Source organism: Salvia miltiorrhiza, chromosome 1 (genome assembly GCF_028751815.1).
Source record: "Salvia miltiorrhiza cultivar Shanhuang (shh) chromosome 1, IMPLAD_Smil_shh, whole genome shotgun sequence".
In the NCBI taxonomy this organism is placed as follows: domain Eukaryota; kingdom Viridiplantae; phylum Streptophyta; class Magnoliopsida; order Lamiales; family Lamiaceae; genus Salvia; species Salvia miltiorrhiza.
In genome coordinates, this window is record NC_080387.1 from 24,757,137 (window position 1) to 24,827,246 (window position 70,110).

Genomic DNA, 70,110 nt, shown 5'->3' on the forward strand with positions numbered 1-70,110 from the left:
ATTCCAAGCTGGATCAATGAACCAAACAGCCCGGTCAGTCCAGCCCAACAAATTTCGAACCAACCCGAATCAATAACGGGGCTGACCCAATTGAAGGGTTGTATACTGAAAGCAAGACTTTATGCTTGTATACATTAGTTCCTTTGTTCACTGTGATTCTTCTATCTGAAATATTGTTATTGCATAATCCTATTATAGTCCAATTTATCTCATACTATAGATTATATGGTGTGTTGTAGATCACAGAAGATCATATAATTGGAAAAAGTTGAGATATAAATTGAGTTCACAATCGAGGCAACTATGGACGAGTTGTTGGTTTAGATTGTAGCATAAATGGATAAATAGTTTGTCTTGGCTATTTATTTATGCTAGTACCTTTGTGAATTGAACAGGATCACAGTGAGATGAATTCTTATATTCTGACTAATTAAGAATCAAGGTCTCGGCGACTTAAATAGTCTTAACCTTAGTTGGATTAATCGGTGTAAATAATATATTGACAATTGCTTTGATTTATCATGGGTGAGAGTTCTCTTGAAACTCAATATACTCGATACTTTGGGTGATAGCAATTATTATTTGACATGCGATTATATCGCAATAAGGATCCATGTCCTGCTAATAACAGGATGATAATATCCTCTTGAGGAACTTAATAAGTTTATCGTATTAAACCCTGCAGGTGGAATTAGTTCCGATACGATAATAAGTTTAAGTGGTAGCACTTAAGATGTCGTTTATAATTAAACGACTAATTAATTAATTAATTGATCGTTAGATGAATTAATTAATTAATGGATATTGGATATCTTAAACACGGGGATTAATTAAGTCTAATGCTAGCCCCGACTCACCTAAAGAGTAAAGAGGTAAATCAGTATTAATTTTCTAGTGGAATAAATTAATACTTCTGTCTCGATTTTATTCTGGGCTGAAAAAGAAAATCGAGCACTGGGAGGCCAAACTTTATTCAAGCTAGTAGATCCCCGCTTGGCCCAATAAAGGTTTAACTCCTTAAGTAGGCGTCCCATCTCCTCTCTTAAGCTTTTGGGCTTGGTCTGATTTAATTATGTTTTGGGCTTATTATTTAGGTATGTCTAATACCTAGTATAAGTAATAAGAGAACCCTAAACCTAATTAATTAATCATTCACACTCGTGAGAGCAGATTTGAGAGAGAGAGAGAAGACGCCAACTTTGCTGGAGGAGACTTCAAGGTCGTTGCCACCCAACGTGAAGTCTCACCGTGGGAACAAGTTGGAAGGTCAACACTAGAGTCTTTCATCGCCGGATTTGCAAGTAAGTTTTGATCTCTTGCAATAGGCACTTATGGTTTTTGTATGTACTCGTTTGGTATCCGAAGTTGGTCACGGGCACGTGGATCATATGTCAAAATATGGTTTCTTCACCAATAACTTAAGAAAATTTATTCGCCCAGCCAAATAAGTCAAGTTATACTTAACTCGAGATCAACCTCGACCGACCCAGGTTGACTATCCCACTTCAAGTCCAACCAGTCTAAACAGCCAGGCTGAATAAATCTCACTTAGCCCAAACCCATCAAGTTAGTTCGCCAACCTGGCATGACCCTAAAAAATCCAATTGGTCCATCTAGCCCGGAAAGCTATAGACCGACTTGAGTCCACAACCAAGATGGATACATCGCATGCGGCCCAATGGTTATTGTCAACCTAGAAAGACGAAGTTACAAGGCCCAGCCGTCAAACCCTAAAAGACACCTCCCACCAAACTGGCGCAATTAGAGGGAGAATCTTTATAATCCCGTCCAAATCGCAACAACCTGGGAGATAGGGGTTTAGATGAGGCCGGACTATAGAAACCCTAGCGGTTGGCCGCCCTCTATATAAACAGCCCGATTAGATCACAAAGGACATAAAAAATCTTACTTGCTCTCTACTTCTTGAATTCTCTCTACTCTGCCGCCACACTGAATACTCTTCCAAGTCGGAAATAGCCGACTTGGCCTGTCTCCGTTTCTCACCTTTCATTATCACAACTCACTGTCACCGTTTCCAACCTCCAACGCTGCCGGCAACTTGGAAGAATCACGAATTCCAACCTGTCTTTCTCTCTCATTTAATTTCATTTGTAATTCCACTTTGCTATTCCGTTATTGACTTGAGCGTCGGAGGCTCTACGGTCGACACCCCCACCCGGTGCTCAACCTAAGGCTCTTACGTGTTCTTGTGTTGACAGGTTGCTAGTGCTCAATCTATCCGGACGTGCAGACGTCAACTTCAATTGTAGATTTTAGCCTCTACAATATGCATATTAAATATTTTATAATTAGTCGAATTTTATAATTTTAAGAAAAAATAAAATAGAAAAAAAGATAAAAACAATAAATGTACAAATAAATCTACAATTTTATTATAATTATAAAATATTAAAATTGTCGCTCAATTTTAAAAGAATGAAAATTTAAAATGTCTTATTCCTTAAGTTATATGTGAAAAATATTTTTTTTTTATAAACATAAGCATTTTATGCACTATTATTTAAATACCATTTGATTTGATGGGTTTGCTTGATTTTATGTGAAAGTCTTACACATTTGACCGATTTGACAACTATCAGTCATAAAAGTCAACGATTTGACAGCTATCAGTCAATAGTACATATGACCGGTGGGTGGCTAGATCATGTGTCTGTCCGGGCGGACACATGATCTAGTCACCCAAATCATGTGTCCGGTCGGTAAAATCATGTATCCGTCCGAGCGAACACATGATCTAGCCACCCACCGATCATATCTACTTTTGACTGATAACTGTCAAATCATTGACTTTTATGATTGATGGTGTCTCGATCAAATGTGTAAGATTTTCACAAAAAATCAAGCAAATCCATCAATATCAAAGAGAAAATATGTATTTCACATAATTAGGACATAAAATACTTAAATTTATAAAGTAGAACATTTTTCATATACTCCCTCCGTCCACAATTTAATACCCTACTTACCTTTAAAAATTTGTCCACAATTTAATGCTCTATTGTGCTTTTTGTACCCTTTTACTCTTCTTCTTTTCCTATATTTACTACCCTTTGCTACTAATTGACCCACCTTAAAAACACATTTATTATTTTTATATGTGCTAATATATCAAAGTACCCACTTTCTTATAACAAAAATAAATTTTACCCACTCAAATTAAAACTTAAAATTTTACCCACTTTTTTGTTGAATGGACTAAATTACCCTTCTATATATATGAGCAAACCCTAATTTCCTTTCATTCTCTCATTTCTCTCTCTCTCTCTCTTCTCTCTTCTCTCTACCCGCTCTCTTCTCTCTCTCTCTGCACGCTCTCTCTCTTCTCTCTCTTCTCCGCCGTCGCATCCTTAGTCTCTACGGCCTTCTGTGCAGCGGCGTCGGCCGCCCCCTTCGTCCTCTTCGCCGTGTACTCCCCCGTCTCCCTGGCTCTGGCGCCCGTCTCCTCCGCCGTAGGACTTCACTCTCTCTCGATTTCTGCTTCCGATCGCGTCCAGCGGAGCCTGGCCTCCACCGCGCCGCCCCGTCCTTCACCACGCCGCCTCCTTAGCGCCGTGCCGCCCCGGATCTGCATCACCGCCGGATCTGCAGCGCCCGCCGGATCTCGATTTCTCTCTCTCTCTCTCTCTGTAAATCAGCCGGCGACGTGATCCTCCTCCATGACCAGCTGCGCTTCAACCTCGTCGCCAATCTCCAGCATAACAACTGCTGTTGTTGATTCAATTAAAATTAAAACCTAATTTCAATTCAATTAAAACCTAATTTTCGATTGTGAGAGAGAGGGAGAATTGGGGGAGAGTTGATTGTTGATGATGAGAGAGATATGAGAATGATTGGGATGGAGACTTTAGTTGAATTCAATTTGAATTTAAACGAAAAAAATATAAGTAACGAAGAAATTGATGAAAATCACGCAATTTTGTACAAATGTTCTTGAATTCACAACCAAGTTTATGAATTCACAACTGAATTATCGGCGTTGGTTGTGAATTCACAATTGAAATAGTGTTGGTTGTGAATTCAAGTTTTATCGGTTGTGAATTCTCAACTTGAAATAGTGTGGGTTGTGAATTCACGCGAATTCACAACTAACACTATTTATAGTTGTGAATTCAAACTTTAAAACTTGAATTCACAACCAATACTTGTTATTCAGTTGTGAATTCAAGTAACCAGGGGGCTTAGCCCACTGGCCACCGGGTCCTCACTTAAGTGAAGTGACCCGGGTTCGATCCCTCTTGGGAACGAATTGGTGATTGGAGATATAAGGTGGAGTTTGGTGAATGGAGAGATAAGGTGGTTCTTGGAGTGGATGGGGGAACTAACTACTAACATCTAACATGACTTTGACCGATCAAAAAAAAAAAGTTGTGAATTCAAGTTTTAAAGCTTGAATTCACAACCAAAATTTATTTTGGTTGTGAATTCACTGGTTGTGAATTCGTGGGTATTTGTAAAAAATTTATATGCAAGGGTAAAATGGTAAATGCGAGTATTTTTTTTAAGTTTTTATATTAGTGGGTAAAATTTATTTTTACTATATAAAAGTGGCTATTTTCAAAATCCACTCTCTTTATATTCTCTATTTACTACACTCACAACACCTTTATCACTTTAGTCAACTATCTTTATCATTTTAGTCAACTACCCTTATATTTCATCCACATCACATTTTTTCAGTTTTCTTAGTCTCCGTACCCACATCCAAATAGGACATTAAATCATGGACGGAGGGAGTACAACCTAAGAAATAGGGTAGTTTTGTCTATTAACATATTTTAAAATTGATTTGACATTAATTTTGAATGGAAAGTTACTACCTTTTTAATATAGAGAGATGTATTTTCATATACATTTAACAAAAGTGAGCATTTATGGAAAGACCGAGCCGTATAATTGATTAAAAAAGAAATTTGTACAAATATAATATGCACACGGGATGCATTAGCGCGTTATAGACCCACCCTCTCTCTCTACACCCTACGACTTTCTCTCTCTAGAACTATCTTATCCCCAACCCTTAACCGCCAATTCAACTTCTTCCCCAATATAAGCTTACCAATTCTTCCCACTTTCTCGACGCACATTCTTCAATTCCAACGACTCCACTTTTACAGCCCCCAAATCCTAAATCGAAGATGGATTCGAGCTCCGAAGCAGCTTTTCATTCCGACGATTTCTTCGATCGCTTGCCGGACGACGTCGTGCTGTCGATTTTCGGCAAATTGCAAGACGCTAAATCGCTCTGTCTATCCATGTCCGCGTGCAAGCGGTTCCGATCCATCGCCCCACAGGTCGATCGGATCTTCCTCCCGATCCCTCAGAAGAAGTCCGCCGTCAAGGAATTCGATCAGAAGAATTCGTTCAAAAATCTGGTGATCAGAGCGTTGATGAAGCCCTTCCATTTGATTTCGCAGATGGTCAAATTGAAGCCTAAGACCGAGGAGAATGACCTAGATTTCTACTCCTACTACGTCCCCAACGAGATATTGAAGAATTTCCAAGGAATCCGCGGTCTCCATCTCCGGCTGCCCTGCCATGGAAATCAGAAGCAGAGTCCGTCCAAAAATGGCAAGAATTCCACGACTTTGTTGAAATGGAGAGCTGAATTCGGGCGAGAGCTGCACAGCTGCGTGATTTTAGGGGCAAAAGCGTGGGCGGAGAAGGATGCGGATGAATCCAAGGAAGATGCGTCGCGGGTGATGCCGGACGACGAGCTGAAGCTGCGGATCGTGTGGACGATATCCTGCTTGATCGCTGCGTCGGCGAGGCATTACCTGATGCAGGAGACGGTGAAGGGGTTGAAGATGATCGAGAATGTGGTGGTCTCGGATGAGAGCGATCAGGGGAGATTGTGTATGAACAAGGAGCAGATTGAGGAAATACGCCAATCTAGTAAGGGTAAAGGACATGAAATGGCGGAGAGTAGGAGTCGAGTACCGGCGTTGAGGATGAAGATGTGGTATTTGGATCAGCTGGAAGTGCCCGGCTCCGCCAAGGTCATGGAGGGGGCGACGCTCGTCGTTATAAGGCCTGCCGGTGGTGGTGGGGCGGAGGATGAGGGGAGCCGGAGCGACGCGGAGATGGTGGCGGACGCCTTTGGTGGGGAGGAAGGTGAGGGGAAGGTGATGGGTGAGGCAGTTAGGAAACTGATGGTTGCCAAGAAATGCTATGTTTTGGAGATGAATTCGTTTTGACATGTACATGTAAATATTCGATTTTGTATTGTATTTCATTCTTTTTTCTTGGCAAGTTAATAAGAAAATGAGATTTTACACTACTTTGCCATGTAATTCAATTCTTGCATCAACATAGATATATCACTGAAACAAAACTAATTTGCGTTCCACTCCAACATCAAGGAACACAATCATTCGCATCTTACAAAAAATGAAAATGAATGATAGCCAAATCTGTGTTGGCATCTCCTACTCCTACTATATTGGTTGGCGTCGAGATTCTGATCGCAAGATCATCATTACCTCATCACACTCACTGTCAAGATACCTAAAAAGGGTGTATAATGAATCAAAGATTTGTATTCAAGTGAATTCAGTTTGATTCTTGAAGCTCTACTTTGATGGAAAAACCGTAGGGAACCAAGAGTCTGCTGGTATTCTGAGCAGGAGCTTCCAATAAAGTTCAACTGCTCAGGGCTCGTCTTGCTCGTGGAGTTGCAATGAGTCCCCGTTCCCACTGCCTAGTCGGGGCAACGAGTCCCCATTTCCACTGCATAGCCGGGTTGACATTGTAGGGGATAACGGGTTGTGATTACCTAAAATCACAGCAACATTTTGAGAATCAGAGGCAATCGTATAACCCAGCAGCAGGGTCAGACTGAATATAGAAACTAGATAGACCTCTGGAAGACGAACTTCTCTCAAAATCCTTGGTCATGTGTAACAAGACGGTCCCTGCAATCACAACCATAAACGCGCAAAGTACTGATGCAATGCTCCCAGCACCTTGCCCTTCCCAGTCCTGCACCAAATCCATACAATTAATTTCTAACTTGGATCTTGCTTAACCAAGTACTAGAACGTAGAGACCAATTCAACCAAGCAATGAAAGCGGTACCTTGAACATGATGACGCTGGCTAGGATTGTAAGTGATGTAAACAGGACATAGTATATAGGAGAAACAACAGCAGTGTTGAAGGTGTCAAGAGCCTGTAACATATGAATGTACCGTCAGAGCTCCAGAGGCCGACAAGAAACAAAAACGAGAACAATACAATCAAGTGCTTGAATGAGACTGCTACAAATTCTTGTGATAACAATGATTTACACAGAAAAGCTAACCATACAGAAGTGTGCATTTGGAATAGTTTAAACATTAGCCTTAAATAGACCAAGAAATCTTACAATTTCTTTTTCATCCCTCTATCTATATGTTTCACTGGCAGCAACTATTATGAACACAAAGTTGAACAATAGTCCCAAGGAATAGAAAATCTGATATTATGGTTACAGAGGATTTAAAAAACTGGCTTCTTGGCCAGGTTGTTGAAATGAAGTGAAATAACATTGACAAATAAAAATACTAGTAAGTATGCAGTCTGCAGATCAGTTGATGTTGAGGATAGACAGGAGCAAAACATCTTGCTAGAGAAATAAGGACATCCAATGTCGAGGACAATCTTTTTACATTTATTTTTTACTTTTTACTTTTTTTGGAGAGAGAAAATATTGAGGAAGTACTCTACTATTATAGGCAAAAACAAACTTTGACTCTGTTCATAGAACATTCCAATGTATAAAGCAAAGATGGAAATTGACAATTTCCTGATATAGCTTAAGCAAGAAGGAAAAAGTATACGCAATGCGATATTTAATGATGATAAAAGATACATTCAATTGAATATTAATTAGTTAGTCCTCTCAAAAAAAAAATATTGATTAGTTAGGGTGCCGTTTCTGGATTTATAGGCAGAATAGTCAAGGGGGTGCCTTTCAAGTATTTATTGTATTGATATAAATGCTCTCAAATAAAATCATGTATGGCAGATGCATACAACAAGAACAAGCAATGATCAAGTAATAAGAGAAATACATTGGTATAACATGTAAAAACACGAAGCAAACAATATTAATCGATCTTAAAAGAAAAAAAAAAAATCATCAATGAGCAAAAGAGAGAGAGAGAGAGAGATAGAGAAACATTTAAAGGTTGAATTGTAGTATCCTGGGAAGCCAGAGACTTCTCCATCAAGAGACACCAGAAGTCTAAATATGATACTTGCCTTGTTTAGGTAATTCATTTGCATTATGACACAAATGGCCACAACAAACATAAAAAACCAGGTTTCTGGGTAGAGTAACTGGTTATTCCCCTCAAAAGTCAGTTTTAGAGAAATTCCAAGGGCTTTAACACCCATAACCTGCAAAACATACATCAAATGATCATGTGACAACTGACGAGGCTACTGTCTAAACCACAAAAGCATATCAACAATCAGACTATAGGGGTAGAGATGCAATTATTTCAAATAGAACATTTTGTGCAAGTTCTTACAAAGAAGTTTCTATAAAGTTCTTACTGGAATTTCAATAGCTTCTTCACTGATGAAAGGACAGAGCAACACTGATGTGCAGAACTTTGACGAGGAAAGGGACCACGATCACATTCATAAAAATGCAGATGAGTCTGAACGAGTGGCACAAATTTGATATAAAATCTAAGACAGACGCAGTGCCTAAACTTTGTTAGGTAAGAAATTACAAAGTTCAATTTTTAAGCATTTGAAAGAAACACAACCGACATCTGAAAGTAGCATTTTCACCTCAGATTCTAAATGAGAATAGTGAGAAAGACGATCTTGTTGCAAATAAATGACTGGCATGCAGTATACTAGTGACTTTTCAAGCAATAGTCCAGCATTCTTTTGGGGATTAGTTTATAGTGTGTAATGGAGAGAAGAAGAGAAGAAAATCCTTGTCAGTTTGTCCTCCAACAAGTTGAGTAGTTGGTTTTGGCTGAAAAGGCCAAACGCGACTTGACCAAGAAACTAAGCGACTACACAATAAAGGGACTACATAGCTAATGGAAGCATTAAACATTATGTGCCGAAAAACATGTACTTGAAAAGGAATATGTAATCTATATATTAGCAATTTAGAATTTACCGAGAGAGAACCCATCAGTGAGCAAATGCCGGTGAAAATAAGTACGTTGTTGTGTCCACATTGGGGGGCAAAATAGAAAACAAGAATGAATACCAAAATGATAACTGATCCCACATAGAGAAGAAAGGCTGGAATCACATAAAATGAATTGCATCAGACACCACGCTTCTGGCTCTAGGCTTTCAGAAAACCAAATATAACAAGGTCTCTTCCTACCTGGCTCCGTTGCCATACTCCATATTTCCTGGACAGAAGAAATCGGTTGCTCTTGTGGCGCATTGATAACAATAACGATAGAACCAACGACGCACATCACACAGCCCAATATCCCTAGTTGATGTAGCTTCTCATTTAAGATGAAGTAGGCTAATACAGCACTACAGCATATCATATTCAACATCAAGGATTGCATAATTTGACGAAAACCTTCTTTCCTCGACCAGGATAAAAGAAATATGGTACTAGAAATAGGTTACCTCACGATGATACTCAACGCACCAAGAGGAGTCACAAGCACTGCAGGGGCAAATGCATATGCCACAAAGTTTGCAATTTCTCCAATTATCACTGCAAAAAAAGTACAAATAAAAATAAGAAAGAATGAATGATAGAAGATTCAGTACTTAATCAATCAGAACAGTTATTAGTATTAAATTCTATACAGCAATGACACACTAGGCTTTCCGTATCAACAATATTAGGGGTGTTATCTAACAATGAATTAAACTTGTATATAACAACATTATCACATAACTGGATATGTAACTACAGAAATGAATGCTTGGAAATTATTAAACAGGAAAAATTCAATAAACAGATATGGGGAAAATCTGACATACTGGTGATCATTCCGAGCCACCACAGAGGCTCCATGAGATATGCATACCCCCCAAGACCTATTAAATTACGACACAAAATGGATGAAAAATCATGCGTTTGTGATTACGCAAAAACAAACACAAGACGGCGTGGTTAAGAGAGTGTTACCAGCCCTAACACCAGAGGCAGCAGCAGCTCTTCTGAGGCCTTTCTTCTTAATGATAAAGCTTGCACCAATGAACGCACTTGAAAGCAGAGCCAATATGAATCCCTTCAGATTGTCCCCAGTGAAACCTATGATCCCCATTAATCGAGACTGCATGCGTAATCAGATTCGATTCTTTCTTCTTCTTCGTCTTCATGGAAATCTTCCATCATCAGCGCTTTTGGCAGATCACTCACGCATCCTGCTCAATCATTAGAGTAGTACATTCCTTCAATTTTTTACTTTTTTTAAACATAATTTACGAATTACGACCCGACTCAACTAAGTGAGCCCATTTACTCTTATTTAAATATTAAACATGCACTCCATTTAAATAATTTCGCCTATAACGGCAACGCCATATCCAATGTTTTTTTTCCCCACAATAAATATGCATATCCGTTTGGGTGGTTTGGTTAACCGAAAAAAAAAACTTTTTAAATATTCTCTAAAAGATAACATTATTGTTCCCAAGGGACACCAAGCGGTGCGACCTCCTGTGTGTAAATAGTGAGGTCCCGGGTTCAAACCCTATTGCCCCCCTCCCCAACTCCCCCATATAAAAAAAAAAGATAACATTATTAAAACATTGAATATTAAATTATTTTTAAAACTAAATAAAGTGGGGATATAATAAAAATCTACTTATATATATATATATATATATGTATATATATTAGTACCAATAGAGATATAAACAATACTATATCAGTATTGCTATTGAACTAGATATATAATAGTGATATACTTACATGTAAATCAAAATTTATACAAAAATGTTTAGGTATATATAGATGTTGACTTATGATTTAAAGAACTTTCTTCTTACTTGTATTATTGGGAAAACTGTCAATTAAATCACAAATAATACTCTATTTTGTAATTTTAACAACACTTTTAATATACTCCATTTCTCCCTCATCTATCTTTAATGTTAAACATTATACTACTGTCTTTTCATGTTATTTTGGTTTGTTGATGAAAAAATAAGTAAATGTGATTTTTTTTAGTTTGCATGATTGTTTAATTATATATTTTAAATTTACATATATTTAAATTACGGTTTTTCTGCAGCTAAGCAGAATGTGATTATATTGATTCATTTTAGAATATTTAAATTTTAAAAATAAAAGTTTTACAAATAAATTTTGTATTAATTTTAATATAAATTTGTAGATGAAAATTAGTTATACATCTAAAAATTAGAATTAAAAATAATATATAAATTTATTTAATTTTTAGTTCTATTTTGTGTATGTATTATTTATTCATTTATTTTTATAAATATATTTATTGTTATCTTTTTTTACTTTTATATTAATAATATTTTTAATTAATTTTGGACTATTTAAATATGATTTTTTTAATAACAATATTGTTTAGAATTTTCAGAGCTCGAAATTGTCATATTGAATGTGGGTTATTAATTTTGTTATATTAATAATTTAGTAATTTGTTCAAATAAAATTAACTTAATGATTTACTTTATAATCTATAAATTTAATTGTTATTATATTATTCTCATTAAATTTAATTTTATAATCAATGAGTTGATAATATTGTTACTAGACTATTTCAAATCAAATATTAATATTTAAATTAACAAAAAAAAATTTTATTTATTATCAATTAATATAATTTATAAATGATGATTTTAATATTTTTATACTCCATCCGTCCCATGAATCCTGACACGATTGGTTTCAACAAGGGAATTAAGGAGTTACAGATTAGTGTTTTAAGCGTGTAGTTAATAAAGTATAAAAGTGATAAAGTTTGAGAGAGAATGTAATAATTATTACTTTATTTAGAAATGTGTCAAGATTCGTGGGACGCCCCGAAAAAGAATACATGTCAAGATTCGTGGGACGGAGGGAGTACAATTTAAAAAATTTAAAATAATAAAATATATTGTTACAAGGCATAGGAAGACCTACTAGGCTACTAGTTTAATTAATAATTTCTCAATATTATTCTCATAATAAATAATACTTCCTCCCGCTCCAAATGTCTCATTTTTTTAAGCACGAAAATAAAGAAATATGTATAAAATAGATAAAGTGGATTGATAAAAATTATTTAAATATTAAATATAGAGAATAAGTGTATTTTTAAAAAAGAAAATGAGACATTTGAAGTGAGACAATTCAAAATAGAAAATATGACATTTGAAATTCGGAGTGGACGGAGGTAGCACTGTAACAAGTGAAAAAGTCCAAACTATATAAAATGAGGACGGTAAGATAAGAGAATAATTTGCAAGACCGTCAGTCAAACACAGGGAGAATCGGCTTCTAATTCACGCGCCTCCTCAAAAACCCCTCTCCAAGTTTCATCACATTATAATTGCTTCAAATTTCTTCTCAACACGAAACCTCAAAATGGACAAGAAAATTGGCAAATTCTTCGATTCCGTCGGCAGCCTTTTCACCGGTGGCGACGCGATTCCTTGGTGCGATTCCGATATCGTAGCTGTAAGTATAAGATTTCAGCTCGGTTTACTGGATTAATTGTGAAGTTACTAGGGTTTAAGAGGTACTTTAGCGGTCGAAATTGTTGTTTAATTCTTAGAGCTATAAACTAGTTATTGAAAATGGAGACAGACTTGGTATATTTAGTAGAACCGCGTAGATGCAAAACTGTCATCGATTTGATTAAGAGATTATAGAAATCAAAAGAAGATATGTGAATGGATATTGCAATTGTGTGCTACTGTTTTTCCTTGCCGTGCGACGTGATCAAAACTGTTGTCATGTTTTTTAGTTGCATTTAATTGCTTAATTGGGTAATCCTGCACTTGGCTCAGTTTGAGGTTGGATTTCGATGGCACGTCCTTTATTTAGTTGGTGTGCCTTATTGAGTTGGATGAAAGCATACCTTCACATTAATATCGAGGGGAATATCCTAGAGGATCATATCCCAATTTTTTGTTACCTAGGTTTCAACTACAAGCTTTATTTGAATATAACATCTCCCTTTATCTACCACAGGCTTCAATACATCTTGTTGTTTCAAATGAAATTTAAGTAAATTAATGGGGTTTAAATGGTTTTGTTTTACTGAAATGGCCAATAGCTAAGTTTTTCGAATTGCTTTCTTGTAAAGTCCTTGAGCCATGGGGTCCTTATGATAGTTTCAGCATGATTGAAATTTTAAAGGATAAGATAGGTGTGCTATTGTTCAAAATACTTCTTGTTTATTTATTTTTCAATGAGATTGGGCGGTGGGTAGTATGCCTGCAAAGTTCATATTACTGGTATTTTGCAATTTCTACTGAGTTTACATGAATTTTAATTTCTGTTCGTCCAACCTGTATATAACTTTATACCATATTCACATTTACAAACTGCCTCTAGGTAATTTTTGTTGTTGCTAGCCTACTTGTAGATTAGATGGCTGTAGGGGTATACTTCAACTCTGAATATCATTGTATTCTCATTATGATGGCAGAGTCTGGCTATTTTGAGAAGTATTGAATGACGATGCCCTTAAAATTCATAAGGTGTTCAATTAGCTTATGCTGTTTGCCTCGTAGATTATTATTTTAAATAGATTACAGATTAGGATGTTTATGTTGAGGATTGTATGTTCGTTATATGTTCTAAGGCTTCGTTGCACAGGTAGTCGTTCTACAGTTTGAAATAATGGCCCAAATTTAGTGCTTTGTGCTTCTGATTCAGGCTTCTCCTCTTAAGTGTTTTCATGCTTACTTATGTGTTATGAAGCATGGGGACGGCAGTTTGCTGGACGTACGCGTCCCGGGGACGATACGCAAAAAATACGCGTAAAATACGTCCCCGGGGACGTATTTTTAAAGCCCGATTTTTTAATTATTTTTTAAATTAAAAATACGTCGAAAATATGTTGACAATACGGTCAGATACGTATTTCTCTCAAAAAATACGTTTTAGACATAATTTAAAACTTCTAACTTCTTAGACCCTAATTCGCGCCTCCCCCACTTACAATTAACGTTCTCCTCTCTGACCCACCCCTGCGCCACCCCGCCGCTCGCCGTCGCGCCTCCCTGCGCCACCCCGCCGTCGCCGTTGCGCCGCCCTGCGCCCTGCCGCTGTCGCCGTCGCACCGCCCTGTGCGCTTGGAGCAGTCCGGCCACCTTAACAACTAAAGGTATTGCTCTAATCTCTTTTATTTGGCTTGGGCAGTGGGTATGTATGAAGATTGGCTGAAATTGGCTTTGGGTTTTGTTGGATTGAAGTTTAATTTTGAATTGGCAGTGGGTATTTCAAATTGGCAGTGGCGTGGGTATTTTGTTGAATTGGGCAGTGGGTTTATTGAATTGGGCAGTGGGTTTATTTGAATTGAAATTTGATTTATGTTTTTTATTTGAATTGGCAGCCATGAAGATTTGAGGGAAGAGGAAGAGGAGGAGGAGGAGAAAGACGATGATGAGTGAAAAGGGCTACTAACATTTTATTGTGTTTCATGAAGTATTATCTGTTAAGACTGTTTTATTTCATTATTTGCTATTTGGAACTTTGTTATGATGAATTAGTAGTGTTTTACTTATATTCTTGGTGAATTATGAATTTATAATATATATAAAATATATTTTAAATAAAAAAACTAAAACGTATTTTTGACGTATCGTATCTTGATTTTTGGAAAAATGACGTATTTACGTCCCCGTATCGTATCCGTATTACGTATCCGTCCCCATGCTTCTTAGCTTATGTGCACATAGTTTGCATGCTAATGCGCTGATTTACTGTGGACAAGGGATCTTAGGCTGTTCCTGTACATTTATCCCTTTCTCGCCTTTGTGCTCAAGCATATCTCTGAGCATTACATCTCTACAGGGTTGTGAGCGTGAGGTTGCTGATGCAGAAAAAGGTTCTTCTGATAAGCAAAGGAGCGAGTGCATCATGCGCTTGTCTTGGGCTCTGGTTCACTCCAAAAGGCCAGATGATGTACAACGTGGAATATCTATGCTTGAAGGTTATATAGAAGAAGTATCCTTTTTTTTTTTGTTTATCTCTCATCTGTGTGTCGGAAGGCATATTTCTTTTTGAGCACAAGATCTCACTCAAATATTCTTCATTCTTCCATCAATACCTTGTGTTTTTATTGCTTCTTATGTGATGCCTTGTGGCGACCCTTGTGTATTTGCTCCCATTGTCACCCCTGATTGGGTAAAATACGGTTGCACAATTTTGACTGCTGAAACTTATTGCCTGCAGTTTCTCTAGCTGGCTCTAACACCCCGCTGCAAGAGAGGGAAAAGGCCTATCTTCTAGCTGTTGGATACTTTAGAAATGGGGAGTACTCTAGGAGCAGGCAGCTTGTTGAACGTTGTTTGGAGGTTTGTATTCTTCTAACAGTCATGCTTGGAATATAATTGGGCACTACCATATGTCAAGAGTGAATATTTATCAGTTATTAATTTTGAGATTTCTTTCTGCTCTGTGTCTGTGTGATCTTTTGTTTTTTTAAGACAGTATTGAATTGCACATAAGTTTGTATTGTTTCATCTCCCATCAATTTTTGGTTTGGCATGTGGTTTATATGTTGGAGTAGGCCATCTGGACTATCTGGTAGTATTATATTGTAAAATTTTGTTGCAATATTACAGATTGCACCTGACTGGAGGCAGGCCTTGACCCTCAAGAAAGCAATTGAGGATAAAATTACGAAAGGTAAATGCCAGTTGTTGTTTTTGTTGCTTACCTACTTGTATGAATTGTATCACAAAAAACTATATTGTGCTCACCAATTTCTTGAAAGTGCGACTGATCGATCCACTATATTGCAAAATTGATATAGATGGAGTAATCGGCATTGGTATTGCTGCAACTGCTGTTGGTCTCGTGGCTGGTGGTATTGCAGCTGCATTTTCTGCACGCAAGAAGTGAAAAACACAATAATGTACATGATATCGATGCTATGTGAGTTTTGATGAAGGCCCTTTACTTTCTGAAGAAATCTCTTGTAAATTTCGAATTTTCTCTGTATTACAATGTGCTTTACTGAAGTAATCGGCTGAGCCTGTGTGGGATTTCAATCGATATTGTTGAAGATTACATTTAGTAAACCAGCATGTGAACACAGCCTAACTCTCACTTAAATGGCTAGGAATATTTCTTCATGCTATGACCGCCCAAATGAATTGATCCTTCTTAGTGTATGTTTTTAGGATGCAAACAAATTAAATAATTGCAATGTTTAGGTTTGAACTTTGTTGTGTTATTTGATTTGAGTTTTTCAGATATTTTGATTATAGTTAAGTGTAATCTGGCAAATTAAAGTCATTGCATTGAATATGAATGACATGTCAAAATCTACCTCTCCCCTAGGTGTGGAAGAAGAAAGAGAAACTAAAACTTTCATATGGAATTCAATACTTTTTCATTGTAAAAATTGATGCTACGAGTGTTAAATTTGTAAATATTAGTAATAATACTTTAGGACGGAAAGTGTGTACCTTTTTACTTTACAAGCTAATACTATGTAAATGCTAATAATATTCATTGATCCCAACGAAAGTGCTTCGTATTCTTTTTTGGACCGTTTCAATGAAGGTGAGTCATTTCATTTTTTGGTAAAAAAATTAAGGAATTTAAGATTATTAATAAAATTAATTATACTCTTATTTTTTTAATCATTCTAATTAATATTCATTACTTATTTTTTGAAATTGTTTTTAAATTAATTTTTTAAAAATATTTAATTGTATATATAATTAAATATTTTAATATATCAAACAATAATTTTTTGAGTTTTTAAATTTCGTGCTCAAAAAATTGCCTCCTAAATACTTATTGTGGGAGGGAGTGAGTACTATTTGTCATAAAATTGATAGATTCTAATTAGACTAAATTATATGATTATTTGTTATTTGAGCTTGCGTTTGGATTCGTGTATGAGCAATTTATAGATGGTCTTGCACAAGTATTCATTTTTTTTATCCTTCCTTTTTTGGTAAATTCTATGTTTTGTTTTAAATTTGGTGATACCTTTTAGGCCTAAATTTATTAATTTAAATCTACATTCAAAATTCAAACATGTGTTTTCGAGCATGTAGCTAAAATAATAATTTTGGATATACAAATTGTGTCAAATTACAACAAATAATTTGAGCATATAGTGTGCTGCTATCCCATAATAACTAGTGTTACGTCCGTGTGATGCACAAGATTTTTTTTTTATATGTAATTCATCTTTATATCTAGTGTATTTAAATTTAGTAAATATTAATAATACAAAGTTGTTATTAATGTGTAATTTTTAAAATTTGAAGAGTCGTACAATGCTATGTAACATTTTATATTTAAGGACTTATTAAACTTTTTATATATTTAAAATAAAAAATATGTCAATATTTTTTAAGTATTTCTTTTGTAAATTTTATATTAAGCATATATATTCTTATATTTTGAAATCGCATAGTCTAATACCAAAGTAAATTTAAATTGAAATAAATGGAGAAAGAAAATAATTGAATGTAAAACATAGAGTTAATATATAAAACTATCCACTTTCATATTGTAAATATAAAAATTGTCCACTAAGATAAAAATAATAAAAACTGTCCATTTTTAATTGAAAAGACAGAAATACCCTCCTTTAAAAATATGTACTCTCTCTTTCTCTCATTCTCTTCTCTCTCTCCACTCTCTTTCTCTCTCTTCTCCCTCCCGGTACACTCTCTTCCCCCTTCTCTCTCTCTCTCTCCCTTCCTCCCTTCGAGCTCAGATCACCGGCGAAGCGCCGCCGCCTCGGCCTCGTCGCCTCCGCCATCTCTCTATCGCTGTACTCTCTCACTCTCCCTCTCCCTCTTGCCGCCCGCTGCCACTCAATCTCCGGCAATCGCAGCGGCAACACCGCATAGCCACCACCACCGCGACGCCTCTTTCTCTCGATTCTGACTTGGAGTCGTCGGATTCAATTTGTGGAAAAACGCAGCCGCAGTTGCGGTGGTAGATCTCCGGCAATCGCAGCGGCATCGCCGCACAACCACCACCACCGCGACGCCTCTATCTATCTCTCGCTCTCGATTCTAACTTGGAGTCGTCGGATTCAACTTGTGGAGAGCATAGATCTGGTGGCCTTGGGGTGGTTGAAGTGGAAAGGGAAGAGTCGGCGGCTGGGGTGTTGTCTTCGACATCTTGCTCCAGATCTGCAGTGCTTTGTGTCAAAGCTTGATGTTTGCGATATGTTTGTTTGTAAGTTTACTGTATTTTTTGAAATTCTTTTTTTTTCCCCTTCTTTTTCTGGGTATTAAATTGTATTTATAATGGGTTATAAATAGTTCATACATACAACTTGATTCTTTTGTATTTGAATTTCTATATTTTTGATTGTTTGAATCTTTTTTCCGAAGTTTTGAGTGTACAAATTGGAAGTTGTTGCTTTTGTATATTTGAATGCATATGGTTGACAGTTGGGTTGGAAAATCTGCTGTTGTTGGATAAATGACAGAGCTTATACAACCTGTCTCAAGAATTTCATGTATATTAGTTCTCTTTGAATTTGTTTTATTGACAGATTCGTTGTGATCCAGCTGGAATTCTTATATTAAAGAACAGCATATAAGTCTTGTTGAGTTTGGAGGGATATTTGTCCTTGAATTTATTTTATTTAGAAGAAAGTAAAAAGTGAGGCAGAAGTTTAGGTAGGCTGGATTGAGATTTGGTGAAATTGGATAAAGAAATAGATATTATTTAGAATTTTGTTTTAAAGAGAAATTTGAGGAAGAGTTAAATTCAATTTGAATTTAATAAAAAAATTATAAGTAGTGAATAAATTGATGAAAATCACGTAATTTTGTACAATTGTTTTGAATTCACAACTTAATGTTCTTTAATTCACAACTAGATCTATGAATTCACAATTAAATGTTCATAAATTCACAATTAGATCTATGAATTCACAACTTAATGTTCTTAAATTCACAACCAGCTCTATGAATTCACAACTTAATAATCTTGAATTCACAACCAAATCTATGAATTCACAACTAAAATAAATTCAAACTTTAAAAATTCCAATTCACAACCAAAATAAATTCTTGTTGTGAACTAAATTATGGTTGTGAATTCGACTGATTGTGAATTCACAATAAAAAAAATTCTGATTGTGAATTCGACTGATTGTGAATTCACAATCAAAAAATTCGTATTGTGAATTAAATTTAGGTTGTGAATTCACAACCAAAAAAATCTGGTTGTGAATTAAATTTTGATTGTGAATTCGACTGGTTGTGAATTAACAAACAAAAAATTCTGGTTGTGAATTCGATTGGTTGTGAATTCACAATTCACAACCAGTGTGAATTCACAACCAAAAACTTTTGGTTGTGAATTCACACTGGTTGTGAATTGCGGGATTTTTTAAAGGGGTGATGTAAAGTGGACATTTTTTAAATTTTTAATGTGAAGGGTATTTTGGTAACAGTGGATATTTTTTAAGTTTTTTATTTTAGTGGACATTTTTTATCTTTACAATATGAAAGTGGTCATTTTAAAAATCCACTCTAAAACATATTGTTTGTAAATAGAAAAAACAATGTAAACAAAGTACTCCATATATTTATATATTTTGCAGTACTTCCTTATATACAACATTTGTACTTTGTAGTAGCAGTTTTTTGGCAGTCACCATCATTTTTACAAATCCAAATTTTCAAACTATAACGATTTGTGACTCATGAAATTGCAACATACAGCTGTCCATGACTAAAAATTGATTTTTTCAAAAATAATCCAACGTGGGTTAATGATTGATATTGGCTTTTGTTTATTGTCATTGGATAAGAGACTATGACTTTGTTTGGGAAAATGTGATATACTAAATAACTAAGAAAGTATTATCTTTCTCTGCATGAGTGAGAAGAGTAAATGGACTGTATTTACAGATATAATTTTGTGTCATCATTAAAAGAGCAATTGAATTGAGCATGTGTCTGCATGAGTTTGCATGCATTTTTGGCGGGATAATTTTGGGATGTAACTCTCCTTGATACATACTCAGCCTACAAAACTGTATTATGATAATGTTGGCATCCAATTCGCGTTCTTCATAGTTTTTCATGAATACATCAACAAAAGAGCATCCGTAGTGGGGGATGCGGAGGCCGGTGCACACCCCAATCAGAAAAAAGACATTCATTTAAAAAGAAAAATCGAACAGTCAAATTCGAATTTAAAAGCCTTTTCCTATTTATTTTTTTCAAAGTAGCCGTTCAACGACTGATATATATATATATATATATATATATATATATATATATATATATAGGGTGGTTATTCAATAAACCACCTTTATTTTAAGAATTACGAACCAGCAAAAATGCATGAATTTTATGTATAACATGCATGAATAAACTGTATAAAGGCATGAATTGCGAAAAATAATTTTTTGCTACCTTTGGGATTCGAACTCAGGACCATGAATTTATCCAACAAGGTGATGAATCAACCGTAGATCTTGATGATCTAAGGGCTGAAAATGGTTCCTAATTTATATTTTAAGAAGCGTTCTTATTTTAGCCTTCCCCTATATATATATATATAGGGGAAGGCTAAAATAAGAACGCTTCTTAAAATATAAATTAGGAACCATTTTCAGCCCTTAGATCATCAAGATCTACGGTTGATTCATCACCTTGTTGGATAAATTCATGGTCCTGAGTTCGAATCCCAAAGGTAGCAAAAAATTATTTTTCGCAATTCATGCCTTTATACAGTTTATTCATGCATGTTATACATAAAATTCATGCATTTTTGCTGGTTCGTAATTCTTAAAATAAGGGTGGTTTATTGAATAACCGCCCCCTATATATATATATATATATATATATATATATATATATATTTATTTACATTTCACTTTTGCCTCTATAAATAATTCATGCTTCCATTTCATTTTCACACCAATCTCTACACTTTCTTCCTTTTAAACTTTCTTTCACTTCAATTCAAATTGTGCTAGAATAATGGATGAAAATTGGGGGAATTGGTGGAACACCCACCCACAAAATTCCAATCCGGACAATTCCTTCGGTGGAGCATTCTCGCCTTTCTCCCAAGAATCTATCTCCGCTCCAACGGCGGCGGCGGACCCCGAAGTGGAGGAGATAGCGGTGACAGTGTCCACCAAACAACGAGGTGGATACAGCTCGGCCGTGACGACACTCGTTTGTCGTCTCTACGCAGAGGCAACATGCAACCCAGTGAAAGGCGCCGACCAAAAGGGCGCCATCGTCACCAAGTACAACGCTCAACAGCTCGCCGACACCATTCCACGCGACGTCAAGCAAATAAAGTCGCATTTCCAACGCTAAAAGGACGTGAAGGTGTGAGAGGCAATATACGACAAGTGCCGTGCAAATTGGGCCTCCAACCTGAGCGATGAGCAAATCACCGCTCAAGCCTCACAGTTGTATGCAGCCGAGCATGGTGATGAGCAAATCACCGCTCAAGCCTCACCGTTCAAGTATCCACATGTTTAGAAGGTGCTACGCGAAACTCAAAAGTTTGGGCCATTAGTGAGGATGTCCACTCCTCGAAGCATTCAAAGGGCTTATGTGGAGGCTACACAACGACCGAGAGCCACTACACGACCCTAAGGCCAAAGGGCGGCGAAAAAGGACAAGGGAAAAGGCAAGAAGAAGGCATAATCGTCGACAGAGCAAAAACGTGCAGTGGAGGCCATGAAAAACATGGTAAAGGTCATGGGCGTTTTCTCCCAAACCCAATGCGACCTCGCGGACGACATCATCATGGGCAAGGACACCTCTACTATGAATTCGGACGGATTGTCGTTTCACTTGAAGAAGGCGGAGGAAATCAAACGCCGCAATGATTATTAAATTTTTATTATAATGCAATTTTAATTTTCAGTCAATGTAGGGTTGATTTTAATTAATTTAGGATTTTAGTTTTATTGTAATGCAATTTTAATTTTCAATCAATGTAGGGTTAATCTTAATTAATTTATGTTGTTAAATTTAATACCCCCTCCGTCCCAGCTTTTTGTATCCACTTTTAGTTGTATTACAAAAAGAATACAACTAAAAGTGAATACAAAAAGCTGGGACGGAGGGAGTATTAATTTTAATTGAAAACAACATTAAAATTAAATATAAAATCAAAAATTAAATTTAAGAGCCAAGGTGGAGGCTCTCCCACTATGGGGAGTGAACTCTTAAATGGTAGGGACCACTTTTAAGAGCCTACATTGGCTATCCACTACAAATGCTCTAATCATCCCATAGAGTACATGAGATTTTTTTCCCCCTTCAAACAAAAGTACATTTAAGGAACAACAAACTCAAAAGTTTTATTTTATTAATGTAATTAAACATAATATGTATAGAATAACTCACTCGGTATCTTTTAGAATGAGATATAAGAGTTTTTTTTTTCTTTTCCATCTCGTGTTGTGATTTTCTGTGGATTAAGATTCGGAATAATTCTGCCAATCACATATGCATGCATCATTTCTATTATAAAATGTTGGAAGTAAAAATAGAAATACATGAAAAAAAATGTAAGACTTTTTTATAATTACCAATTGGAACAGCTTCCGCAATGTTTTCAATGGCTTGAATCTCATCGAATGATTTGAATGCATAGATGAGTTTAGGAAAACTTTGATTAGTTTCAACTCGCACCTCATTGTTTCCATAAAAAATAGCTTTGTACTTATGTGATATGTTCTCCCTCTTGAAACTTAGAGGTGAACTTGGATGCTATAAATTTTGGTGCTGTAAAATGATACCTAGTCCCCTGCAACATTTCATTATAAAGTAAGTAATAAGTATTCCATTATAATAAATACAATTCATTACAGAATGTTATAAAATGCTTTATCATCAATTTTCTTTCCTCCATACTACATAATGTTACTCTCAAACATAAGTTAATATCTATGTTGATTATAATATAATACTCTATCTCTATCCCTGTTCAGTTTGAGGTACATGAAATATTATAACTACATCCCTAATATTACTGGTACTACAGACTTCAATTTCAATAAATATGATGGACTTGAATCATTTTTTAGTTTTCTTTTCAAGATACTACATTTTGTTACATACTTTAATTTTAAGTTTCAAGATATTATGGTCTATGGAGAATGAATAAAATATCTTTCAACATAATAAGGCATGCAAATAAAAGATAAGTTATATAATGTATTTAATACATATATTCATATTATGAAATATGCATTCAAAGCTATTTAGCTTCTCATTTTTGGAGGATGACATACCATAACATCTTATTAAGCTAGCTTTAACTGCATGCGACATTGCTAAGGGGCGAAGCTCATTAGAGAGCGACCACATCTCGATCATTGTAGAGCTTCAACGTTCAATCTGCATGATATTCAATGTAAGATTACATGTATGTAAGTAATAGTTTTAAACATCAACTATTTGCTTTGAACTTACTGGAAACGTGAGGAATGTAATATATACATACATACATATATATATATATATATATATATATATTATAAATGGAATATGGAATATGGATATGGATTGGAGGTATTTGAAGAGATGGTTGCATTGCTTTTTATTGGGGAGAGCAAGAGACGCATAGGGTTTCTGAAGAATAAAGGCTTTATCGTCATTGTTGCTGGCATTTAAAGTTAAATTGCAACAAATATAAATGAAATAGGGTTTTATGTGTAAATGAAATAGGATTTTATGTGTATTTTAAACCTTTTTGGGGCTGGGCTAACAAGAGGCGGCTAAGGATTTTTTTCTGCTTTTGTTAATTTGGTTTTTTTTTAGTGTGAGATGTGTGTACGTGGCAACTAAATATATTTTCAAAGTTGTTCTGCAATAAATAATGTCTTCACAACATAAATAATATTCAATTATTTTAAATAAACAAATAAAGGATCACGTTTGCCAAGATTTCCTCAAAAAATGGGCTTTGTCGCAGCCGGGGTGTCAGTCCCAAATCCATGATTTTCTTCCCTTTAGATGTTTTGTTGTTGTCCTCTTTGGTGTTATGTCTGTAGCCTTTTTTTAGTTTTATAGAGTGTCCCTTGTTACCAGAAGGTGTTTGATCCTCATTTTGTGAAAGCTTTTAGTCATTCGCTCTTTTCTTCAAGTACTGATTCGAGTCCCTTCAATTGCTTTTGTAAAAGTAGAACTTTTTCTTGAAGCTTAGTTGCCTCATTATGATTGTCTGTTTTCTGAGTGGGAGTTGTCTTGCTAGTGGAATCACCCACACCCACTTTTAATTACGTGCATCTTTCCCTCCAAGTATTTTCCCAGTTATTAGCAATTGGTTCATGATTGTTACTATTCGGCTGACCAGTCAAACCTGGTACTTGCTCCCCAATGGGTTTCTCTATCGCTGTTGACCTGGGAATTATCCCCGCGTTGGTAGTTAGCATCGCTGGTGTATCGACTATTGGCAGGTTTGGTGCCATCGGAGTGAATGAGCCCCCTATCACTTGGCGCATGATTGTAGAGATTCTAGACTCTTAGGATCCTAGGATCCAGGTCTGTTAAGGATATCTAGTTCGTCTGTTATCCTCCATTTTATGAAATCTTTGAGTGTTCATGTGCGTTATGCTATCTTTTGGCTCCTTTAGTGGGATCCCTTATGTATAAAATCGGGTCATCGAGCTAAAATATGATTGAACCATATAGATGTTTAACACTGAACATCAATAGGTTAGTACAAAAATCGATTAGTACAAAAATCACTTCCAAATATTATCCTCCCTTAGTTCACAAAAAATAGTCATTTTAGGGCATTCACTAACTTTCTATTTTTGGACAATACACTACAATTTATTATTCTCAATATATTTACTTATTTACTCTTTCCTATTATATAATGAATTGTGTCGTTCCCTTAGGGGGCGTTTATCTCCAATTCCACCCTTTTCATGCTATAAGAATCAAATAAATTAATTTGAATGATATAAATAATTAAGAGCTTTGGGATATTCTAAAGTTTCAATTCATCAAAGTAAATATAAGATTTATCTTATTCTTTTTATTTAACAAAGCTAACTTTCTAAAGTAAATCTCACTTATAGGATTATTTTTTATGGACATTGGGAGTATCATTTTACTTTTCCAAATACATTATATTAAAATACATTTTTTGTTTTAAAAAATATGTTTCCATTATAAAGGCCAAAGGGAGTGATTATATAATGAAACAATGTAGTCGAATGACCATAATGAATATTGAAAATCAAATTTTGGCCTCTAATCTTCAAACCACAAAATCTGGCCATTAATTAGGTTGTATGCCTAATATGCCCTTTTTACTCGGCCGCATGGGTGATTGCGCGACCGCTGAAAGTTTATGGGTGAGTTGCGCGCTCGCGGGGAAAAGCCATTAGTGCCATAAGTGCCAAGAGGATCATTTTATTACTTGGTTTTATTTTTAATTTTCGTTGGCACTTATAGCACTAATTAGTGCTATAAATGCCAAAAGGATCATTTTAGACACTTTCCTGTAGGGTTTAAATGTCTCATTTAGGGTTTAGATTATCAATTTAAAGTTTAGATGATCCATTTAGGGTTTTTTGTTTGTTTGTTTGTTTTATGTGCTTCATCTTCTTCACATCATGATTTCTTGATTCTATTGCTGTTGTTTCTGTATTTGTGTTGCACGTATGACACTTATGGCCCTATTAGTGCCATAGTACCAAAAGTGTCAACAAAAATCCAAAATAAAACCAAGTAAAATATTGGCACTTATGGCACGCGTGCCTGATCCTACCCGATCCGCCTCATTAAGGGTAAAAACGTCTGAAATAATAAAAATAACCAAAATTTATATTTTGAGTGTCCATAAATTGTGTTTTATGCTTCATTTTGGCCTACTTCAAAATTTTATTATTATAGTATAAAGTTTGAAGAAAATTCGAGTGTTTTGAGCAAATTCTTTAATATTTCTTGGGAGAAAAGTAAAGGGAAAATTGCACCTAAATACAAAAACTTTGTCAAAAATTCATATTTAACGCGAAATTAGGATTTTACATTTTAATACACCAACTTTTGTTGTTGTCCAAATTTGACATGACTTAATTCTTAAAAATTCAAAAAACAACCCATTTTTGTAAATAATTATACAAAGATCCACTTATGTTATAATTTGGGACATTTAAGCCAAAACAAGATATTTCCTTATGATATTTTCTTTTAAACCATTTTAGGCGCGGATCAAAGATTAAAAGAAAACATCATAAGAAAATATCTTGTTTTGGTTTAAATGTTCCAAATAATAGCATAAGTGGGTCTTTGTATAATTATTTACAAAAAGGGGTTGTTTTTTGAATTTTTAAGAATTAAGTCGTGTCAAATTTAGACGACAACGAAAGTTGGTGTATTAAAATGTAAAATCCTAACTTCGTGTCAAATATGAATTTTTGGCAAAGTTTATGTACTTCACGCAATTATCCCAAAAGTAAAACATAACCTATTTATGAGATGATGTCGAAGGCTCAAGTTTTATTCTGAAGAGCCAAAACACTTGTTCTCATCTGCGATAAATTGTAGAGAGAGAAAGATATAAGAGAAGACATGGCAAGGGATAGCTGCCTCACACGAATTACGGCGGGCTTCGCCATCGGCGGCGCTGTCGGCGGCGCTGTGGGTAAGCCCTCCTAATTGTTCTATAATAACCCTAGCTTCGACGATCTCCCTCTTTCAATTAAATCTCTATGGAAATAGTATCATATGCTTCTCTCTTAATTTTTTTTTCTACCGAAGCTGGTTACTGGTAATGCGCTGGGGCTCAAAACGCCTATGCTTGAAATATTGTATCCGTGTTATAGTTTATCAAATGCCTCATTAATGGAGAGAATTCTGCCAAATGTGTTGATTTCCTGCTTTGAAATCCTCAAATATTTGCATTGTTTGTTTTATGCTTTGTTTGAAGCCGTAAATATGTTCTCCAAGTGATTGCTAACATGATATATCTAATAGTACGATGGCGTTCGTTTAGATTAGACTTTTCAGAAAGGTTCGAAGAGGTGGAACGGAAGCATCACGTTTTTTTTTTTTTTCTGAATGAATCCCTTACCCTTAGTGTTTCATTGTATTAGTTATGTTTAGTTCATAATTGTTTGTCGTGGTTAAATTGGTCCCATTTGAATGATTTTATAATTGTTAGTATTCATGAATTGATCGAAATACTATCATCTCTGCAGGTGCTGTTTATGGAACTTATGATGCTATTAGATCCAAGGTGAAGTTCTTTTCTGGTTTCTGCTTTCTGAAAACATAAAATTCATGTTTTCCTTAATAGCCTCTAATTGCGCAATTGTAGGAATGTAAATGTCCTTTCATTGGTTTCTTTTTATTACTATCTCTGGGTTAAGTATTGACCCATATGAAACTTCTTATATTGAACTGGCATTCAGTGTATTGCGTATCTTAATGTTGTTTGCATGTTTTTGGCCAAATTCCCCAATTTACCAAGCAAAACCAAAACTTGCATCTGCTTAATCTATAACTGTTTTACAAAAGAGGGTTTTGGCTCGTGTCAGCAGAGAAGAGTGAAGATTCATGAGTTTTAGGAGAGAGGTTTAGGCTTACTTAACTTGGAATAGTTGTGATTGCATCCCGGCTTTTATGAATAGTAACAATGCTGATATGTCAAAGAAAAAGAAATTGCTCAAGCTTCGCGGGATGGAGGGAGTATTTCATAATCAACTTCATGAATTATGTGATTGCTATATCTTTTCATTGATCTGATTGGTGGGTTCCAACTGGTTTAGTTATTATGCAACACTCACATTTCTCCCACCCTCTCTAAATTGTGCATTGAATTGTTCAATTGACTCTAGTTCGTTTGAAATCTTCTAGAGGTTCACAAGAGGCAAGTGTACCGATCTACTCATTCAAGCTTATAGATTTATGTTTGTGGAATCTACTTTTTTCCTGTTATCACTGTTGTGATTAGTGTGCGGTGTGGCCGCCTTCAGGCGCGCCTCAAGGTGAGGCGGTGGAAAACTGCACTACATCATAGGCTTCAATTTAATTTTTAATATTGGATGCATTTTTTTGTGTGAGGCAGACACCTCAAGACTTTGACTGCTAGAAGCGGTGCGAGGCGGTGCTGATTTCTTTGGCTGTGCTGACATCTTTTATTTGGTTTAATTATTTAGCCCATTTATTATTATATACTCCCTCCGTCCTAGAAGAGTATGCGCACTTTCCTTTTGTGTCCGCCCCATAAGAATATGCATAACCCATTTCTGGACATGACCCCACCATTAACTCCTTACTTTTTGCCGTTACAATACAACAAAAGTGGACCCCTTTCTCCACTCACAATACACTCACCTAACATTTATCAAAAACAAACTAGGAATACTCATCGAGGCAAAGTATAAATTTCAAAGAGATTTGCATGTTTGTGTTGTGCTGCAAAGTCAGAAAAGATTGAGCACCCTAATTAAAGTAATAACTATTTGATGAACTGGAGAATTTTGTGTTTTTGAGGTACTTTCAGCTTTTGATTGATTATTTTAAAACCTATAAACTCATAGTTTATATATTTTTTATTGATATATGTTGTTTTATAATTATTTTTTATAAATTATTATGATTTTCTTTTGTCTTCGGTGTGAGGCTTACACCTCGTCGAGGCAAAAGGCCTCAGTTTCGCCTTAAGCTTTTCACAACACTGCCTGTTATTTAGCCAGGATTAGTTTTTTATTAATAGAGTTCATTTATGATTCTGCTGCTTGGGGTCCATAGTTTCAGCCACATTGGTCATCCTTGTCGTAGTCAGCATGTAGAAACCTATAAGCATTTTCCTCTTTTAATATCTGAATCATATGATAGCTTGATGGTGGTATCTGAATCCCCGTAAAGGGATCTGGGGACTAAAAGTTGTCATTGATCTGTTCTGCTGTTGTGCATGCTTCTGTGCTTCATGTTAAATACACCTCAGGGTTTATAAAAGCAGGAACTATATAAGAAAAAGTAAGAAGAAAGAGATGGGAGAATAAATTCAAGAAACAAGTCGAGTTGCATCTTATGCTCTTATATATGTGACATTCGGAACCACGCAACATTTAGTCATGAGCTTCAGCTTAGGTCCAATAAGAGGCGATCATTTATTGACTCTCCACGATCCCAATCTAGATGGCATGTCTTTGTTTGAGTTTTGATAGCTATCCTTTGACTAATGGTTCCTGGTTCTTCATGCAGTAAAGGTTAAACGCCTTCCTGAGTGGATAGATGGTTTGAGTTATTTATAGTTATTAATACACTTTAAAAAATTGTTTATCTGTCAGTTGGTATATAAAAGGTTTGCATACTTTTCGCGATGGAGGTTTGGAGATTTATCCCACGAGCCACATTTCAGAATTCACTAAGTTATAAATTTTTGCTTTTGAATATGCTACATAGTTCTTTGGTATTGATGACATAACAGTTTTCTTATTTTCTTATTTACATGTGTATAAAGATTTTTTTAAATTTATTTCTTCATTTCTGTTTCACCAGATCATTAGTTTGGCCATTCTTAGTTGGCTTTATCTGTTACCATTATCATCTTTCAGACTGTATATATAAAACTTCTTCGACTCACTTTAAGATATTACAGACCGTAATGCTAGTGGTGATAGTGAATATAAATTCTCTGATTCTCTACAATAATTTACGTATTCTAGCGTAAAGTGTGTATGTCTAGAAAACTATACTTCAGAAACGAGTAAAAGGTGACATTTTATTTCTGGAGTCTGGACGTCTTAATGTGCGATTTTCATCGTTTGAAATTGCAGGTCCCAGGTCTTCTAAAAGTACGGTACATTGGGCAGACGACGGTGGGTAGTGCTGCTGTTTTTGGTCTTTTCCTTGGAGCTGGAAGCTTAATACACTGTGGCAAATCTTATTAGGCTTGTTTGTTCCAGTTTCAAAATAAGTAAGCACTGTGGATTTGAAGAATTGTGGGAACATCACGTTGTTATAGATGATCATGTTAGCTTTAGTTTTTTTGGCCATTTTATGCCTAAGTTGTGTTTTCCTTTTATGAATCCGTTTTGGTAGACTATGGAGCTTTCTAGAAACTAACGCGCTCCTTAATCTTTTCTTTAATTTTAGTATGAAATAGGGGTGTAATCAAATCGAGTCGAACTGAATAGTGGTGTGCTCAAATTTGATTTGTTTAGTATCGAATCGAATCCTGAATTTTACTTATAGAATACTTTGAAGCTCACGAGCTTAATCGAGCCTATACTAACTTTCTAAATTTATATTTATATTCAAAATATTGATTATTTTATTTTAAAAATAAATTATTTTATTTAAAATAATAAATATATTAATTATTTTCTTATGACAAATACAATTAATTAGAGATTTAATATTATTATTATTATTAATTTTAGTGGATAAATATAAGTTGTACTATATACTAATAATTTATATTTTTCAAGTTGAATCACTTGATGAACATGCTAACGAGCCGAATATTACTAAGCTCAAGTTTTGCTTGTTTATTTATCGAGCTTTTCTAAACGAATTTGAACGAGCTTTTTTCGAGTCGAGCTCCGAATAGTTTGCGACCGGCTTGGTTTGTTTACACCCCTAGTATTAATACTGCAAGTCTGCAAGTGCATATATCTATGCTTCGTATTTTTTGCTGTGGCTTAAAGGTCAGCGACGGATAGGTAGTGCATGTTGTGCCAGATTTATAAGGGTATGCTTTCACAATAGTATTAATTTTTTTTTGGAATAGAAGCTAACATATTCTTATTAGAGTTAAAACTCATCGCTTGCTCTTGACAAAATAAATTTGTATATTTATGTATATCTATGGTTTTTTTTTTTTTTTTTTTTTTTTTTTTTTTTTTTTTTTGACTTTGGGGGAGAGGAAGCCGTGGGATTTGATCCCTGGACCTCACTGTTCGTAAACAGGAGTTTGCACCGCTTGGTATCTCCTTGTGGACTATGTATATCTATGTTAACATCACATTACTTTTATTGCACGAGTACCATGTATCATTAACTTTGTCTTTGCATTTTAAATTTTAGTTTCACTAGGCATTTTCTACTGTTTTGACATTTCCATAAAAAAAGGAACCTTGTGAAATAATACGATCTTATTGAAGAAAAAAGAGCTTGGTCTCAATGAAGCAAATCACGAGTGATGGTATTCAAAATATCAATACATAAACCAACATCCATGAATTAACCGCTATGCAAGAGTTGAATCACATCTTAAACACAACTACCAATATTTATAGCAATTTGGACCAGCAATAGCACACTGATCACAAAACTATCAGCTTTCTACTTAACAGAAAGTTCGATTTTCTATTACAAACTAACATCACGTCGTACGTGATAATCGTCTTCCTTGAGTAGTAACTCGACTGCCTCAAACTCCCACGCAGAGGGAGAATCCTGGTGTAGTGGTGAAGGAGGAGGAGACTTCCAATGAGGCTTGAACCAATCAGAAAACTCGAGCATGGATAACTCTTCCAGTTTGGGATAGCAGTTATCAGGATCACCCTACAAGCACACATATCTCAACATCAATCTCTCCTATTTCTGTACATGCGAAATGCAATCAAATCACAACAAGGTTCATACCTTTGCCCGTTCCATTATCAGGTCTGTTGAATCTTCATAATCATCCCCGACATGACACAAGCCAAGAAAAATCAATGAATGTGCAGAATTGATGCTTCAGTATTGCTTCGACTACATGACACGAACTTATTCAAAAATGAATTAGGTGCAAAAGAACTCTAACACTGCACAAGATAAACTGCTGTCATTACCTCCGGATGAACAACAAGCGATGCAAGTACGTTCCCTCCAGCTTTTAAATAATACGAGGCAAACAAGATAATTCATTCCTTTCTTTCGAGAAGTATTATGAGGGGAAGTGCCCCCTTTAATATAGAGACAGACAGTTTTACTAATGTCTTACTGTCGACGAACAATTAAATAGAATCCAAGTTGACATACTTTTTGAAGAATTGCATATATCAACAAGATAATCTTTATGCAAATTTAAAAGGAAAAGGAAGGAACATACAATCAGAAAAGGTTTGAACCTACTAGGTCTGTAGTATACCTAACCATGCTAAAAGATAAAGTGAAGAAGTGATGTGAATTTGAACAGCTTACCATGTCCAGGAAGAACTGTGTCCCAGAAATTTAGTTGTGACGCTGCTGCTGCTTTTTGTGCATCAATGCACTTACTGTGATCGTGCAAGAAACCTTCTTCCGCAATGTTCAATTTCTCATGTACTGAAATCTTTTTCTTAGACAGTGCCTCACACTCCAAAACTTGCTGATTTGAATATCCATTTTCAACAACTTTAGACTGTTTCTTTCCTGACTTTTTACTCTTGGAGGTTGTCTCAGGACGAATAGACGACTTATTAGTAATGTCATTCAGAGCTTTACGACTCTCACGTACAACTCCACTCTTCTTTGCTAATGGCCCCGATGTCTTGGATATGCCATCAGCACCCACTTCTACAAAATGGAAACTAACTTCAAATTGTAGGGTAGAGACAGTGATTATGAAAAAGGAGTGCACAAAAATACTGAGCTCTGTATATCCAAGGAAGTCCTATAGCATACGTGCTTGAGATTGAGCAAAGGCTAAAATATCTAATAAGGTAAAAGCAAGGTATGCAGAATAAATAATTTCTGAGAAAAAATGTTATTTTGCAGTAGTAATGCATATCACCAGGAAGATGAGTTGTTACTTTTACGGTGGATGACAGAATTTTCATCTTGAATGCTCAATGGCTTTAGAAAGAGAGGTCTTTCCATATTTCACTGCACACAAACAAAACATAATAATGATGAAAAGCCATATGTAACAACTATTGCACCAAGTTATGAAGCTAGACATAAGTGTTTTATGCTGAATGCTAGATAACATTGTCAATCTCTCACAATTCAAAGAGGTAGTAATTTAACAAAGAGTAAACCATCCTTTAAAAATCAAATCAGCACCATAGAAAATATATTACAAAAGTTATCAATTTGATAACAAGTTATGCCTAGAAACTCATAACCAACAAAACTCTCTAACAGATAAAAAAAATCATATTATGAAATGGACAATGAGTCAAATCTCGAACTATATATAAAAGAAAATGCGTTTTGGATTTTCTAAGGGGAAAGAATTGATCAATTCTCCGTTTATTTTTACAACATGAAAAAGCACGTGTTTTTAGTTCAATACATTTGATTTTCTATTTTCCCACTCACAGATGACAAAATTCAGTTGACATTTACCACAAGAGACAGGTCGCAGCGTCAAAGGAAATCAAAGAACTCCCAAGGGCATTTGTACTCATTTTGAAGTCGAAATCGCAAACAACAAATAACAAAACAAACAGAAAAAGGGGGGAAAAAAGAATTTTCATAGTCGAGAAATGAAGATCGAAACGCGAAATTGAGGTATGTATACCTGATGTTTCTGGAACTAATTCGATGAAAATCGCGTGAGAGAGAGAGAGAGAGACGAGAGAGAGGGGAATGGGCGGGAAGAAGGAAGATGCTATTGAATCATGGGCCGGGCCATACTCTTAATGGGCTTAAGAATTTTAGGTTGTTACTCTTCATTTATTTATTCTCAAAAGAAAAAGGGGTTAATTGCTAAAATTTCACTAATTTGCTCCCTACTTTACTTTAAGACATAATTTATAAAGTATTAGGGTGTGTTTTCTTTTTAATATAAGGAGGTATAATTAATTCCTTCAAATGGGGACCACATATTTTATTATCTTATTTTGTTTGAATGATACTACATTTATCCCTTTCTTTATATGTTCCTTTTATATGTGGTATAAAACTATACCATCCTTTTTTAGGTATAAAATTATCTATTTCCTAAGAAATAAGGGGTTGTCCGAAAAATTATACCACCTGTTCGAATTTTTTCATACATCAAAGCAAACGAGGTATAAAATGATAATGTAGCTTATCCCTCCCTTATACTTTAAAGTGAACGCACCCTAAGGGTAATTATCACTTTTCGACCTATGGTTTGAGCGCTTTTTTAAAAATATATTTTCCTTAGATTAATTACAGGATAATATCATTTTTTTTTGTACTCGCAAGAATAATTCGACGACTAAAAATTGACATGTTTCGATGAGCATCCATGTTGTCAATACACGTGAAATATTTTAGGTGAACCGGAAGTGATGTTAGAAATTAAGAAAAAAAAAAGAAAATCCACACAACAAAACTGATGTCTTACTCGTCTTTAAACACGAGAGCAAAAAATAGAAAATCAGATAAAGGGTTTAGAAAACGCGAAGAACACCAACAGAAAACACCCCAAAAATCTCATCCGCGAAGAATCCCAAGAAAACTTAGAAATCAATAGCTTGGGCGGAAGAAGAAAGGGAAGAACACCAAAAAATTTCATCGTTTGTGGCAACAATTTTACGTTTGTGAAGAAGAAGAGTGAGGGCATATAGTGACGAGTCAGTGAGAATTTGGAGAGAGAATACCTAGTTGTGCTTCTTCATTTTTGAATCTATAAGCTTTGTGTTTTTCATTTCTCTGATTTTTGAATTTGTGTGCTTCGTGTTCTTCACTACTCTGATTTTCGTATTTGTGTGTTTGGTGTTATTCACTTCTCTGGTGTGCTTGGTGTTCTTTCCGTTGGTGATTGTTGAATCTCTGTGTGTTTTTTTTTTTAAATGTTTGAGAAACGCATTCTACTATCTAAATCTGTGTGCATTTTTTTAAAGTGTCAAACGCATATTATATGAATTTTCTTTTTATTCCACGTGTATTAACAATATAGATGCTCGTGCGAACACGCCAATTTTCGGTCAACGAATCATTTTTTCTGGCTACAAATAAGAAAATAAATAAAAAGATAGGTATTGTCTTGTAATAAGGCTTAGGGTGAGACATTTTTAAAAACAAAAAGTTCAAACGATAAACTAAAAAGTGATATTGACCCAAAATATTATAATCTATAGTGTCAATATATAAAATTACCCACTTTCATATAGCTAAAATAAATTTTACCCACTAAAATAAAAACATAAAATTTTACCCACTTCTTGCATGAAAAGACTAAAATACCCCTCCTTAAAAATAAGCAATTCTCGCCCCCCCTCTTCTCGGTCTCTCTCTCTCTCATTCCTCCCTCCCACCCGCGCTCTCACTCACTCTCTCTCTCTCTCTCTCTCTCTCTCTCTCACAGAGACGATTAAGGCGGCGGATCGACTGGAGCACGGCGGTGGCGGCTGAGGCCGGCAATGGCGACATCGGCGTTGCCGCCGCGCGTTCCTCTCCTCATCTCCAATCTCGGCGTCTCTCTCTCCTTCTTCCTCTGTCTTCATCTCACCCTATGTTATCTTATCTCTCAAATCCCCAATTTCTAAAACCCTAAATTATCTTCCATCTCAAATCCAGCGAATCGTGTGAAGGAGGAGTTTGGGCGAATCGTGGTGGGAGGAATCGCCGAGGAATCATGTGAATTTGAATTTTTCCGAGGCCGATTTCTCATTGCGCAAGATTATCTCTTTCCATTATCATACACGTGGCAGCTCGAAGCTCCTCCAGATTCAGGTATTAAAATCGCAAATTCTAAATTCTAATCTGTCTATGTTTTTTTCGTCTATCGATATCTCCGTTTTCCGTGAACTACACGAAGAGTATTTTGCGTGCAAATTGCCGGAATTGATCTAAAATTGAGAAGCACGTGTTCGAGAGTAGTCTAAAAACATAATCTGTTAAAGAAAATGTAGATATTTCTTTCATGTGTTTGTAATTTGCAGATAAGTTTTTGTATCTGTCCAAGTGAATGAGGAATTGAATTGATTAGAGAATTGGGAACAAGAGGAGCAAACGCAGATGTAGTGTTAGCTGAGTTCATGTCATTGTTGAAAGTTTGTTAGGTATTTTAAGCGTTGATTGGAAGAATAACTGTGTGGAGATGTATGTGGTAAAGTTAAGATTGCTTAATTGCATTGCTCAAACTTTGCTCTTGATAGTTTTTGTGACCAACATAACTATATCGTATATGATCAGTTCATGTGGTAGTGGGAACTCGAGATATCACTTAGTGTGGAGGATTGTGAGGCGTTGTTGAGGGAGAATCCGAAAAATGAGGAGATCGTGAGGAAGATGAAGGAGGCGGAGGTGCAGTTGAGGAAGGGCGGCACCACCTAGGATTGGAACGATGTTGGCGGGGATGCTGCTGGCTTGCTTGTGGTGGCCAGTAATGAGCATTTTAGGGACTTTGTGGCTTCTTTTGGTCATTCTTCTCAACTATATTACCATACCTCTCTGCATTTGTTTCATTTCATAATTTTTTTGGTTTTTTGGTTTATATTTAGGTATTTGTGTTGTTCTATTCTCTACCAAGTCAGTGGACTTTGTCGAGATGCAGTACTTCATTATTATTATGCAGTACTTCAATTACATGGGGATGCTGGCCGTGGAGGGCTCTTACGATAAGATGGAGGCCCTTCTGCAACAGAACATTCACCCCGTCGACATCTTGCTGCTCATGGCCGCCTCCGAAGCCGACATCCCCAAAATCGAGGAGCTCATGAGAGCTGGAGCTGATCTATTTGTTTGTCATAAAGCATGGTTTGGAGTTTCATGTATTTGTTTCCAATGCTTGATTAATATGTATGCCAAACTTCGTGAGTTAAAATATGTCCCAAATGTCTTTGACCACATGTATGTTAGAGATATAGTGTTGTGGAACTTCGTAATTGTGGCATATGAGCAAAATAATCACCCAGATGTTGCAATCAAGCTCTTCCATCAGATGTAGATGAATAAGGTTCAACCAGAATTGCTGACTCTAGTCAGCTTGTCTTCATGCTTTGCTCAAATGAAGGATCCTTTATGCGTCAAATCTGTTCATGGATTCATCACAAGGAAGTGTTGGATTACAAAAGATATTGTGATTGGAAATGGAGTTATTGATATGTATGCCAAATTAGGCATTATTGATTCTCAGCAAAGCTGTTGAGGCAGACAATGGTTGTATACTCGTATTCAATATATAGTTATATTTTACTATTAGTTGATGTTATTTGAATTTTGGTTTTAAGTCCTATCATAATCCTTTTTTTCATTTTTATTAACATTTGCTAGTATTCGAACTTGGATCTTAGTTAAAAATCTAAAGGGTCACAGAAGTTGAAGAGTTAGGACCAACTTTACAATAAGGTGCTCAATACTGTATATGGAATAATCCACGAACATATTTGGCTAACTATTCTATTCTAAACTTAAATTCACAACTAATGTTATTTATAGTTGTGAATTCACGCGAATTCACGACCAACAATATTTCTAGTTGTTAAGTCACTCAAATTCACGACTAACACTATTTATAGTTGTGAATTTATTTAAAACTTGAATTCCCAACTTAATGTTATTTAATTCACGACCAGATCTATGAATTCACAACTTAATGTTCTTGAATTCACGACCACATCTGCGAATTCACAATTTAATATTCTTGAATTCACAACTAGATCTATGAATTCACAACTAAAACTAGTATTCACAATCAGCTCGATAAATTCACAACTAGTTGTTTTGGTTGTGAATTCAAACTTTAAAATTCAAATTCACGACTACTTGAATTCACAACCAAAATAAATTCCGGTTGTGAATTAAATTCTGGTTGTGAATTCGACTGTTTAGGGTTTAGAGTTTAGGTTTTAGGTTTTAGGGTTTAGAGTGGGCTGAGGGTTTAGGGTTGTGAATTAAATTTTGATTGTGAATTCGATTGTTTAGGGTTTAGGGTTTAGAGTGGGTTTAGGGTTTAGGGTTCTGAACTAAATTAGGGTTTAGGGTTTAGAGTGAGTTTAGGGTTGTGAATTAAATTTTGGTTGTGAATTAAATTCTGGTTGTGAATTTACAACCAAAATAAATTCTAGTTGTGAATTTAACTGGTTGTGAATTCTACTTGGTTGTGAAATGCAGCAATTTTTTAAAGGGTAGTGTTTGAAGGGGTAAAATGGTAAGTGTGGGTATTTTATAAAGTTTTTATCTTAGTGGCTAATTTTTAATTTTACTAAAGGAAAGTGGGTATTTTCAAAATTCACTCTATTCTATATCTATATATATATATATATATATATATATATATATATATATATATATTAACATAGTTTCCATAAAGTTATGGCAATTCTCTAATATATAGTCTTTAATTGAGGGTAACTATAGAAGTTAAGGAGAAAGGGAAGGGAAAACAAGTAATACTCTCTCCGTCCACGAAATGAGTACCCATATTTTCTTTTTCGTCCGTCCACAAAATGAGTACTCATTTCCCTTTCTGGCAAGCGTACCCCACACATCTCTTTAATTAATACACTCAAAAAGTGGGACCCTTAAACTATTCACACTACACTCCATACATTTCTTAAAACCCGTGCCGTCCACAAATGGGTACTCATTTCGTGGACGGAGGGAGTAATAACTACCATTCTTAATGGTAAAAAAATAAGTTTAAAATTTAAAAAAATTATAATTTATTCACTTCACATCTATCTTAAATTATTTTGACATTAAATTAAATATTTTAATTATCTTTAATTTAAGATGCATATTATATAGAGTGGATTTTGAAAATAACCACTTTGAAATATTAATTTAAAAATTGGCCACTAAGATAAAAAATTTAAAAATTGGCCACACTTACCATTTTACCCATGCATATAAAAAATTTAAAAATTATCCGCGCATTCACACCCAGTCGAATTCACAACCAAGATTCATTTTAGTTGTGAATTCAAATAGTCTTGAATTTGAGTTTTAAAGTTTGAATTCACAACTAAAAATAGTGTTAGTCGTGAATTCAAGTTTTAAAGCGTGAATTCACAACTATAAAATATTGTTAGTCGTGAATTTAAGTTTTAAAGCGTGAATTCACAACTAGAAATATTGTTAAACTTTAAAACTTAAATTTACCACTACTTGAATTCACAACGAGCAATAGAGTTGGTTGTGAAGGCAAGAAGCTTAAGGATTTCCTCGCGCACAACCTCCATCAGCATAGGGTTCAAGCGTCGCTGGGCATCTCGCTTGGGTGTAGCTCCTTCTTCTAGGTTGATCCTGTGCATGCATGTGGCTGGACTAATGCCACGTATGTCACCTATGCTCCATCCCAGCGCTGCTTTGTTTCTCTTCAACACCTCGAGCAACGCCTTTTCTTGCTCTAGAGTCAGAGTAGACGAGATGATGACTGGTTTCTCATTTTCGTCTTCTAAAAAGACATACTTGAGATTGGTTGGGAGTTCCTTCAATTCGAGTGCTGGTTTCTTTGCCCCCACCTGTTCCTCCCCTAAGCTGGGCAATGCAGGTTTGGGCAGTGCAGGATTGCTGGGCAGGTCAGCGCTGCCAGGGCTGAAGTCAGAGCAGCGAAGCTCTCGCGTCAGAGCAGCGCCGAACTCTTCAGCTTCCCGCGCTAGTTCTTCCATGTCTACTGATCCAGCGCAAACTTCCTCGCATTCCTGCTCCTGTAAAAATACCTTCTCAACCAAGCCATTAATAGCATCTATATATGAGCATTCATTCATAAGGTTGTCCGAAGGCATAGCCCGATTTTCATGCACCGAGAAAGACACCGACTCCCCCAACACTGACATTTTAATAGTTCCATTTTTTACATCAATCAACGTGTTAGTGGTCGCCATAAAGGGCCTTCCTAATAGCAAAGTATGATCTCTACCATTCTCGTGCACATCCCCAATCTCCAGTACGACAAAATCAACGGGCACTATCAAGCCCCCGACTCTAACTAGGATATCTTCTACTATACCACGGGGATACCTGACGGACCTATCAGCAAGTTGGAGGCACATGCGAGTAGATTTTAAATTACCTAACTCTAATTGTTGATAAATAGAGTAAGGCATCAAGTTAATCCCAGCCCCCAGATCCAACATACCCGTGGCTTCCTTACCATTTCCCAAAGCAATATTAATCACAAAACTACCTGGATCGTGTTGCTTGGGTGGCAAAGATTGCTGCATGATTGCGTTTGCAACTTCGGAGACCAACACCTTCTCATTGTCACCGAACCTTCTTTTGTTGGATGCCAATTCCTTGAAGAATTTCACATATGCAGGCACATTTCGGATCACATCAAGAAGAGGCAAATTCACATTTACCTTGGCCAACATGTTGTAGAATTCTTCAAACTGACGGTCCTGCTTCTCGTTTCTCAATCTGTTCGGAAAAGGAATCGGTGGTCGATATGGTGCAGTAGCTTTGTGGAGCTTGACCTCCTTCTCCTTCTCTCCTTCCTTTTGCTTGTCTGCCGTCTCTCCATCAGTCGGTCTGGTCAGCACTAAGCTCGGCAACTCTGGTCTAGGCTGGACAGAACTCGGCAGCTCTGCTCTGGTCACGGTAGAGCTTGGCTGCTCTGCGCTGGTCAAGGTAGAGTTCGGCTGCTCTGCACTGGTCAAATTAGGAACCTCCACTTTGTTATCCACCATCTTACCACTGCGAAGAACAGTTACAGCAAGAGCTTGATGCGTCTGAGCAGGTTGACCATGAAACTTCCCGGGTTGCTGTTGCTGTTGGATTTGATTCAAGGTACCGGAAAGTTGTCCAACCGTAGTCTCGAGCCTTTTGATCGTAGAAGCTTGAGACTCTATACTTTGTTTGCTCATCTCCATAAATGCTTGCAGTGTTTCTTCGAGCGTGGATTTTTGTGGTGGAATCGACGGCGCATTCTGTTGCGGAATGGATTGCTGTTGTTGGTATTGTGGTCGGTATGGTTGAGAAGGCCCTTGCGGTGGTGGGAAATACTGTTGTTGTTGATAGCCCATCTGGGGTGGTCGACGGAATTGATTCCCTCCAAAATTTTGATTTTCCCATCCTCCATTCGGCTGACTCCTCCATCCTCCAACGATATTTTGTGGACCTTGATTCATGCTCTGGCCATATGGTCTGTTCTGCACTTGATTGTAGGTTTGGAATCCTTGTGCTGCATAGACCTCAGCTTGTCCTTCCGGGGTAAACTCTCCCATTCTATGGCACTCATTAGCTCCATGGCTGAAATCTCCACAGATACCACACGGCTCAACATAATGTATGGCTGGTTTCTGCGGAGTTGACATTGTCAGAGCTGGATTCGGTTGAGTTATCATCGGCGGCGCTGAGCTCTGAACTGGAGAATTTTCCATCTTTTCCATCTTGAGCTGTTGAACTTCTCGCATGATCGAAGCCAATTATTGCTGCATCTCGAACTGATTTGTCACAGCACTGGCTTCAACTCTTCTTCCACGGACGGACTTCTGTTGGGAGCTTTCGGCCAAGGTCTTGAAAATTTCTTTCAGGTCTGCAGCTGTCTTCCGAGCTATGTTTCCTCCTGCCGTGCTATCCACCATAAATTGGGCAGTTTGTACTAACCCATCGTAGAAGAACTGCATCAACATGACATTAGTGAACTGATGTTGAGGGCATTGGCGGATGAGTTCTTCATATCTTTCCCAAGCTTCATGCAAAGGTTCGTCCGCTCCTTGGGTGAACTCCATTATTTTCGTTCTCAGCTCCTGTGTCTTGTGACTTGGGTAGTATTTCAGCATGAATTTTTCACAAGCATCTCCCCACGTAGTGATAGAGTTGGGCGGCAGAGATAGCATCCACGTCCTCGCCCGGTCTTTAAGTGCGTAGGGGAAGCACTTGAGCTTGAGTTGATCCTCCGTAAGAGTAAGTAGAGGGATTGTTTGCACTTGTGTGCAAAAATCCCGGATGAATTGCAGCGCATCCTCGCTTGGCATCCCGTGGAACACCGGCAGCAGATTCGAATCATTAGGTTTGAGATTGTAGTTTCTCACAGCAGCGGGAAGCACGATTGCCGACGTGTTGGTATCTCGAATTACCGGCCTGGTGAAGTCTCCCATATATTCCGTGTTCTTGGCCATCTCCTTCTTTTCCTTGTTTAAATTCTGCTTGGTGCAAAAATTGGCGGAGCTGGCCTCCTCCTCTTTAGTGTGTTTTGCCGTGGCTGTCGTGTGCTCTGTATCGGCAGAGCTGGCGTCCTCTCTCGTTGACTTCTCTGAAGGCTCCGAGTCAGAGCTGGCTGGCGAATCTAGTTCCTCCTCTCCTTCGCTCTGCTCGGGTAGTTCAGAATCAGAGTAGGACTTGGCAGAGCTGGCTTCTTCCTCTTCTACAGTTTGCTCTGGAACTTCAGGTTCAGAGTCAGAGAAGAAATCTTCAGTTTTGTCACGTGTTTCTCCGTCAGAACTGGAGTTTGAACCCTCTGCTCTGTCGTTCCCGATCACTCCCTTGCAGCTATTCTTCCTGAAAATTCCTTCGCTCGTACTATGCAAAGGAGACACCAATTTGCCTTTAAGACTACGGCGTCCCTGCATGCACAATACTGAACAAACGGATTAAACGCACCGAGTGGAAGAAACTTAAAAACAGAAATTAAATAAAGCAAGTAAAAACGACACAACTAAAACGCCTAAAACTTTCCCCGGCAACGACGCCAAAATTTGACTCAACCTAAACACCTCTAAGTTGACTTGCAATAGAACAAGGACATCCTAGCGATGGTAAGTTAACCCAGTGTCATCTCTCAAGGAAAGTCTTTAAGGGCTTTTAATAGTATCGTAAGAAAAAGCAATAAAAGAAAGCAGTAAAGATTTTGATTTAAAAACGTAACTTAAACTTAAACGTAAATTGAACTTAAACTTAACCTAGGCAATAATTTAAACAACTCGAATTAAACCTAACTTAAGAAATTAAAGACTCGTAAATTTAGATACTTCTAATCTAGGCGTGAAACTAAAGTGCATAATTTAAATTGCATAATTGAAAAGAAAGCATAAACGAAAAATGTAAACATGATTAAACGAAAGTAAATTGAATTTAAATACGAAATACCGTAATTGTCTTGAACGTATAATCGTGTCACTCGATCACAATCCAAGAACTAAACTAAAAACGAAATTAAAATCTAACTTAGAATACTAAAAACCTTGAACTAAGAAAGCAATGAAATTCCTAAGCTTTTGATGCCAACAAATCGCAAGGTGGCGTCTAAAACTAGGGCAAAAGATTGATTATATATACAATGAAAACTATGGCCCTATTTATAGACTTCAACTCCTTCTGGATCACCATGGAAATTACCATGCAAAGCCGGACTCTAAAAGGAATAGAATCGTAGATGATAAGGTAACTCCAGCTATGACGCGCTCAGCAAGTAATCTAAATCGCGGCTCTCGCCAGAGGAATGGTTATCGCCAGAGGAATGGTTATCGCCAGAGGAACGGATGACTTCTCTGATCTTGTCAGCGGAATGGGTTCCGCTCTGGTATTGATTCCTCTGACGTATCTCTACCCTCTGGCATATTGACTCCTCTGGCGCCTTGATTCCTCTGGCGCCTTGATTCCTCTGGCGCTTCCTCCGCTCTGGCGGGTGATTTCTCTGGCATGTCCACGCTCGCCTCGATTCCTCTGACAGTCGACTCCTCTGGCGCTTTTCTCTGACTTAGTGAGTTCTCTGCTCTGTCTGAGACGATTTCTCTGCTCTGGTCTGGTCTGGCGTAAAAACGCCATTTTTAGCCAAAAATCCCCAAAATTATACTCTTCCACCTTTAAAACCTAAATCTCCTGAAAAGCATCAAATACACCATAAAACGGACCAATTTCCAGAAGATTTATCTTACAATGAGCACATTCAAACCCCTAAAATTAGAACAATTAAGCATAAATCAGTTTCCAAAGCTTTCCAAGACAAAATCTTCGCAGGCTAATTTGATATATTAACTCTATTTATATATTCTTCCCATTATTATTGTCTCACTTATCATTTCAAATTGTTCCATTATTATTGTCTAATTTCCATAAAAGGTAATCCTAGGGGTGAACATCGGGTCTAACCTGGATCGACTCGGTAGGACCGAAGGCACGGAAATTTCATAAAAATGGATCAACCCAGATAAAAAAAAATGAGGGCCGAACCTGAACCGGACCAGGACCGAACTTCAGGCTCGGTGGTCCAAGTTCAATCGGTGCTCAATTTTCAGCCTATGTTTTGCCCTGTTTTAGACCATATTTTCAACTTTAAATCATAAAAAAAAATTCTACACACACATTTTTTGGTCTCAAATATTCTCAATCCACAACCCCAACAAAAACATAAATTTAAATCAATACATTACAAAATAATCCAAGCACAACAAGTTCATAAAAACAAATGTAAAATCTTCAAATTCACTCCAAAGTTGTATTGGTGTCCATCATTTGTACTTGGCTTTGTTGTGTTCCGACACTCGTTCCTTAAGTTTGAGTCACACTCTTCTCACTCTTGTCGTTGATGGAAAGGTTCCTGAAACCTACATAATAAGATAATAAGATTCAAGTTAATCAAACATTTAATAACACGATTAATACACATACACACACACACACACACACACACACACATATATATATATATATATATATATATATACATACATAGAGAAAGGTTAAGCAAAGAATGTTAAATATTTAGAGAATAGAGAATTCGTGAAACAAAAACGAACAGATCTACAATTTTTACGAACAAATCAATGTACCGCATGAACAGCAATTTGCCCCGGGTTCGAATCCTATTGGTGGCGAGTTTTTCGATTTTTTTACTAAATACGTCTGTTCGTTTGTTATGTTGATCTGTTCGTAACATGTATAGACTTGTTCAAAATGAAATATATAATAATTCTCCGTTTAACTTGACCCTACATATATATATATATATATACATGGGTTAATTACATCAAAATACACGAACTTTAGTCACTTTTCCATAAAATTGAACTCCGACAGTCCGGAAGTTGACATGTCTTTAAACATGCCACGCGTATGTAACACGTCATTACTAAATCGACGTGGCAGTACGAAAACGTCATCGTTTTGATAGTGGTTCTCAAAAAACTGTGTTTCACTGTAAGACGACGTCGTTTAGGGCACAATCTCGAATTAAAGCCTCAATTTAGGGCATTAGAGAGAACAATGTCACTTGCACAGCGAGAATCTTAATCAAGCTGGCGTCGGCTGCGTGGACCGCCGACGGAGGTTCCGGGATGAGGTGGTGGAACTTATCGGCATCTCGCGGTCCCTTTTCGATTAGGTAATCGAGATCTTCGCTGGCTTTTGCGAACATAGGGGTGTGCAAACCCAACCCGGACCCGCCGAACCCGCCCGGACCGACGGGTTCGGTCCGGACCGAACCGGCCCACTATAGGTGTTTGGTCCGGGTTGGGTCCTATTTTGAGGACCGAAAGTTTTCTGGGTCGGTCCGGGTCGAACCCGGTCGAAACCCGGCGAACCCGGAACCGACCCATCCTATTTAAAATTTAATATTTAATATTTATATTTAATAATTAATATTTATAATAATAATATAATATTTCTAACTTATGAATCTAACCCTAAATTCTAAAAATCAATCTGTTGTCTGCTGCGCCGCACACCCATCATCCACTCCTCAATCCTAATCCCCCCCGCCCCCCCGCTGCACTCCCATCCTCTCCACTCAAATCCCGCCGCCCCGCCAACCGGACCGCCCACGCCCTGACGCCCAGCAGGCCAGCACCGCTGCGAGCCTGCGCCTGACGCGCAGACGCGGTCTCCTCCCTGCGCGCCCACGCCCAGAGTCCAGACGCCTCGGCCTCACTCAAACCTGCCGCCCCGCCTACCGGTCCGACCACGCCCCTGACGCCCAGCACCGGTCCGACCATGCCCCAGACGCGGTGTTCCCCTGCCCTGCTGCCCAGACGCCGACCTGCGATCAACCCTCGCCCCTCGACCCAGACGCCGACCTGCGACCTATTTTTAGATCTAAAAAATAGGTTTTCAGCGGGTCTGACCCGGACCGAACCGGACCCGTTGCTCGGGTTCGGTCCGGTCCCGGGTCGGCCCGCTCGAAACTTTCGGTCCGGGTCGGTCCGTTTTTTAAAAAAATTTGGGTCTACAAACCCGGCGGGTCGATCCGGGTCGGTCCGGGTCCGACCCGCTGCACACCCCTATGCGAACACTACTGAGACCGAATCACTGCTGGTGACGTGCAATTCAGGCAAATTATGGCTTGAAGATGAAGGATATAAGAAGTTTTCGATGAAATGAGAGAAGTAGTTGAGGACTTGGGAGAAAGAGCGTTTGACGTCGGGAATGATTGTGTTAATGAAGTGATCAGCGGAACAGGGGAATACGTAGAAAATGAGGCGGCGGACTGGGAGGAAGTTGAGCCAGAGCATGTCGAAAAAGGTAAACAACAACGAGAGATTCGCCGCGACAACTAGTGGCGGTCCTCAAGCCTTGAAAATGTTATATATACCGGAACCTTGAATTTTATTTTTAATCTTTGTCATCTCTAAAGCCTAAATTTAGCGTCGCTTCTCTATTGGAACTCTAATTTTGTGAATTCGAGCAAAACGACGTCATTTATTACTTATAAAAACGACGTCGTTTAATTTGTCGGATGACGATTGAAATGGCACACTTCCGGCTGCCACATATGATCCACATCATCATCAAATTGGAGAAAAATCAATTTTAAGGAAAAATTGGAAGACATGTAAAGTTCATGATTAAAAATGTAAATTTCAAAGTTCGTGTGCAAAATGAAAAAGTGACTAAAGTTCGTGTATTTTGATGAAATTAACCCTATATATATATATGTATATATATATATATATATATATATATATATATATATATATATATTAAAATTGTTATTACTCAAAGAAAGAAAAAACACACTCACACTCTAGCTCTCTAGATGACTCGAACCCCCGACCTATTGATTGAAGGAGAAGCGTCTTACCAACAGACTGCGCTTAATCGTCACGAGTAATACATATATAGATTATGAAAAATTGCATTAAAATGTGGCCTTCTTCATGCCTTTGTATGCCATCAATAGTTTATTCAATGATGATTTTTTTCTTTCGCCCTCCTTAGCCAATCTTGAGTGCATATGAGTGACTCGACAATTGAAGGACTTAAAGAACTCCTAAAAGGATCAAGAACTCTTCCGTCGATGCTAAAGCCAATTTCGAGGCTAGCGTAGAAATCGGGATAACCAACACATCTCGTGCAAGGTGACAAAGAACCAGAAAGCGGTGTTGGTTAAGCTTCCACCACATAGAGAAAGGCAGATTTAACAACTAATTAGCAAGATTCAACAACTAATTTAAAACAAAAAGCACCCAAGCCCAAATAAGAAAGACAGATTATAGAATGAAGCTTACTTACTGTTGGCGACGAGAGAGTCGGATATGGGAGGTTGTCGATGCCAGCATGATGGGAGGGGTGAGAATCTAGGAGGCCGTTGCGGTGATATGAGGTGGCGACGAAAGCTGTAGCCAATTGACACCTGGGCATGTCGACTCTGCTCGTGTGTGGGCTGGATTCGAGATGCAAAATGCGAGCTCCGGTGGCTACGAGCCTACGGCGGCGCGGTCGATCGGGATTCCAAAGAGGGTGGCGAAATTCGAGAGAGGGATGGGTGGATGTGAGGAGGCCAAAGGAACGATCCGACCGACGAGATTCGAGAGCATGAGAGGCTTCTGACTTGTTGAGACTTGAGAGTTGAGAGGTCAGAGTTAGACCCGACAATTGGTAGTACGAGGAAATGAAACTAGAGTTTCTCTTTAGAAAATTAGAAACTACGTGAAACAATTTCTTTTTAAAAAATACATACTCCTGTCGTCCCGTAAGACAACATCATATATGGGATGACACGAGAAAATGTTAGTAGGTAATGTGTTGAATGAAAATAAGTGGTTGTGGTCGAATTAATTGTGAGGTTATGTGGAAATGAATTGTTGTGGTTAAAAAGAGAAAATAAGGTGATGTCCCAAAATAGAAGTGATACTTTCTTATCGGACGAACGAAAATGGAAAATGTGATATTTTCTTATGGGACAGATGGATCATTTAATATGTCCGGGTCCTTTCGAGTTCAACGGGTTCGAGTAGGTTTAGACCCGGACCGACTCAAAATAATTTTGGTCCCTAAAAAGGGAACCGGCCCGGACCAAATGCTTCTTACGGGGTGGGTCGGTCCAAACCGAACTCGTTGGTCTGGGTCAGTTTAGCGGGTACGGTCCGGATTCAATCACTCCTAGGTACTCCCTCCGTCCCTGAAACATCTTTCTTTATTTCTATTGTCGTCCGTCCCCAAAACATCTTCTTAGTCCTTGGAAATTATTCTAATAACTATTACTTTTACAATTTTCACATATTTACACTAATTGCCACAAATGGGCCCACCACTTTTCAATTTAATTGGTCCATTACTCACTATCGTCATTTTTTATAATCTGTAGGACTCATTCTCCACTCATCAAATACACAACAATTTTTTATTAAAACTCGTGCCTCATCCCTTAGGGTATCCACTGTGGTGCAATCCCATAGTGGTGCCATGCGTATCACCTCAACAACTATCTCTTTTTTCAACTACCATATATTTTGGGCTAAAAAAAAAACTACCATATATTTTCTCCACTATAGCACTTCCTCATTTTTAACTATTCATAGATCTCACTATCATCACTACTTTTACCACAATATATATATATATATATATATATATATATATATATATATATATATTATGTATTTTCATTTTTATATTATATTTTACTTTAATAAATTTAATATAATTACATGAATAAATAATTTATTTAAATAATAAAATATAATTATATAAGTAATATAATTATGCTAAAAAAATTGAAATTGAAACATGCATATTATTGAAAATAAAATTCTTTCAACACACAACTAAAATTTAAAATACACATTAAAAAAAAACACATAACAACATAATTTAAGTACCAAATAAACACACACATAAAACTTAATAATAACACTAATCATCACCGAATTGTGCCTAAACATGCTCAATCAAGTCGGATCGAAGTTGGTGATGTATTTTTTTAATCATGAACTCTAGCACCTCTCATGAGGTACTCGTTCAATCATCCCACTGAACCGTGATTTTTTTTTTCTCCTGCAATATTGTTGCTTGACGTGTGTTGGAAATTGGAAGAAATATCCATCATAGTTTTGATGATACCAAAATCCGTAGCTTAACATCTCAACTGAATATTACAGGAGAAAGAAGCAACTGAAGTAACCACAACTGAAGCTCAACTGAAGAAAGACTGAAACTCAACTGAAGGAAGAGACTGAGATCACAACTAGTCGACTAAATCAAGTCAACGACTGGTCAAGAAAAGGATGGAAGAATACTCGTCTACATTAAATGCTTCTGCAACAGCATTTAATGTAGCAACTTAGAGGATGTCCTTGACCCTGAGCCAAAAAAGAGACGTTATCTTCAAATGGTAGAATTTGAAGAAGAAGATCTCCACCAGTGGATCTATTCCTCAGAGACGCCTATAAATAGCATAGAAAAACTCTCAAGAAAGAGAGAGAGAGAGAGAGAGAGGAGAGAGAAGAGAAGATTCCGATTCAATCCTCAATGCCGAAGCTACATTAGAATATCAAATAGAGTTTAAAATTCCTTAGGCATTGAATCGATGAAGAGAGGATCTAAATGTTGTGAAAATCAGTTTTACTGATTACCTAAACTCTCTTGTTTTAACTAGGATTCTCACTTAGATAAATTATTAGCCTAGTTACCGATTATTTGAGATTCTATACACAGTAATCCTAGTTGCTATATTACAATACATTTTTTCAAATTAGCGAGAAGAGTGTTTGTAATTGATCTTGAGACTTAGACCAAGCGTAGTGGTTGTTTAGTAACAGTAAATTAAAAAATTAGGTTCCTTAGCACCCGCAACCTAAGTGTATAAATCCAACTCTATGAGTTGGTTGCTGTAAGGAGTTTTCTTTCAGTATAGGTTGCTTTGCACCCATAAGCATTGCAGATAGGTGTGCGTTGCACCCGTAAACATCGTGGTTAGGTTTGTTGTGCACCCGTAAGCACTAGCGAGTGATTGTCAGACTAATCATCCGGCCGTGGATGTAGGAACGTTGTTTTTCGAACCACATAAAAATCCCTTGTGTTCTTACTTGCTTTATGTTCAGTACTTGCACATAACTCTATTTCTCTAATACCGATTAACTGAAAAGAGTAATTAAGGGATTCTCTGTAAAGAAAATCTTTAAAGGCTATTTCACTAAGTTTAATATTCCGCTACTAGAGTTATAGGTTTAACTGATCAATCTTTTGATAGTCAGTTAAACAAGTAATTCTACTCTATTTTACTTACGACTGAAGCCTTACTTGGACTGAAGTTAATTGACCAGATCAATTAACTGAAGTCACCCACTGAACCTTCGTTTCAGTATCAGTTGTCACCCCTTGTCGTCTGAAGCGTGCATTTTCAAATCAGTGAAACTGTCTTTCAGAACAAAGGTGTTGGTTTTAAGTAACCTTGTTTTCGAAAATAGTCTACAAGTGTATTTCCCCCCCCAGACACCTGTCCTTTCATCCCTCAAGGGACCCAACAACGTGATTGATTCGTCTTCGACCCATTTGCTAGCCATTTCACCTTCATCCTCAATCATCATATTATGTAAAATAATGCAAGCATACATAATGTCAATGATGTTTTCTTTATACCAATGGAAGCTTGGACCTCTGATCATTGCTCAATGAGCTTGGAGAACCCCAAATGCGTGTTCGACGTCCTTTCTGAAAGCTTCTTACATTTCCTTTAACTTTTTCCGTTTTGGATCTTGAGGACATTGGAAGCTCTTGACAAAAGTTGTCCACTCAGAATATATACCATCTGTTAGGTACTATCCATGGACATATTGTGTGCCATTCACTGTGAACGGAATCGAATTAGCTAGTCCTTGTAGAACGTCGTTGAAAATGAGAGACGGATTAAGCACGTCTATGTCATTGTTTGACCCTACAACACTAGAAAAAATATGCAAAATCCACAAATCTTGAGACGCAACAACCTCAAGCATAATTGTTGGGACTCCATGATCGCCGCGGCTGAACTGATCTTTCCATGCTATTGGGCAATTTTTTCATGTCCAGTGCATACAATCAAGACTCCCGATCATTCTAGGAAAGCCATGCCTCTGCTTGTGCATTTTCATCAACCGCCGATAGTCATCAATAGTTGACCGCCTCAAGTAGTGTGCACTGAAAACAACAATGACACTCACTACAAAAAAACTTACCGAACTTCGACGGAATTACCGACAGAAAATAATCCATCGGTGATTACCGACGAAACAACGGCGAAATTCCGACAAAGATGTTTTTAAAAGTTTACCGACAAAATTACCGACGAAATTTTTAACGACGGAAAATAATCCGTCGTTAAATATTATTTTTTATTTTTAATTTATTTTTAATTATTTTTTTAGTTTTACTGACCGAATAGCGACGGAAAATAATCCGTCGTTAAATATTAGTATTTTTTTATTTTTTATTTTTTAATTTTTTTTTAAATTTCAGTTAGCGACGGAAAATAATCATTCGGTAAATATTATTTATTTTTTTTGTTATTTTTATTTTATTTTTTAAAAAAATATATTTTTTAATTAATATTCCTTTTTTCATATTTTTAAATTATTGAATATATTTTAAAATTTATTGTTATTTTCAACAATAATATATATTTTTTAATTAACGCTAATATTAATTGTTTTTATTATTTCAAATTCGATCGTATATTTTACATCATTCTTTCGTTGGCACTACAAGTCTTAGATATCATCTCGACATATTCTATGGTTTTGAATAAATGATATTATATATTGAAATAGAGCTTAAATAAATTAATAGGTTTTAGTTATATCAATAATACGCGTGTTCTGTTGGTAAGACGCTTCTCCTCCAACCAATAGATCGGGGGTTCGAGTCACCCTAGGAGCTAGAGTGTGAGTGGGTTTTTTCCTTTCTTTGATTGTAACAATTTTAAAAAAAAAAAAAAAAAAATACGCGTGTTCTGTACTGGTGACCACTCGAAAGGAACTTCAAGGTTAAGCGTGTGCTTGACTTAGAGCACAACTAAGATGAGTGACCTACTTGAAAGTTCGTTTTAACGTATGCAATTAAGTTCAAAATACATTATAAATATCAAAATACTTGTGGGGAATAAAGATAGATTGATATAAAAAAAATTTAAAAAAATTATTAAAAAAAAGAAAAGAAATTATCGACGAAAATAAATTTCGTCGCTGATACAGACGGAAAATTCCGTCGCTATTTCTATCGCTGATTTCAGACGACGCCTTGGTTCTCAATCACCGCCGACGGACGCACCGTCGTCGTCTCCATCGAAAAATTAGCGACGGACGTATAATTCCGTCGGTATTCGACTTAGCGACCACATTTACGGCGACTCACGGTCTCCGTCGGTCATCCGTCAGTGATTATTTTTAGCGACGAAATTTTGGGTATTAGCGATGAAAAATTTCATCGCTAATCGCCTAGTTTCTTGTAGTGACATCAGCAAAAGTGGCGCAAGCACTCGTACCTTGTTGTTTCAAAAATACGCAAATACACATCGTAGTGATTAGTTGGGCAACCATATGACAACTGTCTAGCCGCATTAGTGCATTTTTGTAGTGGTGTGAATCTTTCTTTCCTGTAGCATCGGGTCTTTGTTGAAACCATGTGTTGCGGGCTTCCAAGGCATTCACTATGCGAATGAATAACTTTTTCCGCATCGGAAAACGACGCCTAAGTACATTGGGACCCCATATTGGATTATAATCAAACTAATCCCTCATGAGTCGTTCGTGTGCTCCTTCCCGATCTCGTTGCACATATCTTCTTGTGTGACACATATTTGACGTTATTGCTCGAAGCACATTTTGATGGATATTGTTATCCTCTATGTACTAACGCATATACTCTTCCATAAAAGCTTCAGCTTCAGCTACAACTTTAGCTGTAGCTGTGTCTTCAACATCATGCTCAAGAGAAGACGAAGACATCACTGAAATTTTTTGATGTTATAAACAAAGAAATAGGATAGCGAAGAACTATTTTTCTAGATGATGAGAATGAAGTCTATGGTTCATGTATTTTTAATCAATAAGGATTGACCGTTGGAGAATGCAACAGTTACATTTTTCATTTAACGTGATCGTTCAAGAATGCAGCGGTTATAGTTCTTATTTAACGTGACTGTTCGAAAATGCAACGGTTATAGTTCTTATTTAACGTGACCGTTCGAAAATGTAACGGTTACAATTTTTTTAAAATGACCGTTGGAGAATGCAACGGTTACCATTTCTTATTTAAAATGACCGTTGGAGAATTGAAAAAATAAGTACATTTTATTGAAAGGTAAAATTGAACAGATACATACAACACAATTACAGAATTAAAACAAATTCTAGTGGATACAACATAACATAACTAATCATCATCTTCCCATTTTGTTAGTATATATCTTCTCGCATTGGTTTTTATGTAGGTGTAGCTGTATTGCTATCATCTCTGATGTGTTCATCATTACAATTTCTGATGAAGCATCATCTAACAAAATTTATAAGTATTGCAGGGAAATAGACTTTTGACCTGAGTATCGATGATTGGAATAAAATCGGTGACAATCAAAGAACTAAGACGCTGGAAAATAAGAACACATCTTCAAAATCTTTCTCTCCAAGTAAAAGTTTTATATATTCTCATCTCTCTCTTCCAAAAATGAATACAATGCGTTATTTATATGGCAGATACAAAGGGATAAATTAGTAATTTGATGAATGTTCACATAGACTGCATGCTGGTGTCTAACTAACTATATCTTTCAGGAGCACTAATAAAAAACTAATGAATCAGCTTTTGTTGGGTGTCATTGTCTTCCGAAGGTTGAGCTCCAACATTATGGTCAGATCAACGCCGATCTTCACGTCTCCTCGATGTTAAGCAACAAGGTCAGTCGACGTCGATCTTCATAACTCCTAGAGGTCAGTCAGCGTCGACCTTCATAACTCCTAGAGGTCAGTCAAAGTTGACTGTCCTCAACCTCTTCATGGATCGTTTGCTTCCGAACTCTTTCGCTATGAATACATATATAAGAAGAAAAATAATCAATTAGTATCAACGCTGATGCATATTTCACTCATCATCAGCTACTCCTCCCTGGTCACAAAAATGAGCTATTAAAGTAAAGCATTTTTGTGATGAGAATTTCCTTTCTCATTAGCGTTAACCCTCATTTTCCAATTTTCCTTGTTGTTATGTTTTGAATCTCCCGCTTCGCAGAAAATGAGAATCTCCCGCTTTAAGCCCGATTTGATGTTTTATCTCAGTACAACAATTCTCCTTAGAAAAGCTTTTTACGTTCGACTCATCCATTATTTTTAAACGATATGACGTGTCACAATCTCCTCCGTCCACCTTGCATAGAGATTTAACCCTAAATTACCACCTTCTCTTCACCTTTTTTCCCCAATCTCACTTTTATCTTTCAACAAAAACACGGCCAGTATTGCGCAAGGCTCACTTCTCCGCCGATTGTCCGTCATTTCACTAATTCACACTGCTATTGCTCCTATTCCCGTTCCTTTACGTCCCCACACTCGACTTCCTACTGTTAGCAGTATAGTTTTCGCCATTTCTCCGTGATTTTCTTGTCCCCCATCACATTATCTCCAGGTATCCTCGATTATCACCTCTTCATGTGATTTTGTTTCGCCGTGTGCTTCTTATTTGAGCGTCGTCATTGATGATAGTGTAGATAGAAATATAGAAGTTATGGCTACAGTGGGTGAGGCACAAAATCTGATAAACTCTGAACAGAACATACGCTGCATTAGCTTATCCCCCTCGACATTAGGGCGTAAAACTTTGAAAGAAATCAAAGAAATTCTTGGGAAGTATCCTTCAGTTTTGGAAATTAGGCTTCCTCGGTTAATGGAGGAATGACCAGATGATTGTAATAATGATTCAATTCCTTTGTGGGAGAAGCACATAGATACGGGATTATATTTGCCCCCTTCCCCATTTATCTTGAGAGTTAGAGAATTTTTCGGCATTCATTTTTTCCAAATCTCCCCTGCTGCTATGCATAGGGCCTTCGCCTTTCATATTGTGTGCTATGTGAATGGGATTCAAGATATTGTTAAATTATTTTTTAAGACTCAAGTCTTTAGAAAAACTGGCATTCATTATCACTTCTCGTCGAATCCCAAGTATCAAATAAGGTTCTTGTCAGGGCTAAGTTCTTATGACAAAGGGTGTTGGGTCCCGGAAGGTCTAGAATAGGTGTATGGGAAGGGAAGAAATACACCTAAAGACAGTTTTTCAAAATCAAATACAATACAACCTTTAACAGTTAACTGATACTGAAAACTATGACTGATGAGTCAGTTAATGAAAGGTTGAAGATTGATACTGAAAAACACTTCAGTAAAGATATCAATTAAAGTCAAGACTTTAACAGATACTCTCATAAAGCTTCAGTCTTGGATTGAACAGAGAAGTGTTATGAATCTTACTGACCATCCGAAGAATTATCAGTTAGACTAATAACACACGCAGCGAAAACTTTGTCTTTGAAAAAGCCTTTTAGAAACACGCTGTCAGGTTAAAGTTTCACTTTGCGATTAGTCAGTTTCAGTTAAGAACGTTTGTGTACAGATAAGAAAGTAGAATTGAAAGCGATAAACGACAAAGGGATTTTTACATGGTTCGGAATCCAATTCCTACGTCCACGGTCAGTAGATCCATTATCATATTATGTAAAATAATGCAAGCATACATAATGTCGGTGGTATTTTCTTTATACGGAGGCACGGACCTCAAATCATTACCCAATGAGCTTGGAGAACTCCAAATGCGCGTTCCACATCTTTTTTCACAGCTTCTTGCATTTCCTTGAACTTCATTCTTTTTGGATCTTGAGGACATTGGAAGCTCTACACAAATATTTTCCACTCAGGATATATATTGTGTATTAGGAAGTATACATGGGCATATTGTGTGTCATTTACTGTGGGATGCAAGGCGCTTGTCCCTATAGAACATCGTTGAACATGGAAGACTGATTAAGAACGTTGATGAACTTTGTTTGACCTTGTAACTCCAAAATAAATATGCCAGATCCACAAATCTTGATATGTAATCGCCTTAAGCATAATCGTTGGGACTCCATAATCGTCATGGGTGAACTGGCCTTTCCATGCTACTAGGCAATTTTTTCATGTTCAGTCATGCAATCAAGACTCACGAGCATTCCAGGAAAGTTATGCCTCTGCTCGTGCATTTTTCAACAACCACCGATAGTCATCAATGGTTGGTCGCCTCTAGCCTCAAGTAGTGTGCACCGAAAACTTCAATCACACCTCGGCAAAAGTGACGCAAACATTCGTACTCTGTTATTTCAGAAATACGTAAGTACTCATCATAATGATCAGTTGGACCACCATATGCCAATTGTCGATTTGCATTCGTGCATTTTTTCAGTGGACTAAAACCTTTCTTCTATGTTGTGTCGGTTCTCTGTTGGAACCATGTGTTGTGTGTTGTCACGACTTTCACTATGCTAGTGAATAACTCTTTAAGCATTCCAAAATGTTGTCTACATACATTAGGACCCCATGTTGGATTGTCACTGAAATAATACCTCATGAGACATTGGTGTGCCTCCTCCCGATCCCGTCAAATATATCTTCTTAAGGGACATGTGTATTGTGCAAGAAGCTTGTACTCCGCATTCGAATAATACGTCTGACCTTTTCTAGTAGGTTGGTTGTTGTTCTCGGAGTGTGCATCGCCAGAGATATCTATATTTTCTAGACCTTGCACAGATGCCTTTCCCAAAGATGGCGTTCCCCGCTCCTTCGCCCTATATACGCTGTTCTCATTGGCGAGTCTGGATACATAAATCCTTGCAGGGAATACGTTGTGGGTGTGGATTGGGATACATACCATTGCGAGGGATATCCATATAGCTGAAACCCTTGAAGTCGATACCCTTGGGATGAAAATCCAAATTGAGAGGCACTCATGGGATTGTTAGGAAATATATATAAGGATTTTGAAGCATATTTGGTCAAGAGAAATTCGGATAATTCGGACGAATCTCAGAATTTTGAGAAGGGTCATCAGAATTTTGGGAAGAAAAAATTAAATTTTACGAAACAGAATCTGATCCATAGGGGATCAAACCATTTTTAAAATCCACACATGATAAATATAAGTGATGAGGAGTAAACTCTGCATCAATGCTGTGCAATTAACATGGCTGAAATATTTCTTTTATATTATTATCATTGACACAATTATTATTATTATTTCAAATATTTTGTGCAGCGCTGACTTGACAGGGCTGACCTTATCAATCGGGAATTATCTTGGCAGCTCAACGACTCAGCTCCAAGCTCAAGACTCATGTAATAAAGGCTTAGGCCCAATTATTTAAATTAATGGGCCTTAGAGGAGAAATGGGCGAAGCTCACTTAATAGCATACAAATAGGGTTATTTCATTTTTTACTCACAAGTTAGAAAAGTTAGTCATTCTTCCATTTCTCAATTCATTTTCTCACCATGTAAAATGTAAACACTCTCCAAAAATATAGTGAAACACCCAAAACTCCACCCGTGGATGTAGATCTTATGATCGAACCACGTAAATTCTTGTGTCGTTTATCGTTTTATAGTTAGGTGTTGATTTTGAATTCATCAACTGGCGCCGTCTGTGGGAAAATAGAGCTAAGGCGTGAGATTAATCAGTTTTCTGGTTACTGTTCATCGAAAAAGAAAATCATTTTCTGGCGATTTCTTTTTCAGTTTCCGGCGACAGGGGCCGATCCATCTCAATCTCAGTTTTCTCTCCAAAAATGGTCGTGCTCTCTCCTGCATCCATCGATCTATCATTCTTAACCAATTTTAATATTCTTCTTAATTCTCGTGTCCAAAAATTTTGGAACAATAATAATGAAACAGATAAAGTACTTTTTTATTAAAAAATATTCGATATGAATTTCTTATACGGGCTAAAATATTATTCTCTCCCAAAAGAACATTGTTTCGCCATGTGCTTCTTAAAAACAATAAAATTTATTTTACGTTAATTTAATTTTATCTTTTATATTTTTGTTAGATGTCATTTTTGTGCATTTATTTATATATTTATTTTTATTATAATATATTATATGAAAATACAATTTAACAGTAACTTTTTTCCATCATATTCTCTTTTTTGTAGTACTTTTTTTTTTCTTTCTATTTTGTTGATTTAATGCTAAAAAGCATCAAATTCAATTCATGAAAAAAATATTCAGTATGTATATTAAACTTAAGTTCATGATAAAATCTTTAATTTAATGTAAACATTATAAAAATTAAATTTAAAACGAATAAGTTATGATCGTTTAAAATTAAAAAATTATTTTTTCTTTCTCACCAACTCGAATAGTCAAGCATTAGTGTACAATACCCTAAGTCGAGCGAACATTATTGCATGTTGCTCGACCTCAAATGCTCTAATTGTGAGTCAATCGAGCATTAGTGTGAAATATACTAATGTGTGACCTCAATTGCTCGAAATTAAATGAGTCGAGTGAGCATTGATGTAAAATACATAAATACTCGAATTCAAATGCACAATCGTGCTTCTGTGTTTTGAGTGATGAAGAACGCGCTTTAGATCTAGAAATGCCGCCACCACAGTCATTCCACCACCACCACCACCACCACCACCACCTGCTTTCTACGTCAAGGGAGGGTAGATTCAACTGCAAGAGAGAGAATGACAGAGATGGCAGTGGATCTACGGCGTGGGCGAGAGGTGGTGATGGAACTGCAACATGCATTGTCTAAGGAACGGCGAGAGAGATTTGTAGTGGCTGATCTAATTTGCAGAGAGAGAGAGAGGGGATGGCAGGTAGGATTTTTTTTTTTTTTTTTTATGTTATTTATTTATTTTATTTTCAATTTTATTAAGCATGCTAATTAAAAAAAATATTTGTATTGATGGGTATAGTTTCTCTTTTATTTTTTTTTATCATCTACCATCAATCCTTTTATTTATTATCATGAGTGAAACATAATATAATAAGGTATCTAGATTTCGACAAATGCTGTGACGCAAATTAACAAACTAACACATGATGAAAATACAAATTAAAGAAACAATGTAAGCAAGTTAGATAAAAAAGAAAAGAAAAAGCAGTAGAGAATGAATTTGGTTTATAGAATATACATGGAAGGTGCTCACAACTAGAGCCACCACCCCACCCTATGAAGAATTTACATTTCTCACCCTCAAACGTCAAACCCCACGCAACGCTCTTCTGGGGAAAAAAAATGATAAACCACTGTCAACCATCAACAAGAATATTAGAAGAGGTTAAACAACCCAAAAAAACATTAGAAACCTTTCCTCCCCAACCCTCCAACCATCACTAATAACTCTTCAGACGTGAGGGGAGAACCGACAACACCCCCCACCCCCCCCCCAAAAAAAAAAAAAAAAAAAAAAAATCATATACATACACAACGTGCACTGTTAATGTCCCAAGTCCTCACTAGCTATGCCGACACTTGACTTGTCAACCATCCGCACATTGTATTGTTCGTATACTCTTGCCCGGTTCTCTGCCCACCATGTTTCTGCTTGCTTCTCACTAAATCGCTTCCGACTGCATTCAAACATTTCACAACAAAGTCAGGAGGAATCCTCCATGCTTTACATTTTCAACATTTTGGCCTAAACTAATCATCTCACCTCTTCAAATGATAGACCAGGACATACTTTATAGTTACTAGTATACCAAAAAAGAAAAGAGATGAAAAAAACTGCTATATATTCTAAACCATGGTTCAATAACATGAAAAAAAAAAAAAGGTGTTTTCGCTATGGAATGGACCGAATGGTTATGTAGTTATACGAGACATATTAGGAAAATTAAACATTAAATTGGAAGGTATTACATTAGAAAAAACATAGGCTAAAGCTGAATGCAACATACCTGAAACGAACTCGCTTCAGATCTTTGAGTCCTCCAGGTAGCGAGGTAAGAGTGATATAAACACCAGGCTCATCTTGCTCAACCCACTCATTTTCACTACGAGGATCACTTTCTTTTGGTCTATTACCATTTCTTGTTCCATCTGTATGTGCTGGTCTGCTGTGACCCAAACTGCGATTACTTGCAGTGCCAGACCCATTAGTAAGCAATGGGTTGTTTGACTCATTTGATTCCAGATCCAAGGTATTTGTTTGACCATTCACTCGATCAATAGAAACAATTGAAACATCATTAGGTATTGAAGGGGGAATAAGTGGATTGAAGGGCGGAGATTTGGTGCTTCTGGTAGAACCCACAGGAAGTCTTTCAGCCATTTCCTTCAGCTGCACAATAGAAAACATCATCAAGCTCCTATGAATTAATTTTTAGCAGACATGACCATTTATATCAATGAGAACTTCAAAGATTATTTCAGAAGAGTTCAAGAACTGGACTTTCATCCACATCTGGCAGGATTATACAACTAAAAGAAACTTTGTGAACGAGATTCCCAAAGCTATTGAAGGAACAAGAAAAAGCCAATTAATTAGCTCCAGCACTAGACAGCAAACAAATATCTTAACAGTGATGGGCAACATCAAGAATCTCTACAAGGTAAGAATATTTCTACTAGCAGTTGATTCTTCCAGGTAGTTCAACATCATAAAAGTGTGAGGGCCGAAATTAAAAAGGAAGAATGTAAAAAAAGTGAAGTACTAGCTAAGGTGTTCTTGGATATGTGGGCTTCAGATATGTGAAAGCAAATATATATATATATATATATATATATACAGATATTTTTTCTTCCTGATATACATGTCATGACATCTTTCAAAGCATTTGGGTATCCCCTCACTATTGACTAATGGTTCAGCAGAAAATGTATAACAAATAGAAGAAAGCCAAGTCTATGTTGTACTGTAAAAAGGACATATGAACCCGAGATTATTTTAATTAAAAAAAGGGTGTACAAGTAAAGTTATCTTGACTGCTAGATAAAACAGGCTTATTTCCATGCTGTCAAAAAAAGAAAACATGCATTCTCTTACAGAAATACGTGCAAGTAAACATCTGAATTGTCATCTAGATTTTTATACAGAATTATTTCTTACTTGAGCAGTAAGTGATTTTATGACTTCTTTTGCAGCTTTGCACTTCGCAGTCTCTTCCCCTGCAATTGCTATTGCCTCCTTCAGCTGTGTAGTTGTTCTTTCTAGCTCTACTTCCTGAAGTTGAGCCTTCCGAGTGAGATTCTCCACCTGCACACAAAATATATTTCAATGCTATCTGAGACGGCCATAGTTATATCTGGCAGCAGCACATATAATCAGAGAACCACAATATATTTAACTTAGAGCTGTCCCGCGTAAAAGAAAAGAAATAACTTTTCCTTGATAAATGTAGAATACATGCTAGCGATTTCAATGAAAAGTAAAAGTTTGTCCACATAAACATTTATCTCAAGTGAAACTTATGTAACTCCCTATAAAATAATAGGTCTCCTATTCAGCACCATCACTTATATAAGATAACCAGAGATTGAGGCTGTGCACTATTAGCTGATTAAGGTAAGATGAAAAACATGTCCACCCTAATAAATTCATCCCCAACCAACAGAAAGAGTTCAATGCGATAAAAACCATAAACGTGAAAAATGTAGGGCATGTATAACCACCATAAACAAATAAATGACATTAAAATAAGTAGCAGTAACAGAATACAGAACCAACTGCAAGGAAGTTACCTGTGCTCTTAATTTAATAACTTCTTGGCTGAGGTTATCATTAGTCGTCTTTGCCTCATCCAGAACAATCTTAGGTGATGTAAGTCCTCCGAGAGTAGGGGTTGGTGTAGTAGAGCGAGGAGGACTGGCCCGTCGTGATATTGGTGATGTTGCTCGAGAAACAATTCTTGATCCAGGAACTGAAGCTGAGAAGAATTTTTTGGATGAACCAAATACAGGATTGAAAGACTTTGAGATATTAAGAGCCCCCCACTGGGAGTTTCCATTTGGGATTGGTGATACACGACTGCTATTAAATTCCAGTTTTTTGTTTCTTTTAGAGGAAAGGCTCTCCCCTTGTTTCAAGGATTCCATTGAAGAAAACCTAGCTAGATTAGGGCGAGATCTTGTATCCAATTTCTCATCTTTGTCTTTAGCGTCATTAATTCCCTGATTCATACTTGCTCTTCTACTTATTGATGACTGAGATGAATTATCAGTTTCAATAGCCTTTCTCAATTTACTGAAGCAATTATCACAAACACGATACGGTTTATTGGGATTTGGCGCCATAGAAGCCCTAAGTGACTTCTTGCTGCTGCATGAATGACAAAAAACAAGGCCACAGTTGTAACAGTTGTGACGCTTCCTTTTGAAGTTAAATGGCAGGCGGCAGCCAGAACACATGGACTGATCGACCCCTGAGACCCACTTATGAAGGCAGATAGCTGCAGTGAAATTAGTACCACAAGCAATACTCTTTACTTGCTTGTCTTTCAGAGCTTCAACCAGAGTTGGATAATTTCGGTCATCCGTATCCCCATGACCCAACCTACCATTTGCTCCCTTTCCCCATGTATAAACTTCAGTTCTTGAAGTCAACACAGCCACATGATAGGCACCACAAGCTATCTCCTCCACAAAACTCTTCCCGAGTTTTCCCTCAACACGACATGGGAGCTTCCCATCAGCTTGAGGGTTTCCCAGCTGTCCATAAACTGGACTCCCCATGGCGTATACATGCCCAGAGGTTGTAAGAGCCACGGTCATACTGTGCCCACAAGCAACTTGGCAAAAATTAGGTTCTACAAGAGCAGCAACACAGGTAGGCACAAGCTTTGATTCCTTATCACCATGTCCAAGTCGACCTTTGTCGCCGTCTCCCCATGTAAAAAGCTTGCCTGAAGAACAGTTACTTGAACTTGAGCTTCCAACCATTACTTCAACAACTGCAGCAGTATGCCAAACACCACAGGCTGCTCGGACAGTGCGTAGACCCTTCAGAGATTCCACTTCTCGCGGCTTTGAGATACTTACACGATCTCCATGACCAAGAACTGCAAAAGTTCCATCACCAAAAGTAAACAACTGCCCAGCAGAAGTCACAACAGCTGTATGCCAAGGCCCACATGAGATTGAAGAAACGTGTATTCCCTCCAGTGGCCCATTTACTCTTTTTGGCACCCAATGGCTAACTTCATTGCCATGCCCTAGAAGGCCAAAATGACCATCACCCCAAGTGTATAAATCTCCTGAAAGTGTAACAGCACAAGAATGATATTCACCGCATGCAACAAGCTCAATATTTGTATTGCTGAGTGCATCAATTAACTTCGGATGCAAGACATCGGCATCTACGCCATGACCAAGCCTGCCTCCTAATTCTTCACCCCAAGAAAATATTTCTCCCTGTTTAGTCACTATGGCAGCATGCCGTCCACCACAAGCTATGTTCTGAACATCTAATACAACTGCAGATTCTAATGCTTTGGGCAATAATGCATCCATTTTCACTACAAGACTACTTCCAACTCTGTGTGGTCCACCACCAATAACACCATCCCCAGTGCCTTCTCCCCAAATGAAAACATCGCCCAGGGCATCACCATCATCATGACCAGAACCTTGACTTGATGAGCTTACAGCACTAGAAAGGCTCACTCTGAAGGCATCTACCCCCATTCCTTTCATGTGACCATGTATGCCATCAGAACCTCCAGAAGACACAGAATGCACCGAACCACTAGCAGAATCTGAGGGGAAGAAACCCTTTGGAGGCACAGCATACATTATGGCATCAGAAAATACCTTATCTAAACCATTTTTTGGAGGACTCTCATAAGGGCTGTGGAGACGAAGTTGATCACCACCATCCTGGTAAAGTGATTTCAAGTTGCAAAAGTTTACTTTAGAAAAGGTAAAAAAGTTAGAAAAAAAAAGAGAGTGAAGAGCATACAAATGTCTAGCCTATAAATCAGAAAAGAGGAAGTGTGGCTATAATGAAAGCAGTATACCTTCTGCAAGCTATCACCACTTCCAAAGGGGGAGTGCAGTGGCGAACTTCTTCTTGTGTATGTTCTAGGACTAGTAGCTCCAGAAGAGATTCCATCACTCCTTGATTCTGTTCTCCACTTCCGCTGGTGACCTCGTGAAATCAGTGCCTTAAGGCCACTAAACCAGACTTCAGCTTCCTCCTTGTCCTTACATATCTACAAAAGGAAAGGAAAATGGTTCAAATTAAATGATCAGAGAAAGAGCAATGGCCCAAATACTTGTTTTCCGAAGAACTTAGGATAACAAAGAGAATCTTACCAAATCAAGTGATCTGTCATTGTATATAAGAGAAAATGATTGGTATTCTTTCTCAGGTCGTGGGTACCTTTGAAAAATTGGCTGGAACAGGAGACAAATAGTCAGAATATGAAGAAGGCAATTCAAGTATTTACCCAGAAATGTATTAACAGGACTCATAAATTAATTGCGCACATACTCTACACAAATCAAATAACATCATATTCAGATAGCTCAAATCTCCAAACTGTAAGTTTAACAGTAAATGATTCAGTTCGTCTTTAAAAGATTCATAAGGGTACCCCAAACCCAAATAGACTTCAGCATATGGAGGTTAAAAGTTTAGATTAGTTCAGCAATACGATAAAAAATTACATTGAATATTTCAAACTCTAAGCACAATAAAAAAATAGTCCTAAAATCAATTATTTGGCCAGAACTATATTGATGAGCCATAAAGTACCGCTGGCACATGGATCTGGTTGGGCTGTCTTATTAAGTAAGTGAAGTCTATAGGAGCTGGGGATACATCTGTCTCACTTGGAAACATATGATCTACAAGCCCTAGTGCTTCCTGAATAGACGTACAAGATCTAGTTTGATTCTAACAGGTTGAGGGACCGCAGAGTAGAGTTTCTTGTAGTCATGTTAGATTTGCAGCATTATTTGACATATGAGTCTACAGGGACAAAATCATATGGTGAACCATAATTAACATGAAAAGTTATTGTGCATAAGCTGTCAATGAGGTACGAGAAATAGGAAACTCACAGTCCGTTGCCCTGATATAATTCTGGAAACATGACTAAGTTTAAGGTGTTTCTCCTCTTTACCCGAGAACCATATAAGAACAGATTCATCCTGAAATAAAGCAAAAGCACTCGTTAGATTTTTACAATGTCTTTCCAAGATTTCTCAAAAGAGCAAAACCAGACCACAAATAACATGGTAAAAATTAAGGAATTAATAACAAATTAACAATGTGCCAGGGTTCAACAATCATGCTAAATGTGTTTAATGCTTTTAATGATCAGGGTACCAGCTCATATTCGATAGTACTTATCAGATTTACACAAAATAAGAAAACCTTTCTAGTGAACTTTAAGAAAGATTATCAGACTTGCATTGAATAAAGGTAGTAGAAGTTTATGACAATGTGCTACTTGAAGCATCCAACTCAAGTCTTAAATGAAACTAAACCCCAGGTCATCCATGCCAGCTCCCTTACTAGCAGAAGAAATCAACCTACTACCTAGAGTTTATTTTTTATCACGCGAATCAACAATAGTTAATATACTCTGCATATTTTTTTTTTAAATCCTCACAATCAAGGAGAGAAAGGTTCCACAAGTTTAACATATTGCTTTGTTTCCCTTTATCTGTTCTTCTTTCTTTTACTTTTTTTTTGGGAGGGGGGTTGTTATACTTGAAATGTAGATTTAAATCATTGCTAGTATATTAAATTATACATGTGAAAACAATAATAGATCAATCCTCACTTTTGCAAATCAATAGTTTCACACATGCTATAAGTCTAGATACTAAGGGGCATATCGATCAACTGCTACAAAGTAGCAGCTAATCAGAGCATGCATTTGTTGTTGGCTGTGTTGTACACAACCATCAAGAAGTAAACAAGATGTCAATATACATGTATGACATTTAGCGGCAACAGGGTTACACATAGTTTCATGAACCTTAAAAACAAAAACAAAATTAAATAGAGAGAAACATATGAGCTAAAAACTGAAGACTATTGGAATTTATTGCATCCATAACTTATTGTAATGTCACAAACTGAAGTGACAAAGAAAATCCCAAAAGCCAAAATCTTAAATATCCAATGGACTTACATTTGCCAGACGGAATGGGCAAAATTTGGGCTTCCCTCTTCTCCCATACTTCAGTAAGTATGCCCCTTTCTTTAGAGCTGTGATAGCCTGTCATAAAAATCAGCAAATTTACAATAGATTAGCATAGCCTGTTGGACACAATAAATGAAATAGAAAGTAAGCGATTTTGTATAATTCCAGTTAACTATACAGAATACTACAAATATAATGAACAAAGCCTCAAACTAAGAAATTCAGTGAAAAATCCTAAGTCAAATTAAATGAAAATGCAGAAGATCAGCACGTCAAAGTTCCGTTTTTCAAGCTTAAAGCAACCACAACTAAAAGAAAAATCATACCACTATAAGTACATGATGATCAAGTGCTCAGAAAATGAAAAATATTGTTGAGCTGTTAGGAACTTTAAAGGAACAAAATATTTGAGCAATCACTTCATCATTTGAAGCTTTGATATCAATTGAGACTTCACTAGGAGCTATTCAGACACATGAAGATTGTACTAATTCATGCACCCCAAAAATGAAATGATGTTGCATAAGTCTGCCCAGAAAGATAATCATGAAGGTTAACCAAGACTATCATCATGCTTTAACTCGGTCTACTGAGCTCCATTCCATGTTTTGCATACTTCTGGCAACATTGGCCAATTTATCATTTATATCTTTAAGTTGGATGAACTATAAATATAATATATGGGACGCCAGCGATACAAAAGTATAGTGTGAACGTGTTGTGGAACTGACAAGGCCACTAGCCAGCAATCATGGGAGTGCCAGGAGTGAGATATAAGTAATGTTTGGCATACCCATGCCATGCAAACAATAATTAAGAAAACTTAATTAAGCTTAAAGAAATTCTCAGAAATTTTCAGAAATCTTGTCAATGGATACTTCATGAGTTGATGTCAAGTATTTTGACCTGAGTATCGATGATTGGAATAAAATCGGTGAGAGAATCAAAGAAATAAGACGCCGGAAAATTAGAACACATCTTCAAAATCTTTCTCTCCAAGCAAAAGTCTGAGGATTCTCTTATAGCTTTCTGATTCTTACTTCTAGAGCATGCTTTTACAAAATCATGTCAGTTTAAAAGGCTGGTGATCCACTTAGAAAAAAGTACTTAGTTAAACCAAATAGCCAGTACGGCAAGCAGCAAATGAAGCCTTTCTGCATAGAGTAACTTCAGCTATCAGTGCATTTGCATTACGCAGTATAAAAATCTTAGGAAACAGAAACACGACACCACAAATATGCATAAGAAGGAAAAATTGTTAAAGAGCTCCAGCAATATCAAAGAAGAGCCATAACCCCAAACCCCCAACCTCAACCCACCCACGCCACCATCAACCCAATCCATCCCATGAAATACATCAGAATGTGACTATACCTAATTTTACCCTGATAATGATATTGATCTTTATCCTTATGAACTACAAACTCTAGCCAGCTCTTTATGAATTTCTAACTAGAAACAAGCCCATGCGTATAGTAATTAGCAATTTGAATAAAATTCGAAGAACGCAATCAGCTAACCCAAATGAACAGAAACTATCACCACAAACACACTAAGCAATAGAGAAATTAATACAGCTCAATCCAACACCCGAGAGTTAAAATGCTCATAAAACCAAAAGGTAATAACAAGCCAATTAATTTATACTTGTTCAATATCCCTCTCGATTGGGCCACCAGTTCTGCTGACGTCGGAGCTGCTCATCCTATCGGCGGCGCGTGACATCAAAACAAAAATTTCCGCTTTCCCGAACAAGCCCTAAATGAAAACCCTCCTCCATCCACCATCCACACTCATAAAATACTCAACTCCCAGTCAACTGCACGCCGTCGGCAGCAGAGTAACCGCGCGAATTGCACAAGGTACAACTGCAGAGCTCGCCAATTGCCGAGTAAACGTGAGTTAGTAACCAAGTAGGAGAATGAAGTCGTGAATAAATCGACGGCGTAGGAGAGGGTAATATCGAAGCCGATTGACGGCTGCGGTGAGGCGAAGATGCGAGTTGTGAGAGAAAATGGGAGATCAGGGAAAGGCGAGTTGAGTAAAATTCAATGGGTTTTTGATCTGATAATTAACAGTTTCTTTTGCAGCTGGAGTGTGTAACAGTACTATTCTGTGCACAGATATGAGAGAGAGAGAGAGAGAGAGAGAGAGAGAGTGTGGACTTGTGGAATTCCAATTCTTTTCTAATTCTCTCCTTTTTTTTTCCTTTTTTTTCTTTTTGCCTTTTCTTTATGGGAGTAAAAATGAAGGAAGAAGATGTAGCAATTTGGTTAAATGGATAAATAATTGAACTTCCAATTAATTATTTCCATTTAGTATGTTAAGTGACAGTCATCTCTGGATACAAAAATGATTAATAAAACCTTGATGTGACATTTGTAATTTTAGTTTGAGTAACATCTACCACTCATTGCATAATTGGCACTTACAGATGCGTCACCAATAGTTGGGATTGTTTTTGTATGGCCACATGCAAATATTTGCCTAAAAACACTTGCGACATTAGGTAAAAACCTTCGACAAGTTTTTTCCTTAATTTCTTTTTCTGGGGAGGTATTCTCAGGGTTTAATTAAGGGGTTATGGTAAAAAAGAAATACACGAATTTTGATAAAAAAAAAAAAACAATTTTTATCTGAATTTTAAATTAATTTAAAAAATTTATAATTTTATATTTTAGTCGTAATTTACATCAGAGTTGACTTTCGACAAAATTATAGCTTAGTTGATAGTTGGAAGTTCACCTGATATTGGTGTACTTTCTAATGATGAGGAATATTTAGAAGCTCGGAGGTTTAAAATGCAAAACTTAATATATTTGACTTAATTTCAACCATAAAAAAAGTTCTAATTTCGCCGGAAGTCAAACTCATGTGAAAATTGCAACTAAAATATAAGTTCATGTATTTTTTGGCTTAATTGAAAGTTTACATGAAAACTATTCCCTCGTCCCATCTATCTTGAGACAAAACTTTATTATGTTAAGTGTGGTTGGTGAAAAAATGAAAAGGTCAACAAAGAGTAAAACTTTTGCCAAATAAAAAAAAATATCTCAAGATAGGTAGAGACGTCTCAAAATAGGAAAGACGAAAGGAGTACAAATTTTTTTTATTATCAAAATTCATATATTTTTTTGCCACAATCCCTTTTATTAAATGATTAATGGAGCCTTCGTAGTGTGTAAGTCATGTAGATGTTGAAAAATAAATTATAAACGTCGAAGAATACTCACGTAAAGTTTATGATTATAAAGGACTTGAGCTATGATCTGCAATTATCTAATTTGATTGTCAATGGTAAACTTATTAGGAGGCATTTAGTTTGGTGGATGTGATAGATAAAATTGATAAGATTGATAGGATTAGATGAGTGATTAAATAATTCATCCAACTTTTGGGGTGATAAACAATCACTCATTTGGGTGATTAGATATGAGTCATGTTATCAATCACAGGCTCAATCATGCAAACCAAACACCTGATTAAGGTGGATTATTTTATCAATTATGTCTTATCACTCAAACCAAACACCTCCTTATAGAACATCGTTATTGACTAGTAGTAATATTTTGTTATTGACCATAATTACTAAGCAATTTATTTCGAGTAATTGAAATGGCGTTCATTTATGACATATGGTAACTAAAATTTATGAGGAAGTCTTGGGTGGTGAGATTGGTCTCACCTAAAAATCGGGTCTGACTTGACACGATCCTCCACATGGCAGGAGAGAAATGACTGAGGGCGCGCGAACAAGTGGTTGGCATAGTAGCGGCATGGATGCGATGCAGGGGCACACCGGTTGAAAGGAAAGGTGGCGCGAGTGCAGGGCTTGAGGTGCGCCGGTAAGAAAGTAAGGCGGCACGGCCGC

The 70,110-nt window shown here is 36.8% G+C and overlaps 7 protein-coding genes, 2 long non-coding RNA genes and 1 other non-coding gene across 13 annotated transcripts; 6 read left to right on the top strand and 4 right to left on the bottom strand.

Annotated features, from left to right (window-relative positions):
* Nucleotides 1-5,105: 5,105 nt before the first annotated feature.
* On the bottom strand, nt 5,106-10,443 carry LOC131007138 (probable magnesium transporter NIPA7). Of its 3 annotated transcripts, none has more exons than XM_057934295.1 (9): nt 10,132-10,443; nt 9,984-10,040; nt 9,621-9,711; nt 9,361-9,521; nt 9,145-9,272; nt 8,262-8,399; nt 7,096-7,188; nt 6,879-6,999; nt 5,106-6,793 (listed from the first exon to the last, which is right to left on the bottom strand). In XM_057934295.1, the coding sequence occupies exons 1-9, from the start codon at nt 10,283-10,285 to the stop codon at nt 6,669-6,671; spliced, it is 1,068 nt and encodes a 355-aa protein (XP_057790278.1). In that variant the 5' UTR covers nt 10,286-10,443; the 3' UTR covers nt 5,106-6,668. The 3 variants fall into 3 exon arrangements, with proteins under 3 accessions (XP_057790278.1, XP_057790279.1, XP_057790280.1); XM_057934296.1 differs by having other exon boundaries at nt 6,894-6,999; nt 10,132-10,429; XM_057934297.1 differs by lacking the exon at nt 9,984-10,040 and having other exon boundaries at nt 10,132-10,425.
* Nucleotides 5,157-6,298, top strand: LOC131007140 (F-box protein At1g30200-like). Its single transcript, XM_057934298.1, has one exon. The coding sequence runs from the start codon at nt 5,157-5,159 to the stop codon at nt 6,213-6,215; it is 1,059 nt and encodes a 352-aa protein (XP_057790281.1). The 3' UTR covers nt 6,216-6,298.
* Nucleotides 10,444-12,392: 1,949 nt separating the features above from the next.
* On the top strand, nt 12,393-16,279 carry LOC131007141 (mitochondrial fission 1 protein A-like). The gene is made up of 5 exons (XM_057934300.1): nt 12,393-12,642; nt 14,989-15,127; nt 15,370-15,491; nt 15,762-15,825; nt 15,953-16,279. The coding sequence occupies exons 1-5, from the start codon at nt 12,550-12,552 to the stop codon at nt 16,039-16,041; spliced, it is 507 nt and encodes a 168-aa protein (XP_057790283.1). The 5' UTR covers nt 12,393-12,549; the 3' UTR covers nt 16,042-16,279.
* On the top strand, nt 13,889-14,711 carry LOC131007142 (uncharacterized). Its single transcript, XR_009095927.1, has 2 exons — nt 13,889-14,299; nt 14,528-14,711. It is a non-coding gene; the product is annotated as an uncharacterized LOC131007142 (long non-coding RNA).
* A 10,314-nt stretch (nt 16,280-26,593) lies between the features above and the next one.
* LOC131007143 (uncharacterized) lies at nt 26,594-30,300 on the top strand. Its single transcript, XM_057934301.1, has 3 exons — nt 26,594-26,772; nt 27,329-27,366; nt 29,915-30,300. Exons 1-3 carry the CDS (start codon nt 26,700-26,702, stop codon nt 30,026-30,028), a joined length of 225 nt encoding a protein of 74 aa, XP_057790284.1. The 5' UTR covers nt 26,594-26,699; the 3' UTR covers nt 30,029-30,300.
* Nucleotides 30,301-31,282: 982 nt separating this feature from the next.
* Nucleotides 31,283-33,688, bottom strand: LOC131006434 (protein PATRONUS 2). Of its 2 annotated transcripts, none has more exons than XM_057933602.1 (5): nt 33,574-33,688; nt 32,861-32,933; nt 32,271-32,624; nt 31,728-31,759; nt 31,283-31,646 (listed from the first exon to the last, which is right to left on the bottom strand). In XM_057933602.1, exons 2-5 carry the CDS (start codon nt 32,925-32,927, stop codon nt 31,452-31,454), a joined length of 648 nt encoding a protein of 215 aa, XP_057789585.1. In that variant the 5' UTR covers nt 32,928-32,933; nt 33,574-33,688; the 3' UTR covers nt 31,283-31,451. The 2 variants fall into 2 exon arrangements, with proteins under 2 accessions (XP_057789585.1, XP_057789586.1); XM_057933603.1 differs by lacking the exon at nt 33,574-33,688 and adding an exon at nt 33,399-33,519.
* Nucleotides 33,689-35,306: 1,618 nt separating this feature from the next.
* Nucleotides 35,307-37,179, top strand: LOC131006443 (uncharacterized). Its single transcript, XR_009095525.1, has 2 exons — nt 35,307-35,699; nt 36,162-37,179. It is a non-coding gene; the product is annotated as an uncharacterized LOC131006443 (long non-coding RNA).
* Nucleotides 37,180-39,896: 2,717 nt separating this feature from the next.
* On the bottom strand, nt 39,897-53,050 carry LOC131004779 (RNA polymerase II degradation factor 1-like). The gene is made up of 4 exons (XM_057931567.1): nt 52,968-53,050; nt 41,993-42,434; nt 40,274-41,062; nt 39,897-39,941 (listed from the first exon to the last, which is right to left on the bottom strand). The coding sequence occupies exons 1-4, from the start codon at nt 53,048-53,050 to the stop codon at nt 39,897-39,899; spliced, it is 1,359 nt and encodes a 452-aa protein (XP_057787550.1).
* Nucleotides 41,556-41,661, top strand: LOC131007394 (small nucleolar RNA R71). Its single transcript, XR_009096096.1, has one exon. It is a non-coding gene; the product is annotated as a small nucleolar RNA R71 (small nucleolar RNA).
* Nucleotides 53,051-59,193: 6,143 nt separating the features above from the next.
* LOC131006431 (PH, RCC1 and FYVE domains-containing protein 1-like) lies at nt 59,194-68,422 on the bottom strand. The gene is made up of 9 exons (XM_057933600.1): nt 67,887-68,422; nt 66,228-66,314; nt 65,146-65,235; nt 64,396-64,476; nt 64,098-64,292; nt 61,825-63,957; nt 61,193-61,339; nt 60,042-60,424; nt 59,194-59,711 (listed from the first exon to the last, which is right to left on the bottom strand). The coding sequence occupies exons 1-9, from the start codon at nt 67,962-67,964 to the stop codon at nt 59,579-59,581; spliced, it is 3,327 nt and encodes a 1,108-aa protein (XP_057789583.1). The 5' UTR covers nt 67,965-68,422; the 3' UTR covers nt 59,194-59,578.
* Between the last annotated feature and the right edge of the window lie 1,688 nt (nt 68,423-70,110).

What these genes read in the sequence shown, in the direction of transcription:
- LOC131006431 (XM_057933600.1), bottom strand. Translation starts at nt 67,964, where the DNA reads ATGTCACGCGCCGCCGATAGGATGAGCAGCTCCGACGTCAGCAGAACT. An exon ending in TCGAGAGGGATATTGAACAA is followed by an intron (nt 66,315 to 67,886) that starts GTATAAATTAAT and finishes TTTTTATGACAG; the next exon opens with GCTATCACAGCTCTAAAGAA. An exon ending in CTGAAGCGAGTTCGTTTCAG is followed by an intron (nt 59,712 to 60,041) that starts GTATGTTGCATT and finishes GTTTGAATGCAG; the next exon opens with TCGGAAGCGATTTAGTGAGA.
- LOC131007141 (XM_057934300.1), top strand. Translation starts at nt 12,550, where the DNA reads ATGGACAAGAAAATTGGCAAATTCTTCGATTCCGTCGGCAGCCTTTTC. An exon ending in GCGATTCCGATATCGTAGCT is followed by an intron (nt 12,643 to 14,988) that starts GTAAGTATAAGA and finishes ACATCTCTACAG; the next exon opens with GGTTGTGAGCGTGAGGTTGC. An exon ending in TTGTTGAACGTTGTTTGGAG is followed by an intron (nt 15,492 to 15,761) that starts GTTTGTATTCTT and finishes GCAATATTACAG; the next exon opens with ATTGCACCTGACTGGAGGCA.
- LOC131004779 (XM_057931567.1), bottom strand. Translation starts at nt 53,050, where the DNA reads ATGTCTTCGTCTTCTCTTGAGCATGATGTTGAAGACACAGCTACAGCT. An exon ending in GCTGAAGCTTTTATGGAAGA is followed by an intron (nt 42,435 to 52,967) that starts GTATATGCGTTA and finishes TCCTTTGCATAG; the next exon opens with TACGAGCGAAGGAATTTTCA. An exon ending in TCTACAACATGTTGGCCAAG is followed by an intron (nt 39,942 to 40,273) that starts GTAAATGTGAAT and finishes ACTTGCTGATAG; the next exon opens with GTCCGTCAGGTATCCCCGTG.
- LOC131006434 (XM_057933602.1), bottom strand. Translation starts at nt 32,927, where the DNA reads ATGGAAAGACCTCTCTTTCTAAAGCCATTGAGCATTCAAGATGAAAAT. An exon ending in TTCTGTCATCCACCGTAAAA is followed by an intron (nt 32,625 to 32,860) that starts GTAACAACTCAT and finishes TCCATTTTGTAG; the next exon opens with AAGTGGGTGCTGATGGCATA. An exon ending in CACAGTTCTTCCTGGACATG is followed by an intron (nt 31,760 to 32,270) that starts GTAAGCTGTTCA and finishes ATGATTATGAAG; the next exon opens with ATTCAACAGACCTGATAATG.
- LOC131007143 (XM_057934301.1), top strand. Translation starts at nt 26,700, where the DNA reads ATGGCAAGGGATAGCTGCCTCACACGAATTACGGCGGGCTTCGCCATC. An exon ending in CGCTGTCGGCGGCGCTGTGG is followed by an intron (nt 26,773 to 27,328) that starts GTAAGCCCTCCT and finishes TCATCTCTGCAG; the next exon opens with GTGCTGTTTATGGAACTTAT. An exon ending in ATGATGCTATTAGATCCAAG is followed by an intron (nt 27,367 to 29,914) that starts GTGAAGTTCTTT and finishes TTGAAATTGCAG; the next exon opens with GTCCCAGGTCTTCTAAAAGT.
- LOC131007140 (XM_057934298.1), top strand. Translation starts at nt 5,157, where the DNA reads ATGGATTCGAGCTCCGAAGCAGCTTTTCATTCCGACGATTTCTTCGAT.
- LOC131007138 (XM_057934295.1), bottom strand. Translation starts at nt 10,285, where the DNA reads ATGCAGTCTCGATTAATGGGGATCATAGGTTTCACTGGGGACAATCTG. An exon ending in TGCCTCTGGTGTTAGGGCTG is followed by an intron (nt 10,041 to 10,131) that starts GTAACACTCTCT and finishes GTAATTTAATAG; the next exon opens with GTCTTGGGGGGTATGCATAT. An exon ending in CCAGCGTCATCATGTTCAAG is followed by an intron (nt 7,000 to 7,095) that starts GTACCGCTTTCA and finishes GATTTGGTGCAG; the next exon opens with GACTGGGAAGGGCAAGGTGC.